At 42.6% G+C, this 72,089-nt stretch overlaps 3 protein-coding genes across 3 annotated transcripts; 2 read left to right on the forward strand and 1 right to left on the reverse strand.

Annotated features, from left to right (window-relative positions):
• Positions 1 to 21,741: 21,741 nt before the first annotated feature.
• Positions 21,742 to 23,130, reverse strand: LOC131448207 (gem-associated protein 8-like). Its single transcript, XM_058620455.1, has one exon. It carries the CDS (start codon positions 22,988 to 22,990, stop codon positions 22,403 to 22,405), a length of 588 nt encoding a protein of 195 aa, XP_058476438.1. The 5' UTR covers positions 22,991 to 23,130; the 3' UTR covers positions 21,742 to 22,402.
• Positions 23,131 to 23,148: 18 nt separating this feature from the next.
• Positions 23,149 to 48,370, forward strand: LOC131448204 (protoheme IX farnesyltransferase, mitochondrial). The gene is made up of 7 exons (XM_058620453.1): positions 23,149 to 23,311; positions 24,147 to 24,289; positions 24,479 to 24,860; positions 25,416 to 25,540; positions 42,550 to 42,620; positions 45,869 to 46,101; positions 47,399 to 48,370. Exons 1-7 carry the CDS (start codon positions 23,281 to 23,283, stop codon positions 47,812 to 47,814), a joined length of 1,401 nt encoding a protein of 466 aa, XP_058476436.1. The 5' UTR covers positions 23,149 to 23,280; the 3' UTR covers positions 47,815 to 48,370.
• A 3,250-nt stretch (positions 48,371 to 51,620) lies between these two features.
• Positions 51,621 to 69,463, forward strand: hs3st3b1b (heparan sulfate (glucosamine) 3-O-sulfotransferase 3B1b). Its single transcript, XM_058620454.1, has 2 exons — positions 51,621 to 52,502; positions 66,558 to 69,463. Exons 1-2 carry the CDS (start codon positions 51,904 to 51,906, stop codon positions 67,174 to 67,176), a joined length of 1,218 nt encoding a protein of 405 aa, XP_058476437.1. The 5' UTR covers positions 51,621 to 51,903; the 3' UTR covers positions 67,177 to 69,463.
• Positions 69,464 to 72,089: the final 2,626 nt, after the last annotated feature.

Raw genomic sequence — 72,089 nt, forward strand, 5'->3', positions numbered from 1 at the left:
CAAGGTCAGTTTTACATGGTCATTATGTCATGCTTCTCGGCTCACTACAGTGCCTTTACTATTCGCCCTGGCTGACAGTCCTTCTCAGGACACACTTTGGATAGTGGAGAAGAATGGAGTGGATAATAGAACTGGGGTCACAGGGCAAGAGGCGCCAAAGACTTTCACAATTACACAGGTATCTCAACAATGTGCCGCTTTGTCTCCGCGGTGAAGGAGGCCGATATGAGGGCGAAGTCAAAATAAGGTCACTTTCGCAGTGAATCAAATGACGAATGTCCATCAAAGGGGGCCGTTTCCAAAAACTGTCAGGGACTAGAATCTATTCTGCGCCGCTTTAATACTCGACGCGATCCCCGATTCAAAGGACGCTCTGTGTCCCTCGCAAATCCGGCGCTGTCAAACTCACACGAGACACCCAATTTGTCACGTGTTTGATATGTTTTTTCAGCTGCGGCCTGTCTGAATATTTCCACTAAGTAAACTTTAGGTAGGGAGGAATCCCACCTGTGCGAGCGAGGAGTGTTGCCATGGACAGAGAATAGTCGACTCCTACAACTCCGTCGCAGCTGTAGAGCAGCATCAATACTCCGGGAGTGTTTTATTTGAACAGGTTTCTGTCGATTGCGTCATTGTTGTGGACTGAGAAAGAAAGAAAGAAAAAAAAAAGGTTGCTCACGTTATTAATGTTGTTATTGAGCAGATTTGCGTCGACAGGTTTCCTGCCGCCTTTGACGAATATCTGAAACGGCGTACTTGTCAGACCACGTTTGAGCTCGACGCGTCGTAAATGGAGAGAATATGCGCAGTGGAATTACAGGAAACGCCTAGAAGAAAGAAAGAAGAAATAGTTTGTGAATTTGTTCACATGCACAAATAAAAGATGGATTCATACTTTTAAAGTGACGAGGAAACAGCAAGCAGCGTGAAAACAACTTTTAATTCAATCCAGAGCGCAATATACACGACCCCGAGGGGACATTTTTAATTTAATGACATTATTGTCAGCTTATGTGTTTAGTCATTTAGGAAATGTAAGCCCTCTTCTAAACTAAGACGTGACACATGACAAATGCTGCGCTCTAAACGTCAACATCTTTAATTTCCCTTTGTGTTGTTCCCAAACACGGCCTTACAGATGTCGAGCATGGCCGGCTATAAAGCCACAGATCAGTTTTACAAGGCATGATCTGTCTAAGACGGCAACGTGAGAAGCTGCATATAAACAAAATCAATGAGACGGGGGGAAAAAAGGAACGGGAAGAAGAAGAAGAAGAAGAAGAAGAGCAGAGACAAGACAGACAAATGGAACCCTACACTGCTATTTCTAATTATCTTTCGATGGGACAATCAGTCTGCTTAATTCCTTTTCTTTACGCATCGATCTCGTGGCAGTCAACTCCGGAATCCAAGGCACAATCATGAGCCAGTGGCTTGAATTTAGTATCAAACCTCACAACCTGTGACTCACATGTGAGAATGCAATAAAACAGCAATGTGTGAGACAAATCACAGCAGTGTTGGGGAAATAATAAAAACATATGGTGACTTGATGCCCTCTCCAGCTGGACCTGCAAAGTGCTGCCGGGATCTCCGTATGGAAGTGGCGACTTGTCAATGGGTGGCACTTCTCCTCGCTGCCATTATTATGTGGAGCAACTAAGTGGTTTAAGGCATCGGTTGGCACTTAAATGTACTTCTGTGTGAAATGAAATGGTTTAGTGACATGGAAGTGGGGCCACAGGGGCTGTAAAGAAGAAAAAAGAAAAAGGACCACAGTGGGACACGGGGGGGGGGGGGGGGGAGTCTGTGAGGGACGGAGATGGGGACGTAAAGGGACTTCCCTTAGCTCAACACACGCATACATTATGTCACGACACATACCAGACTGTATACTAAAACACTAAGTGCAGTGACGTCATGTTGGAAAAACAATAATTGTTGTGTTCGTCCAAATAAAACCAGACTTTTAGCCACTGAAATTGTACTAAATGGATCCACGAAGGTTGTGTGCCAAGAGGACAACAGGTAGAACAACATGGATAAATTCTGATTGGTGCATTTTTTGACTGATAAGAAGATTGGATTTATGTTGTCTTAAAGAATCAAATATTTCACATCAAGGTACCAACAAGCTGCCTGCTAAAGTTGTGTGTATTACAGTAGGTCAACTGGAAAACGAATGGGTCATGTCGTCATCAAGCATTGCAAAGGTCCAATAAAGAGATTCCCCTTTAATGCGTATTGGGACAATAACAGTAGTCCCATCAAACGAAGACTTCTAGCTACAACTTTGTCCACCACTCCCTTTACTGTATATGTGTGTGTAGAGCTGGGGAAATGAGAGCAGATATGGATTAAGAGATGAGCACTCTCCCCAAATAAATATGTTTTAGTAAAGTTTTTCACATACGTCCTTATCTGGCGAACCTAATCTCCTCAGAGTCCTGTGCTTCTGCTCGGTGATTCACTGGAAAAGGGAGTGTTATGTGTTTTGTCAGAGGAAATGAAACGGGCCCATGGGAGATGTTTTACTGAGAAAAAAAAGTGCAACTGGAACGACGCTGTTCGGGATGAAGGGCATTTTAGCTGCAGGGCTTCAATTAAGCTGATTCGAAGTCGACTGTGCCATTAGGTATTTACTGCATTTATCACTTAGCACCTAAATGGGGCGTTGGTGCTGAGTACACAACTTAGAATATTCCAAGCCCTGTATTAGCAGCGTTTAAATCCCTCTCTTTTTCGGCCCTAATCCTTACTTAGTTTGTGCCTGTGGAGGTTTAGAAGAACAAGATCTTTGTTGGTACAACATGGGATTAACGTGAGTGTGAAGCTACTAAACCCATGGGATTACAAAGTTTACTCATGCTTAAGTCATACAGCGATAAGCAACACCATTTCCTCTGCTTTTCCAACTCTTTCAACTGAGCCTAAGATCCAAAGATGGGTTTATTATATTATTATTATTGTTTTATGAAGAGAAAATGTTTTTTTTTCCTTTGTTGTACTTTTTTCTATTTTTATTCTCATATTTCTCACTGACATGGCCATGGTTAGTTTCAAGGAAGAATCTATTCTGGTCCTCTCAGAAGATGTATTTCCTTGTGATATCATTTTCAAACTGACATGGGAGATAACAAGACAGGGTTTTAATCAAATAAAATAAATAAAAATAACAGAAGAGGTTTTACATAGTGTGGGTGCCTGTAATTATTCTCCATGAGGACTTTTCTCAGTTTGATGTCTTACAGCACAGTCACTACAACAACACTGAAATGGAAAGAATGTGCAGTAATAAGAGAAAAAAAATAATAAAAATGTAGCTGCAAAACGCCAACTTGAATACTTCCTCCGATGGTGGAGCATGTGCAACCGCAGTCTAAATGTTATGCCAAGGCATCAGCGGGCAAAGCTGCATTGGCTGCATTGGATCAGAAATACCAGCCGAATTTGTGTTATCAAAACAGTGGTCCCGAGGGATTACGTCCCAGTCGTTAGTCATTCTACTCAAAGTAAGGGTAAAAGGGGGGGGGGGGAACAAGTGTTACTCACTGGCCAGGGTCTAGAATCCAAGACGTTTTCAGCCATGGTAGAACAGAACACATGACTCTCAAGGGTCCGCCACTTACATCCAGACTCCAGAAGATGGATTCCTATATAATGACGTGCTGACGTCCATACTCCTTAGAGACGCGTGTGTCTGTAACGTTTAAGTCGACTATCCTTCAGCGTGTCCATATATTTCCTGAAGTGTCTTATAATAGTCGTATGAGTTCAGTCATTTTGTAATTTTTACTTTGCGCTAACTTTGTAAATTTGTTTGTACAATATTTTACTTACTATGACCAAATGCCTCCTTAAATCCAGTTAGCATTAGCTGTAGCCTATTACACACGACGAAATCTCTGCATGCTAATTGTTGTTGTGAGCATGTTGCTAACTAGCATTTAGCTTAAAATGCCTCCACTTTCTCTCAGTCTTTAATTCTTTAGCACTAGAGTGTCTAGTTTGGTCAGTAGGGGGGACGGTCAAGTGAAAAAAATGACTAATACTAATAATATTTATGATGATATTTAACACAATTTCAAAATAAAAGTTGTTTATTTTGATATGGAATGATACATAGTTCACATTTAGGAATCTATTCATATAAAAACATAACAGAAATATGTCATTTTAACTTGATATTAAGTGGTGTTTTCCCATTTAAGGTTGAATATTCATCAAAGAATGACATCTTTTTTCAGTTGTTGTGTCTTTGTGGGACTGCTTCTCCTTAATTACCATGTGTACAGTGTCATGAGTGTAGATCAGCAGCTGTAGAAAGTGCCACAGGGAGCATCCGGATCTCCTTTATTGGATGCGTCACATTAAAGTGTACAAAACAAACGGAGAGGTACAATTGCATGCGCTCCCTCTGAAAACAAACACACACACACACACACACACACACACTGAGAAGAAACGGGCAGTATGCCAAGTCCCTCGGGTGCGATGCTCCTTGACCACAAAAAGCCACGCTTAACACTTCACCCCACTCAGCACACCCCGAACACATCCCTTACAAAGACAAAGAACAACTTATTTGCCCTTTTCCCTCATCGTTCTGCTTGTATCTGTCCATCACCCTGCTCTGCCACTCCCTTCCTCTCATGTCAGCTCTTCAAAAAGAACAAATGATGATTAATGCCTTTCCTCTAATTAATACACAGCTGTAGATTGGAAAGAACAGAGTTGTCCCTCTGAAGGGATTTGAAGGGTAGGTAGTCTGTGTGTGTGTGTGTGTACAAAAGGGGGATTTTTGGTGTTGCTGTGTGAGGCAGACAGGTGGTGCTGATGATTCTACGTGATTCACTTTGCTCTCTATTTGCATACATATGACAACCATCTGTGCTAATAGGCCTCTGTGATATCTCTATTAGGCCCAGTGCCTGAGGACTGCGGCGGCGTACCAACATTGTGTCCATGCCGGTCGACTTTATGCAGCTGATGTCATCTCATGAATGAACGGAGGCAGGGATGTGCTGATTTGGTGGGAAACGGAAAGAAGCGCATGAGGAAACCACATGGGCACAGAACTCCGAGAATTGCTTCCAAAACCAGATAAAACGTCTCTTCTAAACTATGAGCTGATACAGAATTCATAGACGTCCATGACACGGACAGTATAGATGTTGGTCATTTCAACCTATTAAAGTGATATAACCGGGGACTGAGAGATGCCACGAAGGTGAGGAAGTGAGTCATATTATTCACCTCTAAGTGAGCAGATAGACCTGCGGCAAAGTAGGCCTCATATCGTAAAACCTAATCTGGAAGACAGTGAACATATTGGGCACTGAACAAGATTGGTGGAGAAAGGAAAGCAGCAGTAGACAGAGAGGGAGAAAAAGAGACGGAGTACCCTGTGTGGGCAGACTGCCAACATCAGCACTCCACTTTACTGTAGAATACAGGCTATTTTTCTTAGATTTTCCTTCGGCTTGTGTAGCGGAAACAACTCTGAACTGTATATCTTGGAGATACATAAAAGTCGCCGAACTTGTTGAGTTGCTGTGGCGCCTGCAGAGTTCCAGGCGCTGCACTTTGAACAACTGCCCGTGTCTGTTCCATAAATTTACCAATAAGAGAAGATAAAATGGAGGGGATAATGAAATCATGCTTGTTTTCTGCTACAACCTCTCAATGTAACTTCAAAGACCAAAAAAAAGAAAGAAAAGAAGAAGGACGGATACCAGAAGATTCAAATGTGTCTGCACTTTCTTTCATACAGTCCACAAGAGGTGACTGAAGTTCATGGCGTCAGGTAGAAGGAGATTAGTTATGCAGCTCTTGTTTCATACACACGGAGTTCAAGATTCTGAGCGATTATGCAGACAGTTTTGGAGTTAATAACCTCTGTGGTATTTCTGTTTTGGATAATTGGAAATTGCAAGTCAGCGGTGTATGAGAAAACATCGACCTTCGAGCAGTCGTCCTCCACCTTGGTCTCGAGTTTTCAGCCAAGAAGACGCACGTGGACGTGGTGGAGGGTGTTACTTCTTGCCGGATGAAAAAGTGGGGGCCCCTGAATTTAAACATTGGCAGAGTGAGCCTGAAAGATGACCCACATCAGCACATAGAGGACCATGGATGAGATACAACTTCTTTAAAGTAAGCCTCCATATGAGGCCATGAACTTGTCAATCACCCTGTATTGTCAACTTAAAATGTGTGAAATGTGACACATTCAGGTTTTGTACCACAAATCCTAACAGTTTCATTTTGTTCCACAAGGTTGTGTTGAAGGTGATCATATCTTTCATGTTGTTATCAGGAAGCAAGGGTGTTTATACACTGCATTCAGACCTGGTCTTGCTTGATAGATGTAGAACTGTAAGGTCCGATCACCTAGACCACGTTCAGAAGTGAGCTGGGTCTCCATCCACGCCGTCCACGCTGACACTGTGCACCTGCCATCTACACATCCCCACTGTCGTCCTGAAGCTTCAAAAAACTGCTGGCTCAGTTTCCATTTGAAAAAGGCATTGGTTGCATTTTTAGTCCTTTGGAGACCTTTGAGGACAATAATGCAGTTTGACACATTTGCTTCCCGATTGGTTCACACCAACAAAAACCTCTAGAACTTTCACCCTGAAAAGTCACACAATGTACGTTTTGGGTACTGTATGTACTGTACTGTAATGGGTACAGATTGTTCCCGATACAGAGACGAAACATTTACCTGGACACGGATGGTTTTCACTCTGAAAAAGCCGTTTTCAAATGAAAACGTAGTAGCCTGGGTTACATATATAGAGTTCCATTTGGATTACAGGTGCACGGTGATACCGGATCTGAGCAAAACCACATTGATCAAGTGTCAAAGGCCGGTAACCCTGAGCTCAACTTTTAAAGACTGTATTCTCTTCCTAAAACTCCAGCTATTTAGCTCTTCCTCTTGTTGAATACTAAAAGCTTGCGTAGGTGTGATGGGTTCAGACACAATGGAGCCGCCGACTAATGTAATTTTCCTCCTCACAAGTCCTCCTCCTCCTCCTTTTCACCTCCCCTCCAACATTTCCCTGTGATGTTTTAACGGTGTAACTTTACCTTCCTCTTCCTCGTCCTCCTTCTGTCATTAGCGCTGAAAGCTTTTGTTGGTGTGATTGTTCAGAATCAAGAGTGTGCTGTGGATACAGCGCCCCCCTCTTCTTTTCCTCACATTCTTCTCCTCATTGGCTCTTCTTCCTTCTTCTCCTCCTCCTCCTCCTCCTCCTCCTCTCTTTCACCTCATGTTGATAAGTGACATCTTGCTGAGGTGGGATGAGCTCCATCTGCAGCTGCTCCGTTGGCGCCCTCCATCAGTGGTTTGGTCCAGACAGCAGACTCCCTAGGCGGTAATGACCACTGAACAGATGATGATAATAGCAGCCAGATGAAAGACGTAGCGTATCCTCTTCTCAATTTCACTTTCCTTCTCCCTTTCCACCTTTCATTGTCTCTCTTTCTCCTTGCATTTGTTACATCTGTGATGCTCATGGTGCTTCAAAGAGTACATTTGCCTGGTAGGTCATCCAGTTGCAAATAAGCAGCATGGTGTTTTAATAAGTTTTCGTTGGAGCTGAATCTTTGTACATTATGAAAAAAAATGAATAAAACAAACAGAACTGATGGGAGGACCCACCAACATTGAATTGGAGGTCTCCTCACTTGCAACCGCAAAGGCCCCCGAGCCTCTTGTTGGCCCCGAACTTGTTGCATAATGATTTCTTGATGTTGTTGCTGCCTGGATGAAAATCAATTAGCAGGCCATGCAGTCGCAGACTGCAGGGAGAATGGTCGATGTTGGCCAAGCCGTTTAATTTATTCCTGAAGGGGCAAGAATTACACTCTGCTTGCTGTCCTGTGTGTGGTCTTCGGCTAAAAGTTTTCCAATCAGTTTTTTCATCAATTTTTTACAAAAGAAAATAAAAATATGCCTCATACTCTTCTTTCTCTTCTCTCCAGCTGGCTCCTGATTTTCTTAGCTTGACTTTGGAGGTCTGATGCTGAATTGAGGGCCTAAAAGAGAAGGGCATTTGAGGGAAAGGGCAGCTTAAATATTACTCTTAGCACAATGTATCTTTTACTTTTACAAGGACAGACCGACGATAAATCCTATCACCCAGTGGATTAATATGGGTCTTCCTAGATGAGAGCGACTGACAAGGACATTTACATTAACCCAGCATGCCAGTTCTACTGGGAGAAGCTCACGCCTTCATATTTTAATAGAAATGACAAATGAGCTTGTGTTGTGTATGCAAATGAGGGGATTAAATAAGCTAAGCACGGCAGTGTGTGTGATGCTCGCCAATACCGAACATCATCGCACTTAATGGAACGGCGTCAAAAAATACAGCCACACACAGAGAGATTCGCACAGTACCGCTGATGAGTCCAACGACCTCGCAGCCACGGGGGATGCTTATCTTGGAAGTGCCACACTGACGAGTCGAGTGAGAGGATGCGGCCATTAATAAAGGCGAGTGCCAGTGTCTCATTAGACGGGGCCGTCCCTGTGCCAGCAGAGCAGAGTGAGGGCAGCCATGCACAGGGAACAGGGTCATCAAATTTCGGGAGGACTCAGCCGTGACATGCTGGACAAACGGTTGCAATAATGCCTGTGCTCGGGCGGAGGCCCAGCTGCTCAGCTTTCGCAGCTGCTCCCGCGACTCAATCTCCTGCAGACAGTTTGATTAAGCAAACATGTAGCGTCACGTGCGTCGTAAAAAAAAACAAGCTTCGTCTCCAAAATGTTTGTCTCCCCGAGGTCGGTTTACAACCAAAGAGATATGTTTTGCTTTAGTGAAAATGAAGATGGACACCATTATGTGTTGTTGTAGTCTATTTGTTATTGAGGAAAGGGCCAACATCTTATTATTGCTTGATAATAATCATAAAAGCCTTGTAGCCTGTCATTAGTTCAACTTAATACCTTGTTACAATAGCAATTATTATTCAGTGCCATTGTTTTTTGTCTGTTACTTTGAATTATTTGCACAAATAAAGAACCACAACTCCACTAAAATGACAGCTTTACTCAGTGTTTCCCATTTGATTCTTTGTCTCTTTTCACCGCCTTGAAGTCATCATACCTTTGGAAATGAAGTCCTCCTATTGTGCTGTAAGCGAGGGAGTCTAACGCATGTGGAAAGCCCCCGCTCGCCTAATGTTTGGATTAATTAGGGAATCTCATCCCCCGACGCCCTGCAGGAGGACACACTTTATCATTCCAGTCTGTGTCTGTTTACCAAAAGAGACTGAGCAATCCAAGCTGACAAAATGTCCTCTCCATCTCGCCTTTCTTAGCTTTTCACCAGAGTAATTGAGCAATTAATTGTGATTGATATATTGGGGAGAGCGAGAAGACGGAAATCTGCCCGGGGACATTGAAGGAATCCATACAGTAGCTTTAAATTAGTGAGAGATGTCAGGAGCAACTGAGGCAGCCAGAGAATCTGACTGCGGCATGGCTGGGGAGGTGCAGTGGCTTCAGTTCAGAAGACAGATAAGGAAAATATTTCTGTGTGTGTGTGTGTGTGTCAGGGAACTTGTGCATATAACCGCCTGCAGGAGAGGGGATGGATGGAAAAGAGAGAGCCCAAAGGAGGAGGGGCGGGAGACGGAATCAAAAGTGTAATTAGTCTCTGAGTGATAGCAAAGCGGGGTCCAGCAGCACACCATGTGTTCCGAGGGAATATTGCAAATGAGGTGTGCGTTACAGGGAGATAGGGCTGCTACATGCTGCTAAATTTACGTTATCAGATGAAAAGTCAGGAGGGAGGAGGCCGTTCCCTTCCCCGGGAGTCAACCTTACCCAAGCTTAGAGAGATTTGCACTTCGGTTTAGCATTTTTATTTCACTTTCTTTCCTTTTTTTTTCCCCTACTTGTAACTGACATCTATACATGTCAAATAACGTGGTGTTTTATCACTACAAACAGTAGTATCGATATACACTGTCTTCCTTTTAATATAAGTCTCATTGTTTTCAGTAGCTGTTTAGGTAAAGGGCCATACAATTATCGCTGGGGATCTGTCTGGGTCTTCCCAGCACAAACGACTCCTTCCTGTTCTTTTGCGGGCAATTATTAATATAAGGGGGCATTACATATGACACCTGTGTCACAGACAAATCCCCTGCACTGGGGTTCAACCATTGTTTAACATAGCGCCAGTTAATTTGCCAGTGGTGGCAGCTGCGTGACAGAGATTACCTCAAGGTTCTCAGCCCACCCAGGCAGAACAATATTTATACATTAGTCGTGTCACCACGGCTGCAGCTACACACACACACACACACAGTATATGCACACACATGAAGACAGAGGCGAACACCGTTTAGTGTTAAAATGCTTCCCTTTTAATGAATGATTTCACTCATGTGCACGTGCATGAATCCTTTTAATCGAAAACATCTTGGTTGGACATTATGATTATTATTAGCAGTAGTGCTCACACTTTTAAAACATGCACAACTTAAGTGGTGATAAAAGTGTAATAAATAAAAAAAAAACAATGGCTATAGCTGGTAAAAAAAAAAAAAAAAAGCATGTGTCAACAGCTTTTTCTGAAACTGAATTAAACATGAGAAAAGGGGCTGAGTTATTCATGAGCTGGACAGAGTAACCGAAAAAGCTGAGGCTCACCAGCACGAAGATGTGCTGAGTGTTAAACATGCGGTTGACGGCTCGGGGAGCATAACCGGTGTGTGACACTCAGCTTGAGCACAGATGCACAAGTTTTGTGAGGAATAGTCGTTGTTCTTTGTTACCGTGTAGGTAGGAAAAAGCAAGGTAATTGTTTTTTTTTTCATTTTACATGCTGGTCTGTGATGGTGACTGTTTTATATAAACGCTTATTTTATTTACAGAAAAAAGCTCTTGCATGCATGTTAAAAGTACGATTTGAGTCGGACCAAGACAATAATTAGTTTTTCTTAAATGTCATGTAAACACGTTAGTCCGACTAAAGTCGAGCTAGTTTTAGTCGGACTAACATACCTGGACTCATAGTCCGATTACTCTTGCATGTGCACACTGTATCACTCCTTTTATCACGATTAACGCGTGCAGCAGGTACGAAGCATGCAGAACCACAGCACAATCCGCCTCTTTGTTCACTGTTTCTGCAATACGCACAGTGCATAGCTCATAGAGGGATACAGCGCCACCTACGGAGGCAGAGTTAGACGTACACGGCCAATAATCGATTTTCTCCTCCACATGTATTCTCAGACTCGTCTTAGGTGGCCCGTCTTAGTCGGACTACGGCCCTGGCTCGATTAAACTGTGCATGTTAAACGTACTGAATGTTCCTTTAAAGTTTTGTAGAAAAGATGCACCACGGGACTAATTGGAACAACCTAAAAGAGGCTATTCTGTTTTGGTTAGTGCTATCAACAAAGCAGAATGACTCCCTAAAGCCAATAAAACGTTGTCAAAGCAAGGTATCAGTGTGGGGGGAAGGTTCTGACTTAGGCATAAAAAAAATCTTATCTTCAGTGCTTGAAATGACTGTGATCCAAACCACTGGCAGAGGCTCCTCCAACACCTAATGATGGGAGTGTGGCCAGAACTGCCTTGATTTCCTGTGGAATGAACTTCCCAATTAAAAAGACTAAGCTGTTCCAGGGACAACAGTTCTTGCCCTCAGTTGAACCTCATCTATCCATTTCCTGTACTGCTCGGCACGCTGGCAGCAGCGCGTTGAAATGGATATCATGTGATCATGGTGTCATTATGCGAGGCTGTTTTGTCTGGTTCTCTACATTTGATCTTCTCAATGGTGAGAGGCGTGACATCAAGACTTCTCTTTGATCCTTTTAAACTTGGAAACCGGCCTTATGGAAGAAATATATGGAAAGAAAACTCACGAAAGAATCAGGAAATGGGAAACACTTCATATTAGGACATGGTGGGGAAAAGGGAAGGTATCCCGTATCCCTGTATCTCGCCTTGAACAACAGATAGTGCAAGAAAGACGCAGCTGAAAGACAATGATGGGTATCAGCAGACTTCCCCATTCAGCAGCTGATCATGAAGTCCTGTTTTGAGAGGGTAGTGTGCAAAGATGTACATGAATGCTCAGCATATTAACAGGACAGTATCACATTGATGGGGGGGGAAAGAGGAAGGCAAAGGAAGAATCCCAGCTGTGCCGAGTGCGCAGAGGTGTTCTCGACCTTTGATGATCAGCAGGGAGAGAACAAAAAACATCTCAGAATATCAAACAGCGTAAAGGTATCCAGATGGAGATAATGTGCCACTGAGAAAACACACACACGCAAAAATGTGTGCGAGTGTGTTTTCCACAGATGTGCGAGCACTCTTTCATAATGACGCATTCCCTTACCCCTTATCTTAACCTTAGTTAAGTGTATCTAGTAATGTTATTTGCTGGTCCAGATGCAAATCATAGTCCACTCTTGCTTCACTGGTACACACTTTCATCACCCTCTTGTCTCATCAGCATGAGGCTCATTGTCCCAGGCTCCTCCCCCTTTTACAAACACCAGAGGTGCCCGCTTCTTGGCATTTTTCAAAATTAGGCATTGGGTGGAGTAAGCCTCAGACGAGGGGGTTTAGTTACCCTTTAACCATCACTACTAAATGTCTAAACCCAATCCTAACCCTAACCTCATCACACCAAAATAGTTTTGAACCACACAATATATGAAAGACACACACACAAGTGTCTCCATGACTTTAAAAGACAGTACATTGACTTACATTAACTTGAACCATAACTGCCGCTTTCCCAATACCCTCTCAATCTCTTTCACCTTAATAATTGAATGATTTACATGATGGGGTAACCCGTGCCCATGAGGAAAAACAAGTCCCTCACCATATAACAGTTTCAGGTCCCCACAACACCAGTAATACCTGGACCACACACACACAAATGGCTTCGCAACCTGGCTACCACATCTCGCATACAGCTGTTTTTCATTGTGGGTTCAAAAACTTGTTTTCCATTTTAGTTTAAATCAGATTAGTCTGACAGTACTTATATGCCTTTCACAGTGCATGCACACACACACATAAATCTGGACAACAGACTTTGTTCACTACAACACACACACACACACAGCTGCACGCACACACACACACACACACCTACACCTCCTGCATTTCACTGAAGGTGCACGATATCTTCTCTCTCCACCATCTGGACTTCCCTTTCTTTCGCTCCAGCCTGGAAACAGCATATATTCCTGAGTGTTGTGTTTTGCAACGGCGCTGATAGTTAAACTTATACTTACCGCACAAGGAAGTGTCACAGAAGCTCTCAAGTCCTATAAAGTATTCCAGTTTTCCCGAGTACGGTATGTCCATCAGTGTCTCCTGTGTCCCTTTCCCGCTCAAGTAAGTGTCCTGTAAAACTCCACATGATGACTATTCCACCTGGCTCAAGAGATACAAAACCAAGTTGGGGAAAAGATAAATCAGCGTGATTTGTGATGCAGAGGCCTACGTGGTGATGAACATATAGACTTATTAAGAAACTTTATGATTTCCTCTCTGACATCTCTAATCAGGGACAGGAACATTTGGACGGGAGGGAGCACAACAAGGTGACGGTGTGTGTATTTTCTGTCAAAAGCCGCCGGCGTGCGATTGTCACCGCAACACAACCGGGCGACACGTCGCCAAGCGTTGTTTGCGCCGTACACGCAGAAAGACCCGTTTGATATTCTTAAGTAGGCGAGTAAACATTTGGCATAAGGAAGCACTTGATTCGAGCAGCACGATTCAAGTCAGACACCGGATGGCAAGGGGACATGAAAGAGGCCCTTCATGAATCCAACTGGCCTCCGGCTAAAGTTTCAAACAACCACTCTTCACACGCACACACACACACACACATACATAGACAAGGACACACAGAGCTATTCTTCTTAGGACGCTGCTTTGACTTCTATTCATTTGGACAGCCTGAACAAAGCATTGTCCTTAACCGTAACCGTAACCAGTTAATATCTAACTCTAACTACAATCTAACCACAATTCAAATAAACTTAACCAGTTCCTCAGAATTGACTTTCTGCTTCAGGATCACTGGTCATGCCATAAAAAGGTCCCAAAGAGGTAAGACACACACACACACACACACACACACACGTCTCGTGAATGTGCAGGCATCCCACTTCAGGTGCATTAACCATTCTCACAAAACATGCCGCACTAAAAACCATGTGTGAAATGTCTTAAGTGTGGAGACATGCTCCTCATAACACTGGGCAATTGGTCGGTTATTGTAAAGACTCAGGAATTCGGGCCCTAATGAAAGCTTTAAGGCTCTGTAAATGAGGCGAGATGAACCCAGAGGTCTTTTGAAAGACAAAGACCTTCAGGGAGATGGACCGCTGGACAGCTTCTGTCAAACAATCTCACATGTTAGCAGACACATGTCGGTATAAAGTTGGATATATCATCAGTGCTTATAGACATAAAGCTGGTTGGTTTTGGCTATTCAGAACAGTTGAAGAGATATGACGTAATGCTGGTGAATGGAATGACTGATGCTCGTCATCATGCTGCACAGAGCTGCACACACAGACAACCACAGCGCTTTAATAAATTCAGTCCTGAGTAAGATGTGAAACGTGGCTGTGACTTAGCTGGTTTGTTTGATTGAGTGCAGCAACATCACTTTATGGAGAAGAATTACAACGGATTCCATAAATTCGCCACCATTGCTATTAGTTTTTTTTTTGGTTCACAAGTATGACATCAGCACGTAATTATGAAACGGGACGAGGTCTTTTTTTTTTATTGCCCACCCAGGGCTGTTATAAATGGTGTAAGATGTATGTACCACTGCAGGTCCCGACTGTGGTCGGCAGGCTCTGCCATTTATGAAAGCAGGGGAGTAAAATGAAAGAGGAGAGGAAGAGGGCAGAAAACAACGGCTGATTTTAACCACCTGCATACGGGTAAACACTGAAAGTTCTCCTTCAGCGATGTATTGTACAAACACAACATATAAATCGTTTGCTTTTGTCTGGAAAAATAAATAAATAAATTGATCACAGGTCAGAGAAATTGCACAGCGTGAGCGCTTCACGTTAAGCTTTACTGTTCGCAACTTCCACACTACTTGACAGCTTAACCATGAGTCTCAACCGAATGCGTTCTGTCTGTTGGTCGAATTTCTTACTACTGTTTTGCAAGTAGACTTTAATCCAATCACATGTACTGCCTCCTGTCTATGATGCATCCCTGTTTGGGCGGTGGCTGGGGGCTAGGAAACTGATGAGGAACCACCACGTAAGTGGAGACAGTCCACACAGTCACGGTAATGTGTGGAACAGATTTGTCCCCAAAGAAAAGAGCTGCATCCAGGAATGTTCCATATTATTCTGCCTTTATAAGATCCCACAGACCGTCAGTTATCAGGACTGCCACACGACCAGCCACGCACAATGACCCCGTAGTCATGGAACGTCCTCCTCTTGCCTCGAGGTGCGTAAAACTGGATTCCACTGGGAGTAGGGATTTTTCTCAGAGACTACAGAAAGGCTCATATAGAAAGTGTACAACACAGAGACATGAGAAGGTAACTGTACTGCAGGTTCTTTTTTTTCCATGAAATAAAACCACCAAGTCATATATAAAACTGTCTTAATCTGTTTTTTTGGGCCTTATTTTTGAGTTCAGTTGGAATCACAGTGACTGAGATAGGTCATCACAAATGATTTTCCCCCTGAACCAATAAACAGCCGACAGACAGGTGACAAATAGAACTTTATTGTTTTGTTTGTTTTTGTATCCATAGATAGATCCGCTGTCCAGAGGGTTTCATGTTTCGCGGCTATAAATAATTTGTTCCTTTGAAGGATTTCAGGTTTAAAGTGTCGGCTAATGTGCTGACCTAATGCGGTCCTTGTTTCCCCAGTTACTCACAGATTTCCAAATGCAGGGATGTGGCTGTAAAATCTGCATCTGATGGTAAGGAAAAATGCCTCTAGGAAACCCTACATTATTTCAGCAGGGAGGAAGAGACAGTCCATTCTGCAAATTGACTCCTTCAGGAGACTGCGGTCTCGCAATATCCTCGCCTCCCCTATGCAATCCTCTGTTGGGAGATAGACACAAGGCAGGAAACCAATCCTGCGAAGGCGGCCATGGATTTATGACATGGAGGCAAGTGCGACTGAACGAGGCCTATTCCCATCTGGGCTGGAAGCCGCTGCCATACTTTGAGATTTATGAAGAGGATGACACAGCCGATTACTCTCATTTACTGAAGAGAATTGGACATGGACTGGCTTCAGCTCTTTTGTGTTTGTGTTTTTGTGTCTGCGATAGTACCAATGGAACCACAGTATAACCCAGATTTGTTTGTGGTCTTCATCAGGCTTGATCCCCACCAAACCTCCGTGATGTAAATCACCGAAATCTCCCACGGACAAATGTGAGGCCACTTCTCTTGTTGCAGAAGGCGAACGAAAAGTATTTCAAGGAAAAGGGGAAATGAAGGAATAAATAAATAACACACCCAGACTAATGGAAAAAACACATTGAGTGCTATGCATGCTGTCTCTGGATGTGAAACAATGTGAAGACTGTGACCTCAGAAACCGCATGTGCTATGGACTTGACAAACTTGTGGGCTCTGCCGTTATTGCTGAGGCCAAATCCTGGACTTTTAGAGTTCAGCCAAACAAAATAATGGCTGAGGAGTTGTTATGACCCCTCTGACCCTGTCTGGAGCACGCTTCTGGATTATGGTCCTTGACACACTTGACCAACATAGTGTATCACCTCAGTTGATCCCGTACGAAGTGGCCAAGCAATGCCAACCAAACCAAGACGATAAAGTTGAATGAAAGAGATGGTCTTGTTCTCACTCGGTCTATAAATCACATCGAGGTCAAGCTCAAGTGAAAACAGCAAAAAAAGGAACAAAGTGAAGCCAGATGTTTGTCTATTTTCCTGCCGTCATGAGATTCAGTAAAGATGCCGAATTGGTGTTTAGTTATTGAATGTCAGTCTCAGGATTTACAATCTTTTAATCTAAAGTACTCCATGTTCCCCACTGTACCCTAAACTAAGGCGATACATTTATGTTTCTTGTGAGCTTAATGTTAGAGGAATGTAGTCTACATGTGTCCGGGAAAAAAACAAAGGAGAGACGCATGCATTACTTGACATAAACTTGGAAAAAGTGTGGTTTTCTCACAAACCACTCTCCCTCCCAAATCCTACTTTTAGGCCTTTGGGAGGCATAGAGTCCTTTCGCTATTTGGATGAGACTTTGGGTGAAAGAGGTTGCTCTGTGTGATTGATGAGCCATGGCCAATTAGAAGCTTAGCCTTGGAGGCCCACAAAGACACCCGTGATCTCAGACATAAACATTGGCGGCCATAGGGCCTGAGAATACCTGTTTTCTGTGGAGAGAGGGCAGGCCTCCGGCCAGCAGCTGAGGACCACAGCAGACCTTCTCTGGAGGTTTTGGATGCTTCATCAACTCAAAATACCTTTAAAAAGTACAAGAGTCTGTCCCACTGGGAAATGCCATCAGTGATGTCAGTGTTTCAGCATTAGGGGGTAGGGTGGTCATGAACCCTGCTTCATCCGACACCCTGTGTACCCTGTGGTTGACTTGTTAGTCACCCTATGACAACAAGATGTTGCCCTTGAAAATCAATTATAAACAGGAAAGCTTCCCTGCATCTGTTTCTGCTTGGAGTTATGCAGCACTGTCTGCCTCTTTTTGATTTTTTTAGACAGTCTGACTCCACTGCCACTCAGATGGTCATCCCTGTGGGATTAGTGATGGCACTAAAGCCTCTGGGACAGTGCTTGTAAATCAGAGCAGATGAACCGGGGCGATGACAGGCTGGGGAGGCCTCCGTTATTTCACGAGGCCATTTACTGGGGCTTCCTGGGAGGGGGTGTCTCATTATAGGCGCTTAGTGTGTTCCACAGTGTGAGACATGTAAAACTAGAATAAAAAATGATTTGGCCATTTTGTGAGGACCATATGTGGGCAGCCGGCTGTGTGCATGGAGTAACAAGACCTTTCTCATTACTGTCTATTAATGACCCTTCAGCACTTTGCTTACACAAGCTGGGGCCCGTGCTACCTTCAATTGATTCAACATGTCACCTTTTCACCACTAAGTGCCAGGGAGCTGTGTTTTAAATAGAAAACTGAGTAAATTCCAGGACCCTTAAAATTGCTAAAAGGACCTGTTTTCCTTGTGCCAAACCAACTCCGCAGTAAACCAGACAGCCCGAGATCCTAACACTGTTCTCATCCATCAATCATGCTGACATTGGCTCTCCACTTCAGAATTGATTTTCCTCCTTGAATATAAATGATGCCATTTTTGAAACAACTTGGCTTAAATAACAAGGGATCTTAAGAAATTGATATTTATTTTGTTGAATTAAAAAAGCAGTCGAATATCTGTCAATTCCCCTTTACTTCAAAGACATTTACTTGAGCTACTGCATTTACACCCTGAACATATTACAATTCCATTCCAAACCCAGTCTGCAACTATATCTACCACGACAGGTCTTTCCTTCCATGGCCGACATCATCCTCCTTTTGCGCTGATAAACAACAGACAATACAAGTCTTAAGTCCCTTTGTGACTGTGTTTCAGCCATTTCAGTTTCTCGAGATGCAGTGAAAGCAGCAAGAAAAAAGGCCCTCATACCGAGACCACCGTCAAAGGTCCAATAACTGTAAAGGTCTTTTTTGAAAGAGCCCTTTGGGCTGAACAGACCTCACAACCCCCTCATTTGTTACCAAGCCATTTTTCTCCACTTTACCCATCTGCTCCTAAGGTCCTGTCTTTTGGTCCACCTTATGGATAGAAGGCATTTAAGGCATGTCTGTCTTTGTCTTTACCCACCGGAGTGAATCGTGCAATTATCTAAACAAATGGAGCTTCCTGACTTAAGGAGAACAACTCACAGATTCCTTGATAAAGGGTGTTGGCATGTCTTGAGATAGTTAACCTAACAAACGAGATGTACTAATAATCTATACACAAATAAAACACCAAATTAGAAATCAGCCAATGATGCCAGACCAATGGATACAGATAGGAATTTAAGGAAAGTGGCTCATTGGAATTCATTACCCATAGCTAGTCCTAGTCACACTCACTGGCAGAGGATAAACTTTTCCTTGATGCAGTACATACATATTATTCCATTCCGCTCCTGAGGAACAGGGGCAAATGCACACTCATGAATGAGCATGTTTGTTAATGTGAGGCCCTGACGTTGTGTTAAGGATGTCAGTCATCAGCAGTGGTTGTCTGCAGATTGCTATACAAAAGATTATGGTTTGACACAGCGCCTCACACGGCCATAAACTTGGCAGATTTGATCCTACCCTCAGCAGCTGTATTCCCGCAGCCCTGCAGAAGGAAAAAAAGAGGCAAACGTGGAGCAGTGAAATTGCATTACACTACACCAGAAATAAATAACATGGTGTAAAAACACAGCAATAAACCTCCTTTTCCACACTCGCATCAAAACTAAACCTATTGAGGTTGACCGGGTCAGTGCAGAATGAAATCGTGCACAACAGCACATAACGGTTATCTACAGCAATAAAGGTGCTCTTGTGCTGGATCTGGGATGGCCTTGTGTGTATTGTTGGCATTCATCAGCTCCTGCATCTTGATGGTGCATGAAGATTACACCATGTAATCTTAGCAGGGAAGGAAGGAGGAGCTGGCAGTGGAGTAGAATGAATGAGATGAATCAGGGGAATTGGATGCTCAGCTTGGACTGAAGTGGGGCTTTAAATTCATTGACAACGACTGTTATAGTAAAGCATATTTGCATGATGCCCATTCATAAACACAAATGAGTCTGCAAAACCAAATAATGACCCACAACTGTGAAGTCTGTGATGGGTGCAAAATTAGATTTCCTTCAAAACAAATTAGCAGATAAACAACAAGGGATGTTTTTTTTCTTCATTATTGAATATGATCTCTCGAGTCAGATCACCATAATCATTGTCTCATTGGGTCAGTAAAATGTTATTGTTGAAGAGAATGAAACACTGCTCTGAAGCAGACAATCATACTGTTTTATTGTCTTTGTTTGAATAAACCCCCGGCTGCAAAGTGAAACCAGGGGCGGGGGTATTAATCAGAAGGTTTCCATCTTGTTGGCCGTGGCAGCCAGGGCCAACAAGATGATCATACACATAAATAACAGAGCGAACAGCAGGGCTAGTCAGAGGACACACAAGGGTGGCGGGCAAAAGGCCAGACATTGAATTAGACAACAATTTTGAATAAAATGAAACCCATCTTCAACCCAGATTTATTGGCCAATGATACACTGACTTCTCAAAGCATAAAACTCCAACTGGTACTTGTTACAAGTGAACACATTTTATTACACCCTTGTCATTCAGAACAGTCTGAACAGCTTCAAGTGCAAAAAAAAACTAAAAAAAAAAAAATAGTTCAGGAGAAGAATATGTTTCCGCTTTAATCTATAGCATCAAACCAGAACAAACACACTTTTGATGCGGTTGTAGAAGAAGTAGAAGAAGAATATTTTTTACAGTGTATGTTTTAAGTTTCCATAATAGATAAAAATATATATTATATTGATTTTATCATAAACAATGCCTCCATTGTATTCATATGTTCCATTAATTCACGAGGGCATGACAGTGACATGGCCAAAACCCATGCAGCAATAACCAAAATATTGTTGTTTAACACAACAAAAGCCTACAAAACTATTCAATTCAATTCAATTTTATTTGTATAGCGCTTAATCATAACATACATTATCTTAAGGCACTGTACATAGACAACATCATGGACAGTAGAGAAACCCCAGTAGAGACAGAAGAGACCAGTAGCAGATACTGTATACAATTGTTTCAAGTTATACGTTTATACAGTCAGTGATGACATGTTTATAGAACTACAGTGTCATTCATAGCAGCAGCAGAGATTGCTGATAAAAAAATTATACTGATATCAACTTTAATTATAACAATAATAATAATAATGGTGGCAATATTTATGATAATAATAATGGTAGCCTCAAAACTGGATCTGGATCCTGCAACCTTCAAGATGAGGCCACAGAGAAGAGAGAGAGAGAGAGAGAGAGAGAGAGAGAGAGAGAGAGAGAGCGAGAGGGGGAGAGAGAGAGAGAGAGAGAGAGAAGGAAATACACAAACTAGGGAGAGAGAGAACAAGGTTAATGGCATATAATAAAGTCATATTCATACCCATACACCACAGGAAATTCCCCCAGCAGTCTAGGTCTATAGCACCATCACTAAGAGATGGTCCAGGTTTCTCTGAGCCAACTCTAACTATCAGCTTTATCAAAAAGGAAGGTTTTAAGTCTAACTTTAAATACAGAGAGGGTCTGTCTCCCGAACTGTCATTGGGAGAGAGGAGCCTGGTAAGTGGAGGCTCTGCCTCCCATTCTACTCTTACAGACTCCGGGTACCACAAGTAAACCTGTATTTTGGGACTGAAGTGAACTACATATCGTATGATACAGTATAGTATATTCCATTTTCTAAATGTCATCTCATATTTACAGTCATTGGGTCCATATCAGACATGGTCAAGGTAACTGTAGATGTAATCCTAATATTAATCATCCCAGCAGTGAGGGATGAAGCATTACATTTTTAATATATATAAATTCCCAATGCAAAACTTTTATAATTAAAAGAAAAATTTCAGGCGAAGTGTCTCCAAATAATTTTATTACATGACTTTAAACTCATCACTTGTTGCCACAAGTACTTTGCTCAGATACAAATAAAATGTACTTGATTTGACAACAAAAGACAATTAGGTACAAAATAAAAAACAAAACAAAACTTGTATAAAAAGCAAAGGAGAACAAAAAAGACTTAACGTATTCAGGTTGTGAGGTTATTCTTCAGTAATGCATAAAGATAACATAATATCATTATCATTTATAGCAGTAACAACCCTGTATTTTGTATTTAATCATTCCATAAAGTGTTTACAGAACGATTGAGCAGGAGAGCATGAAACAATCAAATATCCCTATCCACCCAGTTCCTGTAAAAACCTCAGGTTTGTTGTTTCTGCTTTTTTTTTTCTTAAATCCAAACAAGTAACAATTTATTATGTAAAAAAACAAAAACAAAAAAACTGTTTAAAATAGAGAATATTCAAGATTTCTCCTTAAACACACAACAGGATTAGTTCTAACCACACATCACAGAGTGCGTTGAAACATGTGTGTATAAATACTTGTGTGGTTTAAGAGGCGAGCTACGAGGTAAATAACAACAACAGACTGGGACCTGTTCTTGTGTGTATGGGCCCTTGGTGCCTAAAAACAACTTTTTAAATAACTTTAACTTTTATTAATGGTTCACAGTTTCAGGGGGATAACGGGCCAGTACTTCGACTGCTTCCGATCACAGTTTCTGTCAAATGTGAGCTGCATTGCCGTCTCAATGGCCAAGATCTTGGCGGAGTCCTTGCCGTACAGCTTCTTCATCTCCGCCACGCGCCTCTCACCTGGTCGCTCGATGGGAGGAGCTCCGGTGCTTCGCTGGGAGCCGCCGCCGCGCAGGTCCTGGTCAGCCGGCACGTAGCAGTCATGCTGCTCGGCCTCCATCTGCTTCTTCAGCTCCTCTCTGTGTCTCTCCGTCTGGGCAAAATACAGTCGTAGCTCTTCGCTGATCTCCATGTTACTGACATCACACTCGATCTCGCTGTCAGAGCTGCTCTCCTCATCCCCTTCCTCGCACTTGTCACTCTTTGGCGCGTGCCAGTCTGCGTAGCGTTGCGGACTGCTGTGAAACTGCTTCTGGCGGTAGCCGGTGCCGGCCTCCAGGGCTTTCCGATAGGCACGTCTGTGTCTCTGGTGCCAAGACATGGTCTGGTAATAGTGCTGCCAGTAGCGGTTGTACACGGGGCTGGAAAACCAGGACATCACAGTGCTTGTGTCCTCCATGTTTGGAGGTCCCTCTTCCTCTGTGGTTTCTCAGCTAACTTTAAATAACGTTCAGCAAGCAGTCTCTGTCCAGTGTGTTATTGTGGACACTTCCGCAGCGGAAACTTCCCAGTGTCCTTCCTGCTGTTCCTGCTGCAGTCTATGGCTGCAGCGCTATCACATGGACGTGCTGTCGTCACAAACGATCCTCGTGTGAACCGGAAGTGAATGTCTTTGCCGAACGAGGTGAAAATGGCGGCTCACTGCATGTGAAGGGAACGAAACGGGAGCCGGCTTTATGATTGGAGATCATGTATAAAGCGCCATGTCGCAGGCTGTCAGGTAACGCCGGACGAACACGGGACTTGCAGTTTAACGTGCCATTGAATGTTGAAGCATTTTCAAAACAAGCTCCGCAGCGAAGGCGGAAGTTAGCTGACTAGCTTAGCATAAGCTAACCACCTTACTTGTTTGGAGTGTAGCAGTGACCTTATACGGAGGTCAGCTCTACCTGAAGCTAACGACATATTTCAATTAATGTCTTTCGTTATACATGTTCAGTCGTGTTACTATTCAAAGTAAGGGAAGTCAGCACAAATGTTTAATGACTTTGGTTACGTGACAGCTTGGCACGATAATAACAAGTGTGCTTTCGATAATACATTCGTGTAATATTTGTCTCACTGTATTAAACTGGGGTTTTAGAATATTCTCTGCAATCATTATTGTTGCACATGGTGGTTTTACAAAATTAGGAACATATTTGAAATCGTTATCAGCATTGTTCCAAAGCTGTATTGACTAATGATACCGAGAAGTATTAATTATTCATCAGCTGCAGCTGTACATTTGCTATTTTCATCCATTACCTTTCATATGTCACCTGTGCAGATTTTACAGCATGTAGGATTTGTGCAGCTTGGACCTGGATTTAGACGTTCCTAGTATTTTTGATTTCTTCAACTGCTGTAAACATATTTACAGCATTATGATTATTCATTGTATTTGTTTATTTTATATTAACTAGGACACAAACCTGCAGACTTTGTCTATTTTTGCTTTGGATTTCCATGCTTTTCATTTGAGTCAAGCAAGCATGTGTACATTGTTTTACGGACATAATCAAACTGACTTAACAATATTTATTGAGTTTGATAATTGAGTTTATGTGTTGCAGGTTTGGTTGGTTCAACTGTGAAACAGAAATTAGTTCACACTGTCCCCCGATGGAACCAGACAGCGCGCAGCCTTATTCAGCTGCACAGAAGAGATCCATTAAACTTGTCGACGTATCAGCATCTCTGCTTCCTTAAACGCCAGGTACCTTTTTAACTGTGCCCTGTGTCTTTCTTTTTTGTTATTGTTGTTGTTATTATTATTATTATTGTTCTTATTTCAGTTGCTTTATTAATGCATTTGTATATAGTATACTGTTTTTTTGTAGGACTTTTCTGCCCATGGTCTTATTGCACCCAACTTCATCTGTGAATAACCTTTTTTTCCTTACAGTATGTAGCAAAGAATAACAGTGAGCTTCATCAGCGTGCCATCCCGAAGCAGACCCCTATCCTCCCCATTGTGGACGAGAGAGACGATGGTGTGGAAAGGCAGGTGGACAGAATACCTACGATTGATGCTGTGGTCACAGGCCCCGTGCCACATGTGGAGGGTGTCACCACTGAGACGCAGCCTGAAATATACCCAACTGCAACAGATGTGTTGGCAGAAAAAGATTCTGTGTCCCATACAGTTTCAGATGAGGCTCCACACGTACACGTAGAGACGGATGAGGCAAGGGAAGCTCGTCAGGACAGACAGTGGAAACAGCTGAAGTTTGAAGGGGCCCTCTTACCGGATATCTATGCCAAACTGGCCAAAATCAAACTTACAGGTAGAGTAAAGACTACATCTCGTACATCGTATTATATTTACTTTTAAAAGATTCTTGATATTTGCAAATTCATTTCTGAAGAAAATGTGCACAATTGCATATATTTCTGAAACTATGGACAAGGAGCTAGTCAGATAAACCATGTGGGTGAAGCAAATAAAAATCTCACAAATAAATAAAAGATGTAGAAGCTGGAGAAAAAGGTCACGCTCTCATGCTTTGAGAATGAAAGGTGCAGCATAATTCCCATTTCCAATTGTAATTTGTTCCTTCATATCTTTGCAGCTATTGGGGATCTGCATTTTCTTTAGAATTTGTCATTAGAAACTCATACTGAGCACAGAATGCAATGATAGATTTCATACAGTCATTTATTCAGTTCCACATTCTTCACCACTGAGGAAAATTGATTGTTGACACTTGACAGCTGAACATACTGTTGCTTTTACAATAACAAGGAAAATAATTGCTTCATCTTTACCTGTTATATATGATAAGCATAAATATGAACACTTTCATGTTCCTTTTCTAATTATTCTTGCCTTGTTATTTCAGCATTGGTGGTTACAACGGCAGCAGCTGGCTATGCAATGGCTCCAGTGCCCTTTGATCCGTTCATCTTCTTTGTGTCCACTTTGGGAACAGGCCTTGCCTCTTGTTGTGCCAATTCCATCAACCAGGTCAGTCATCCTGAGGACAAGACGTCTATTTGCCTGTTTGAGCATGTTTATGTATTGTCTTTGGCTCAGTGCACACCACATGCCATATTGAGGAACATCTCTTATTAGAATATTTAATCTCACATTATTAGATCACATCTAATATCTTTAAGTTTAGGTTCCACAAAGATCAGAGTTCACTCCAATATTAAGGTGTAGTCAATCAATTTAACTTGGTAAAACAAAAATAACACATCGCTTGTGTAGTTGTTTTGCAGCTAAAAGGAAAGTAAAGGAATGAGGACTAGTCCGAGCTGGCAAGATGTCTTTTGGTCCTTTTAATGTGTTTTTTGTTTACTTGTTTTATTTTAGAAAATGTTGAAAAAGTCCGTACATGTGAATTTTTTTCCACCAATCTACATTCCTCTTTTGCCACACATCTCAGAAATGCACTGAGCTGTCTGTAACGCTGTTATTATTTCTCTGCTCAAAGTTTTTTAAGCTATAAACAAAGGGGAGCGAGTGTACCAACACACTTAAAAGAACAAGAAAGCCTCCCTCTGCTTTCTGGTGTTGACGTTGTAAATTGGAATTTACTCTGTGACTTAAGAATATTAGTGTAATGCTTGACCCTTCTGTCAGGCCTACATTGAACTCTGCTTAGTTGTGTCTGTGGTCTGTAATTTGGAAACGGCCATGATTACATGGCAGGTTCCTGCCCTTGGGGCATGCTCTCCATCTCCTGCCCAAGCCTACCCTCAACAGACTTGTTCCCCCCCTGCTGCTTGTATTGTTTTTAAACATACAATTCCCCACACAAACACACGTTGTGCTCCTATTGATCATGTTGGACCTGAGGTTCTGTCAAATACACCACAGGTGCAATCCAACCCCCACCTGTGCTTCACCTCAGAGGGCTTTGTCTATAGATATATGAATGTGCAAATGTTAACTCAATGTTGTTTTTTTTGCTGTCATGCCTGCCCTGAATAGTGTCAATCCGTCAATTGCTAAAGGTAAAATTGTATGGTCCCTTCAGTGGGCTTTAACAGAGCTGTGCACCTCTACCGCACACTGAGCAGGTGTGTAAATATTCTTCAGGTATTTGAAAAATGCCCCTTTTCCTCATGCTGAAGAGAGTAGCCCCGACTCGAGCTCCAAGACATTCAGAGCGCTGAGTGATGTAAGAGGCGGCAGCCACTGTTCATACCCTGGGTGTTCCATAATCTGTGGGCCCACCCTCACATCAGTCCCGTCACTCTTCATTTTCTCCACCAGCTCAGCCTGAGGTCAGGATACAGCATGGCGTCACATTTCATAGAAACATTGTTATTTGCCTTTCAGGGCTTCTCTCTTGTTTCCTCCGTCTGGGTCTAGTTTTCAAACCTACAGCAAAGGTAAAGGATGACCAGAATTCACAGTGGATGTAGTCTGAATTATTCTTATCAATGACACAAGTGGTGTAAAAACCAGAAGGAAATTTGCATAAATGTTTTGGAAAACTTGGTGTTTTTCAGGCTTGTTTGTAACATTTTAGCATTTCTTATGAAATAGAATTTTAGACTTTTACACCAGAGTACACGAGTATGAAGTAATTTAAACCCCCTAGAAAGTGTTGACTTGTGAATATGATTAATTAAGTTAAGCATTACATGTGTGCTCTATGGTAAGATTTGTGGTATTTCTGGGCTAGTTCACATGCTTAGAACTTGAATTAAATCATCAAACCAAACATTAACAAAGTCAGCTAGTGTATCTCTGGTATGTCTGGTATGAAAAGTATATGTCATACTACATTAGATGAAAGAGAGGTTGTTTGTGTTGCTTTGTTGGGTGAAGAATGCCATTTTCCTGGGTTGTAATTACACAAACACTGTAGCACAAAGGATGTCATGTGTGACACGTAATTGCCTGTTGCTTTGCTGCAATGAACCAACTCAGGATTGGCTCAGTTCTTTTGGTTGAAGACACGCCCTCACCTGTATTTTACTGATCTCCCTAGTAACACTTTGGCCATCCATTTGTTTTTCATAAGCTTGAAAAAGGAAAAAAAAAAAAAAGGAATGGTGAAGAAAAACACACTACCTTCAGATCATCTGCCAGAGATTTATTTTTCCCTCTTCTCTCTTTCATCTTAAAGAACTGGTGCATTAGTGTGGTTAGCTGTGATCAAAGCTAGATGTCTTTTTATATGAAAAATCAAACACAATCGTGACAACCATATCAAAGTAGAGGAAGGCCCTAGTTAAGATCACTTCCTATAGAATCCACTGTTCCACCCTAATCCCTTAATTCTCACCATCTAAAGAGGAGTGTGCAAGTATGTGACCACACAACTGTCAAATTACCTTGAGGAAAGGAGGAAAATGTCTTGAGGGAGAGAAAAATGCTTTGGCTCTTGAGAGTGGCAGCCAGACATTCAGTAGTGCTGTCAAAAGCCAAGGCTGCTCTTTGTCCCATGTGGGACATGCCCGTAGGGCCAACAGAAATGTTGTGGTTTCTTTTCAAAATGTTACGCTACTTAGGAAACGGATGGAAAGTTGTAAGCACTTGCAGTCACGTAACAATGGCGAGTTAACTAGAGTTTCCCAACACAGCACAAAACGCTAATGCTGTCATATATGTCCTATAGGCAGAAAGAAAAATTGGCTCCAATAGCAAATGAATGTAATTATATCAGTTTCCAGTTAAAAAAGCGCTCGTGGATTGGCAATTAGAAACATTTGAACATGTTTTTGGTTGCATCTCAGTCTTGCTACTCAGACTGGCATTAAATCCTTTGGGGAGGTGCTCAAGTAAAGAAAGGGGTAACACTTGTAAAGAGCTCAGCCTGCTCAAAGACATACCAAAGCTTTCACTATAGAGTCCCCTCTGTTCCCATAGGGTAGAAATAAATAGCTAACATTAGCTGAAAAGGTGCTGGTCTTTAGGTCCCCTGGGCCCCACACCAAGCACAGCCTCCGCAGGTGTTCCAGCCATCATCACCTTCCATTTTGGCCACTACTTCAGCTAATTGGATAATTTGGTCAGATGGGTTTCTGGCAAGAGTTGCACCCCTAGGTAATCTGTGCCCCCCAGCAGTGTAAACACCCTGTATTGCGTTTATTGTCGAATACACTGTGCTTCACTATTTTGACAGCGTCTCGAGTGTCAGCCGCACCATGTCTGCTCGTGTGTTTGTTTTGATGAGGGTTGAAGCTGGTTTGCTTTGTGGCTGCCTAGTGTCATTCCTGTTTTCGTGATGATGACCGTGACTTTTCTTTTGTGTCTCTGTCTCTCCTGTGGTGAGCTGTCTTGAGGCTGGCACGCATAAGCGAGCCCCCACAAGCCCCCAGCACATCCACTCCAAACACTCGCAGGTACACCCTGCTCTCTTGTCGTGTGCAGGCATGCATTATTTATCCTCCTGCATGTTTCCTTCTTAGAGCATCTTGGTCCTTACCCTCAAGTGTATGGTCACACACTGAACACAGGTTATACAGACAATCGTGTTCTCAAAACAGTATGATAATGTTAGATTTTTTTTACAACCTTTAGAAAAATGCCATAATTGAATATACATATTAAAAAGCTAATTGGACTTGGATTTTTTTAATCCAATCAATGGCTTTTTAAAATCATCGTCACCTCGACTGACACTGTTTTCAAGCACATGGTAACACAGTGCAGGCTTGTTCTAGCAGTTGGTGTCTTAATCTCTGGTCTTTATCGCAATATTGTTTGCAGTGGCAGTCATCTTGTTGTTAATCATATTTACCCAAGTATTTGGAGGTCAGATTGGTGTGCTGCCATGTGAATTTGATCCCAATCAAGTCTGGAAATTCCCTTGGTATTAAACAAATTAAATACTCCCTTGAGGCATAGCTAGTGAAATGCATAAATCTACTGAGTCTGTTGAACTGTAAATATGTATGCTTGGCTTGATTAAGAAGCCTTAAATCATAACAGCAATGTATTGTGTTACTGCAATCAGAATGTATCAGGGTTTTAGTTTTTGACTGTAGCATTTTGACTGAGCTTTAGCTATCTCCGTGTCAGATACGTTTAGTAGCAATCCCTTTCTATAAACAACTTCAATTATAGGGGACAGCATAAACAGATACTTTTTATTTTAAGAGTTCTTAATGTTTTTCGCGTTCTTTAGCTCCCAATCATGAGACTGTCAATAACAGGACAGCATGCTTTTCCTTTTTTTTTTTTTTTAAAGATGTCATTTACATGGAGTGGTGTCATCATCACAACCAGCGTGCCAAACCATGAAGTGAGCATGTTTGTAAGAATGTCTAGGTGTTGGTGCTTTAAGATGCTGTTTTTGCTGTGGTTGTTTGTTTTAGTGATGTCTTGTTCTGTTTGTTATTTTTGGGCGATTAAGTATACTTTTGTCTGGGATGGCTGGCTATTGTTATCTTTGCTTGCTACATATACATTTTTTATTGCTGCTGCTGTTGATGGACGTAAAGTGTAGATAGTGGCCCATCAGTAGCACATTAAGTGGTAGATGTCTGCCTCTGTCTGGGTTAGAGGCAGAGTTGCTGGGCCTCCACAGTCAAGGCTGTCACTGCAATTTTCAAGGGTAGATCTCCTCTTGTTGTAGTTTGGGGTACCTCACAGGGCATGGTACCTCTCGAGAGTATCATTATTTGAAACAAGACCTCATGACCACTGAAGAACCACAAACCATTGCGCTCCTTAAAGAAAGTGAAACCTTTCCACTGGATTTGTGTCTGTTCCCTGCTGAGAAGTAGTGACAGAGGATATGGCTTCAACAGAATACCTTTAGCATGATGACATCATTGTGCGGTTTGTTTTTCCTGAGATATCTTTTGGCAGATGAGTTGTGCTCATCATATCAGTTACATTCTATAATCACCAGTTAAAAATATTTGTTAAGTTTTGATGTAGTTGGTATTTTTCCAGGTTTTTTTTTATGTTAAATGTCACACATCAGAAAGGTGTACCAATGGATACATTTACACAAATATGATCCCATTCTTAGTTCAGATTACACTCATTTTATCAGGAGCTTAGTGAAAACATAATGGCAAGTTGATATTTGACATTGATAGTTTTGTTCTGATGTGCTGCCAACTTGTTATTTAGGCATGGAGGAACTAATGGAAATTTCTCCCTAATTGCCAATTGAGATGGCACGAAACGGATTTGATAGGTATCATTGTTTAGGTACTGGATTGAAATTAATATTTAACTCGACAGCCTTGTTTAATAGTTAATTTCTTTCTTTAAAGCCTTTTGTTTTTGTCAACTGGGTTTCTTGCAGCCTCAAATGGGAGACAGATGCTGTCCTCTGATAGCCATTAAGATTAAATCAGACTATTCAATAGCCTCAAGATAATGCCCCAGAGGAAGCAAGAGAATATACAGTTGCCAGGCACGCTTAAATATGGTTATGTTAATAATGGTAATTCATTTTGTGTGTGTGTGTTCGTTCCAGGAATTACTCATGCTGTGGGGACCTAGATCTGTTTACACTGACACATTATGGGTACCTGTCTTCCTTATGGGGACAAAAAAAGCAACTCCCCATAATGTAATTATTACATTTGAAGATGAAGACATGTTGTATGGTTAGGTTAAGTTTAGGCCAGTGGTAGTTATGTTTAAGGTAAGAATAAGTCTCCAGGAAATGAATGTAAGGCAATGTAATGTAACCAGACACTGTGTGTGTTCATTCATTAATCGTCTACCGCTTTATCCTCCATATGAGGGTCACAGAGCTGCTGGTGCCAATCCCAGTTGATAGAGGGCAAAAGGCGAGGTACAACCTGGACAGGTCACCAGTCCATCGCAAGACTAACATGTAGAAATGAACAATGAATTACTCCCACACCATCTTAATTCAGTTTCCTTCTAGAAGACTCACATCAGTGTTGCAGTTGATTTGTCTGAGTGTGAAAATCAGTGTCTAAGCATGCTAATAAAATTCTGGGGCTAATTTAGTCCCAAACCAACTGTCTATAATGCAGCCATTTACACAGTCAGTTATTATTTTGCACAGTTCAATCATAGTACCGAACATTTAAAGGTAAAGAACACGCTTAATAAAGTAGGGGGACATGGAATCAGGCAATTCATTTGTAAGAGTGTTGGCAGGCAACAACAGCAGGCTAATGAAATACTTGTAGTTCATTTTATGCAGCGCAGCTTTACTGCTGATCTTTACAATACCAGCTCACCTCACACACTCTGTAAAACCTGCCTTTTAAAGAGTACAGTACAGGGAATTTAGAGAAATGCTTGTAAAAAGAAAGGCACGCTTTTCCTCCGATTTTATTTTCATTATGTTGTGCCTTTTGATAAAATAATTGCATTAAAATAAAAAATATATATATTACCACAATTCAAAGCTCAGCATTTAGATGCAGTTATAATATTTGAATAAGGTCCAATGATTAAGATGGTATTTCAGCATGTTCCACATTGGCCATTGTGAGATTAAGCATTGGTTGTCATCCTCTCCACTACACATGCTTTTTACATGTTTAATATTTTCTTAACATTTTATAGAAAGTCCCCAACAATTATACTCCCGTTGCCACATGAGGTAACTTGCTAGCATTCTGATAAATATAAAAGGCAATTTATATGTACATAATATATTTTTTTCTATTTGTTTGGATCCTATACTGCACATACCTACAGAATACCTTCAAAAGAAGAGGAAACCAGTAGTTTCTCACTGTGGTGGGCATACTCTTTTGTGAAGATCACACTCAAAAGATGCACTTCTACACATCTATGCAAAGTGTCTCTCTGAGTTTTTAACATCACAACTTGTATGGGCAAACCCACCTCACCACAATGGAGTTGCCTTCACCCGGGTGTATGAACATATCTGACTGATGGGCAGGTGGAGCCCCTCTTTAACACTTCCCTGATTAGCCTTTAGCTTTTGACAAAACACTGTGATTATGGGCTTCACTGGCATAACAAAGTGATGCAGGCACCATTGAGACTTGAAGGGGGAAACCACCCACCTTAGCACTGTCTGGCACCAACAACATTTCCACACCTCACATTGCATGAGTGACCTCACGATAAGCTGTTTATGTTTCACCGGACAGGACACACCTGATTCGTGTGATTTCTGTTTTACTGCTTGTGGCAGTGTTTTCAGTAAATGAAAAAAGGTCTGAATGGCCAATAGGTTGGCACTGTACAGTGTGGCGATGTTAAACTCAGTTTGAGGTTAACCTACCTGTACTAAAAGCAACCCTAAGAACTCCTTTAAGCTATGTTGGTGTTTCTGGACCTTCTTTCCCACCGAAACACAGTTAGTTGCACCTACAGGACGCTTGGTGAAAGTGTCAGTGAATAGAGACACTGAAAGGCTCCTGTATGTCTAAAGGACAAACCGTCCCTCTTGCACTTGTGTCACACTGAAGCTGATTATAGCTGGTGATTAAAAGGGTTGCTGGCGATGCCCTCCTTTTAGAAGTGGCCCTTTCCTCTTTTCATCGTCCCCTTGCCCTGCTGAAAATTAGCAGGCCAAAAAGCTTGCATACTTATTGAGCGAATGTAATATCACTTTTCTACCTTTCCTCTTCTTCCTATTGCCAAGCCTCAGCCCGATTAGGATTTTATGACAATTTTTTACATTGATTTTTATCTACTGTTTTTTTGTGGACTATTTTGCAAGTTACTGAACAGTGCCACTCAAACTAAAGAAAAAGAATATGTTAAAGCATTAAGACCAAATCACCCCAAACTTGGCATTGACTCAGAACGTCTTTTCTTATACCAATGTCAGTCAGATGAATATGTATTGTTTTGATGTGTGCCTCTGAACTACAATGAAATCAACGACGGGCAAATAACACATTTCATAAAAGGTCCTGTTTTCTGTTGAGCTGAAACGTAATGGTTATTTAGACTTCTATTTTTTTGGCCTGTCTTCTTCTGTTCAGTTGCTCGAGGGTAATTGTACATGTAGATACAAAGACAGCTCCCAGGCTCCCTGATATCTGTGCTCTTCATTATAACACCAACTACAAGCTCTTGTTCTGATTTTATTGGTGATAAACAATGTAGTAGAGAATGGTGTGTTTTTGGGGTGGCTTAGTTAGATTTCTGGAAAGGACATCTATTTAAACCATCACATTTTTTTGAAACCTCACATTTATGTATTTATGTACATTTTTTTTTTTTCCATGAAACTTGAGCAAGTTTACCCTTTTTATCTGAAGGTAACTTGGCCTAAGGCAAGTAGGGAACACTCTTTGTAATACTGAGATCCGTGGATAATTAACAAAAGCAGCCCTGTTTATAACGTGCCCGTGAGCCAACACTGCATGCTAATTTGATTCAAACATAGAAGCTTCAGGGGCAAGGGCATCATGGCTGGAAAACAAAATGGTTACCCAGACCAAAGCTTTCCCGAAAAACAAACAAAATAACTGTTCTTGTCTCTTGTTTTTAGCAGAAGAAGAGTTTCAGCATTATGCATAGCTCATTTTCTTTTTTTATTCACTCTTTTAATTTGTTTTATGTTTTTTTTTTGTTGCTTTTGTTGGCAAATGTCCCTGTTTGTGTGTGTGGACTCCTCCTTCAAAGCTTTTCGGTGTCATTCAACCTAATGCTGTTTATATTGCTGCCTGTATCAAGTCCCATCTTCGTGCTGAACCGGGTGTGGACCTTGTCTGTCTCCTTTTTCACTGGAGAAACTGCAGATGGTTAAAAGGATCAGACAGTCTCTCATGTAGTAACTGTTGATTACCAGTCACAAAGTTTTAACTGCACCTATCCTTTTCAGCACTTGACATGAGGCAATGCTAACCCCACCAGGGGATCACAAAGAGATCATAAAGCCACACTTTGCTTTCTCTCTTCATTTATGCTGATATCTTAATCACTGTTTTCACTTCTAACCAAGCCTCTTTTAAGCCAAGAGCTTGCAAAAAAGAGCATTTCATTGTCAGCCCATAAACAAAAATGACGTATCCCCCTTAAGTGTTGCTCTGTAACTGTACTTTGAAGTGGCTTTTGTCATTAAGGCCCGTGTTGTCTTATGCATTCCCTAGATTAGTGGGTAAAGCTAAACTGCATTTAGTTTTTCCATCTCATGGACACTTTTGGCCATGTGATAAAAGAGATCTTGGATGATCATTGAAACCCAGTTCAAAAAATCCATTGTACTCATCCGCTGTGGTGTTGTCTGCTTCCCCACGTACGTTCAACACAACAGCCATTAATGCACAAAAAGACCATAAAACCACACATACGTGCTTTAGTCTGAAAACTATTAATATACTGAGTCATTCAAGTAGTCGGAAGTAACCACTGCTGTGTACCCATTCATTTTACACCCACACACCTTCAATCAATAGGAAAACGATAAACAGCTGGCCGTGTGTCCATTAAGTGATTATAGCCATATGTCTGTATCTTTTATCTAACTTAAAGAGATTCTAGGGATTCCACATATCTGTTGTCTGAGCTGTGCTTATGAAACTTAAATTACACCTCTCTGTGCTTCTGTTGTAACGACTGGTTTGTAGAAGCAGCCCCAGTTTCTACAGCCCACAATTTAAATGGCCCTTTACTTTGAAATTGCCTTTGTTGTTGAAGACGTGGGTCCTTTTATACTTTGCTCTGTAAAACAAAGAAATATAAATTTCAACTGAAAGCATCGTCTTCAAAAATTAATATTTCTGAAGGAAATTTTGATATGGCCGAGTGAGTTCACTTTAAAATGTGATCCCATAGTCTTCTACATTCTTTGTATTTAGACTTACTTGACAAATTACATGATATTTTAGATATTTAGTGTACAACTTGGATATTGTGATCCACTTTTCTGTGAATTATCTCAGATAAATTAGCGCCATTTTTTGTTTCTGCGACCACATGTAAAAGTTCTCTCAGCCTTAGCTTACTTTCCCAATTCACACTCTCTGGAAGGGAAGCTGTGTCATACCACATCCTGCCAGGAACAATTTATGTTACAGTCTGAGGACATTTGGTTGACAACAGCTCACTCCAACAGCACTCCCTCCTACAACAATTCGACTAGCTAACTAGTAAACCTTTGAGTGAGAAAGTGGGAAAAAACGTGTAATGGGTCTAGGTGGGCAAAGCTCTAGCAGTGGAGAAGGAAAGACTCTGACAGGAATTGTGCGAGCCTGTTCAATCTCCTCCAATTTACTGTAGTGAAAACGAATGAAACTTTTCGAGCACTTATTTACTATTATTACTTATTTGCTTTTTTTGCCACTGTTTACCACCGTCTTCTTCCTTGTGTTGGGTTTATTAGCAATTATTCTGCCTCCATGTAAACATAGTTCAGTTTTCCTTATTGCATTTCCTGTCACTCAAAAGTGTGAAGCTAAAAATAAAGAGGGTTAGCACACTAGGAGATGTCTTGAACAGTGTTCTTACTTTAAACTGCAGTTCTCCCTAGTTATATAAGGAGGAAAGCTGGCAATGGCACATATTTCCTTATTAAAAAACCCAATTTTGTGGGAGAATGAAGATGCTTCATGATGATTCTTCAGGCAATTTCAAAGCAAACCCTTGACATTAACCCTGTACTTTATTTGTATTTTCCTATTTGGGTCAAGAAGTAGGTTGTACTTTGTCCCAGCAGCAGCCTGAGATGCATGTGTGTTAACAGAAGTCTAGTTTTCAGAACACGTTAACAAGCAGAAAATTGAAGGAGGTTTTTTCAGAGGCAAACTTACCTTGGAGGCCAGGCTATATGTAGGTAGTTTTGAACCTGTGACCTATATTTGTTCTTTGCAGTACATTTAATGTCATGGCAGTTCTGGTTTTAGTTTAAAGATTATTTTTTTCTCTAATAACTTGTGTCATTAGTATGTAGTTGGCCTTAAGAAGATGTTTAATATCTTTATAAGGTAATGTTGTGAGCTAAACCCAGATGTAGACCTTACTGTGTTGTCTTCTTTGAAAGGCGCTCATTTTGATTTGAATGGTTTGTTGAATGAGCCTGCCTAGATCAAGGGGCTAGATTTTGCCATGGGTCATTGCTGCAAATACAAATATTCCAGAGGTGCTGATGGCTGCTGTCATGTCGAGAGAACAGTGAGGGCCTTCATAAGCGCCTGCTCCTTATCACCACTAACTTCCAAGGGGTACATTTCTTCTAAAATATTCAGGGCCAGTCATATCATTGCAGGCTTCTTGTGGTTGGACACAGCTGTGGACAAAAAAAAAATCTAAACACTCACATTCTCTCAAGCATACACACCGACATGCACATGCTTCTTTTCCAACTGCACCTAAACTGTTGAGAGGCTTTCAAAGTACTTGTCATGTCAGTCGCGCCCTCACAGTTACTCACAAATGCCCACTGATGGAGGAAAGGACTGTTTATTTCTCTTTAAACAAGTGACCACACACAGGCCCGTTCTATGTATTCAGCTTTTCACTGATATGTTTTCCCACAGTTTTTGAAGCTTAATAGGAAGCACTTAACCAGTGGACATTTAATGGCAACCGGAGTGAAATTCCCTCATTAATAAGAGGGTTAACTTATCAGACAGAGACTGGAGATATGGTTGGCTAGCTCACCAACAAAATAATTTGTCTTGTTTGCACAGTTGATATGTTTACAGTGGAATGAAAATAGGGTAAATTATACTAAGCCGTTTGCAAAATTGAGATTAATATTCAGAACTCGTGCATTTCTCCCATTTATTTAGCTCTAACCCATAATCCAAAGGTTCTGCATTGTGACATTAAATAAACATCTTGGAACTGAGTCCTCCCTCTCACTAGGAGGCACTGTGGCATGGTCTTGATGCAGGATAAATGATGACATCAGTGATGTGATATGACAGGAGGTATGCGTGATGAACTATGGCACATCACATTTAAACAAAAAGCACATTTCCTCTGAGGCTCTCTGCATTAGTGATTTAAGATGTCTGTGCAGGACAGAAATAGACTTTGATCAGGCGAGCAGGGGGAAAAGCATGCAAAGTGAAATGTAAGAATAATACTCAACATTTAGTCTGTTCTGTTTTACTCCATTTCAATCTTCATCCTTGTTTTGCTTTACCTCACTATCCCTCTCTTTGTGGCCTACGTGGTGACAGCATAGCATGTTTCGGCCTTGCAGTGAGCTTTCCCAGATTCTTCCAATATCTTCATGGGCAAACAGGACTGATTATTGGTAGGGCAGAGGTAATGTGGCTCTGCACGGCATGAATTGGCTGATTAACATGAAGACAGTTTAGCGCTTCACTGTCTCACTCTTGGGCTATTAATCAAGAGAGAAGCGGTGCCAGCTGAACCGCTGCCAACGGCTGTACACAGACCACTGTAAAGAAAGGGGGACATGATCCACTCCTTGGTCAGATGGAGAACTGCAGTCTCTACCCTGTTGCCTAGAAGGAACAAAATAAGATGTTTATTTACCGTATAGTTACAGGATAGTGTGGCTCTGGTATTTAGAAGACAAATAAGTATCGCTAGTTTCAACTTGGCTTGTTACATTCTTTTGAAGGTTGATATAAAAAGTAATGATTTACATACACATGTGCGTGTCACTGTGCAGACATGGAAATTGGGTCACAAATGGATGTCTGGATCATAGCTTATGTCACTTGAGTTTGCCCTGTAAACTCAATTTCATTGTTCATGAATTAAACGGTGCAAACTATCTTAGCTTTTTCATGTTTAATCACACCAGCTGAGCCATTACCCTATCATTTCATCAAGTCAAAGGTTCGGCAGATGACAAGAATTGGCAACATTTGCTAGCTGTCCATTTTACCTCTCATCTCCACTGCAGATGCTATGGAATATATTTCTATTTTCTCACTGACATAAAAGAAGTGATTGTTTTCTTACTGTACCAATACCAAATTGTTGTTTTTTCCATAGAGAGATTTTGTTTTTACGGTCCAAAAATCCATTTTGTACTGAATCCATATCATGGCAGACATTGCAGCTGTTTAAACCGTTTCTGCACTTTATCTTGTGTTTCCTCTTTTCAATTTACCTACTTCCTTGTTTCGCCCCCTTTATCCTTTTGCCAAATGGTTTCTGACTATTTCTTAACACCTCTACTATCCACACAGACGTGCTAATAGGTTAATGAATGCGTTAGAAGTGTTCAACAGGTTCTTCACTGCAAGATCACATCATTGCTCACATACTTTCAAGACTATTCATGTGACATCAACAGCATGTTGGAGATGGAACAGCAGCCCTCCCTTTACTACATCTTGAAAAAACATAGTTCTGCCCTACCAGTGTGTTTTGTGTGTTGTGATGTGTCGTGTTGTGTGTCTTGTTTAGTGCAATCTTTTTTCTTTCATTTGACTTCAATACTAATGAATGCCTGCCAGAACAAACAACTTGACTTCTGAGAACAGCTTAATCTATGTAAATCTTTGGCTGCTCATTTGTCAAGTGGTTGATCAGAGAATGTGAGGGGCTTTGAGAGCTCTCAAGCATCCGAATTGGCTCGCGCCCAACTTTGTGGAGGTTTGGGTCTGCCATTTTATTCCTGCGTGCAAACAGTTGACATTCCAACAAGTGACGACTTTGTCTCGTTGTTGGGTTTAGCCAATGCACCTGGGTTTCTTTCGAAGTGCGAAGTGAGAGTGCGAAGTGAGAGAGATGTGCTGTTTAGGCCAGCTGATGTTTCTATGAACCAAAGCCATACAGCTGCTCAGCTGCATGTATTCCTGTGCCTGTATTTAGGTACACTCCAGCCGTTCCAGTTGACACAGTAAATGCATGGCGTGTAGTTACTGAGTCACTACTCTATGCCAATCGTTTCCCTTTTTTTCAACTTTTTGCAGCTCTTCAAATCTGAACTACCTGATTTTTTTTTTGTTAATGTTGTTGTTTCTTTTTTTTTACAGATACAATTTATGGTTTGACATCACAATAAATCATACTAAGAAACAAAGCCAAGTTATCTTGTTCTACTTTCAGAATAGGAAATGTCTCTCTGCAGCCTGTTATCGATTGAGTCATGGTGGTAGGCAGTGGATCACGTTCTCTCTTTAATAGCGTTGGAGATCTGGCAGCTTAAAGCTCCCCTCCTCCTTGCTTCACACTTTGGTCTTGCCTGTTTCCACCCCTCATCATCTGGCAGATAATTGCCCCTGCAGTTATATGTTTGTGTGTGTGTGCTTTTCTGTCCATAATTGAGAGCAGCAGCCATAACTTCCGGTTCATTCTCGCCAGCCACTTTGCTCTGTAAGGTTTATCCTGAGCTTGATTCATAGGTTTGGTATTGATCCAGACTTTTTTTTTGTTGTTGTAACTAAATGTCACCTGAAGCTTGATCCATTTTCAAATTTTAGTTTTGTATGCCACCTATTTAAAAAGTACCATATTTAACACATTAACATTGACAAACAAAGAAAGGCTGTGTTGTCATAGACATGGTGCACATTCACCACAGTGAAAACTGAACTTGAACTTTATTGTATTGTTCATTCTGAAGATGGACAGGCTTTTGAAATCCTCTGCTTTTGGGGATACTTTTTAAGTTTCTTACGCAACATTAAGTTGAGTTGTAGTGAGAGCTATACTAATTGTTCTGCTCTTTATTTTGAACATTTTTTTTTATTTAATTTATTCATTTTGTTCAGTTGTTGGAAATGGGCTCATAAATGGCAATAGAGATGCTTATTAACAATATCATCTTTGTCAATATTTGTGATAATGTAGGCTGAGTGCTTGATTAAATCACAATTTGATAAACATACTGTTGAATATTGTGGCGCTCAGCTCGAGACTGCTAAACCACTAAATACTGTCTGTAAATTACAGTCAAGTAACCTCAGTTCACTGCGGTTGAAGACCTTCGAAAATTAATTAAGTTTAAACTGATGTTCTCTGAAGCATTGAGACCTCCAGACCTACCTGTAGCAGCACATAAACACCAATGGTCCAATTAATTTAATGCCATCATTGTAACATATGGCAGTATTGGGTGGAAATAATGACAAGGGCTGAGAGGGGGACTGATGTCAACCAGATGACATATTCTACAGTATCTTAAAAAGCAGAGAAGGATGAACAAAAGCAGAATGGCGCAAACTGAAATGACAAAACAACGCACAGTTAGGCGGACTGAGTGACTTAGACATCAAAATCGTCACTTTGCAGACTCGCACACATGTTCAATGGCAACACTGCAAATCCCAACTTGTGAAATTCTTTTCTCCCTCTGCAAACTTCTTCTTTGGTCTTATTTGTGGTGCAGGTGCCTCCATACGCCTGTGGAGCAAAGTGCACAGGTCTGTCTGTTTTTTCATGTGGAATGATGTTATTGGAAACTAAGTGGAGGTTTTATGTGAGCAGTGTTGCAGCGAGCTTGGCCCTGGGCCTGCCTCAACCCTGGTTCAGCACAGCTCTGCTCTGTCCTGGCCACAAAGTGCATTTCTCTCTCATGCGGCCCCTGACCTCCTGACGCATTTCCTGACCCAGGAAATAGAATTAACACCTCAGTCTTGGCCTTAGGGTCCCACAGTCACACACACAGCTGTGCCTTACCCTGGCCGACTCCAGTCAGACCCAACTAGTTTGTAGTCAATGACAACCAAAGCTAAGATGGAAATGGAAGCATATTTTCTTTGGAGCATAAAAAAAGAGCTTATTCCACCGCTATTTTTATTATTTTTGGTTGGTTGAGGAGTTTTAGTGCTACTGCAACTTTCACAGGAGCTGGAGCCAATTGTGATATATTTACCTACTTTATTATGTGTGGTAGGCAGCACCTTCAAAGGCAATGTTTCTTTCATTACTTTTGCTAATTTTACCTTCAATATAATTCGAAGGAGTAGCTCAATTGCACTCGAACTTGAAATCCAGAGATGACTCATGTAAACCACGTATGTTGAAATATGACATATGGTCTTGGCAGTAATTTCACAGTATTGTTGACTATGCATTGGGCGGTTGCTGCCTCATCCGATTAGGACACTTTATTTTACTTTGAATTTTGATCTGGAGTCCAAGTGACATTCAAAATTGTGAGATGTCACATGCACCAGATCTTATTGGTGCAGCCCACTCTAATGCTCTTCAAAATCAAAAAAGAAAATCTGTACATCAGAAAGGCACTGCCTTCCACCAAAGGGTTCTTAATAATATGGTGGCTTTTAGGTGTCATGAGTGCAGTAAATCTGGGAAGTAGGGTTGAAGGAGAGAAAAGTGGATTATCTGTTTAGTAGACCTTTTATGTGAATGATATACAAGGAGATATGGAGCTTGAGCATTAAGTGCTTTATCTGTTTTCTTCATTAGTTAAAGGCTCTTGCAGGCAGGCAAAAACGCACATCTATGTGAGTTTACGCTCACACATGCACACAGGGAGAGATTATCCAGTTCCTGCGTATAAGCACCCCATGTGTTTGCATTTAAGTCACACATTTCCAATCTCATGGGAGCACTTTGAAGCATACTCATCCAGAGCAGATCATAAAACAGGAGTATAAGTAGTTTTTTTTTTTTTTTTTTCACATACTTGTGTCCCCGAACACCCCACCACCATCACCGCCTCCCACCCTACAGCTCGCTGCCTCCACCTTCCACCTCCAGTTCATTTACTCCTCAAGTGCAGGGTGAGCATTAAGCAAGCAGCTCTTCCCACTTTGTTTCTCTCCAGATGTGGCGTAGAATGACTTGCAGAGGAAGCTGTGGTGGAAGTCTCTTTACTCCACCCATACACTACCGCTCTTGCTGTTCTGAATTTATGAATCTTACAGACACTTGTGCGGAAGTTAACAAGGGTGACATCAGAGAGCATGCCGGCAGTGAATTAGATGGATTTTATTATTTACATGTGCTGCATAAACATCTGTTTGTCAGTGTCACTGTATCTCAGCCTGACCTGTGCAACTCGTTGAATTGTAGAGACACAGCTATTGAGCTGCAGTGTCGGAGTCTCGCAAGAACCACAACTAGTGTGGGGACTTTTCATTGCTGTCTGCAGTATTTGGAGATATTACATGCATGAAAATGACTGCACGTTTCCCCTCATGAGTGTGTTTTTTCATTAACATCTTGCTCCTCTGTCTCCACAGTACTTTGAGGTGCCTTTTGACTCCAATATGAACCGTACGAAGAACCGTCCACTTGTTCGAGGACAGATCAGGTACTATTTTCTTCTTATGGTGCTTCACAGCCTTTTCTCATGGTCTTCCATAGGAGCTACAGTATTTGGCACAAAATAAACCCCCATCTGTACTTTTTATTACCATAAAAAGACTGACAAAGAACCGAAGAGTATGCCGCGGAAGCGAGAGATGCAACAGCACAGCAGGAGTTCAAGTTCAGTTCAGTGCAAAGTCTCCTGGACAACAATACGAGACGGCTAGCTCGGCCGTCCAAGCTGCCTTGTGCACAAATCATACAGGAAGATGCTTTGATCAACAGTACCATCTACAGCTCATCTAATAATGTTTCCGCTTTAGTAATTGAGTTATTATGTCACCATAATAGAGGTTTCCTTACAAGGGTCATAGCTGTGATCCCCCTCTGCTTTACACCTGTAACGTGTAATGTGAGCTTGTTACGAGGTTTGGATGAGGTTGAGGTTAAGGTGTCGTTTACCTGGCCATCCCTACTTTGCTACCTCCACTGTTTAGATGACAGATAACCTCTGTATGGGTGCTCAGTGAACTGCACGCATCGACACGCTCCTACAACTCCTTGGAAGACCGCCACCCTTCAGAAGCAGGCAGAAACACAAATATTCCCTGATACACGAACCACCTGCCCTCTTCACCCATTGTCGGCAGCGTTTCACTCTTACAGCAAAAGCTCCCCCCGCTCGCCCTTTCATTTTATTCAAGTGAAACAAAAGCAAGTATCTTGTTGACATAAGAGGATGGGATGCCTGTCACTGGTGGTCCAATTTACATGTAGCCGGCTAAAGGAAGTTAAATACCTCTGTTGCCTGCTATTATATACCAGCAGCAACATAGTCACTTCAAGACTGAGTAGAAGTATCACGACAGGAGCTTAACACGCGGGTATTCTGCTCTGCAATTCTGCACTGGCAAACCATTTAGAAGTGGATTCTCCTGCTGTTTAGCTTTTACTGAAGATTTTCCCTCAATGTCTAAACACAGCCTCTTGTCTGGCTTTTAGTGTCTCCCAAAAAGAGGTGTTTTCTGTGAGACGCATAGAAATGCTGTCTCTCTCACTCCATCCCTCTCTCTATCTCTCCCCCGTCTGCTGACAGCAAACAGATGGAAGGCTTGGCCCTCCTGTCAAACAATGCATGAGAAGGACACATTTTACACATTGTCCATGTTGTTTTCAGAGCGAGGCTCTTTTATGAGCCGAATGATGTTCCCCCCGCTACATCTGCCTTACTGCACAAAGTCTGTCTGCCCCGTATGATGTCAGCTTCCAAAATAGTTTGCCCTTTTAGTCTGGGTTACAAAAGTGTTTCCCAACCTTTTTATTGTTCTTCAGTAAAATAATGTGGACCATAATTCCACATTCTTTGTTGTGGTTTGAGGCTTCCACATGTGGAGATGATGCTGGGTTGCTTTCAAGCCAGTGAGAGACGAACACAGAAGGTCCGTTTCCAGTCTCTCAGGTTAAAGACAGACATGATTTGTGTGTCCTGGCTGTTGACCGAGTTGGAACAGATCAGTCATGGTCTGGCTCAGTTAGTTTTAATAGTAATCCAATTGTGCTTGTAGTGTACATGTATATTTACTAGTTTTGTTTGGCTCTTTCAACCATATCACATGATTTTTTTTAGTTGTTTGCTCTATTGGTAAAATATACTAGTTTCCATGGGCAGAAATTAGCCTTAATGCTCAATGATGGTGATTGAAATGGCTGAATCATGGTGGTCTAAACCAGGCAGAGTGCTTTGAAGGAGAATTGTTTCATTTTCCTGTTTATCTATCAGTGCAGATACAATAACTCATCTGCATTTACCATTTCCATTTTCTACCTCTTCATCCTCCACATGAAAGGCAGGGTGCACCCCTGGATAGGTTGCCAGTCCATGGCTGGGGACCAACATACAAAGAGGAACAAACATTCACTCTCACACTGACAACTACAGTCAATTTTGAGCGTCCAGTTAATCTAATCCCCAATCTGTATGTTTATGGACAAACACGGGGAGAACATGCAAATTAAATTTACCCGTTAATTAAAATTCAGCATTTCATCCTCAGTGATTGCATGATTCCAAACAAACTGCCACATAAATGATTGCCCTGTGTAAGTAATTACTTGTTTCTGTTGTAGATTATTCACTAGAAGGTTTCTATAATCTGTAGTCTATAAAGAATAATCTGGTCCCAATATAGTCCTTACTGGCCAGGATTACACATTTGCAAAGTTTGGAATTGCTTCTTGTCACCTCGTCATCTTTTTTTTTTTACTACTGGACAATTTAACAGGTAACAAAGTTTTAAGTGGAATCACCCGGTTTCTGTAAATCAACGCGTAAATCTGTCAAGTTTTACATGTTGATCTATGGCCTTGGTTGTTTCTCACCAGCTGCCCGCACTGTTGGTTTTCTATGTTGACTTTACCCACCTGACGTTATGGCTGGGACTGTGTCAGACTGTAAGCAGAGGACGGTGAACCCACCTCGGGCCATATGACACGCTCGCCCCCCCCCCCATCCCCCCCACCGAGCCAGCCCACAGCCAGACTGTCAACAGCCCATAGCCAGCCTGCACGGCCCCACCTCAGCCCACATAAAACAGACATAACACCACTAATCACATTAATGTACCAATCCCCCCTGCTCAGCCACACCACCAAAATAAAAGCCCTGTTTGCTTTTTTGAAGAAAAGGCCTGCATTTGGTCAAGATTTTAATCTGCCCTCTCTTTAATTTATGGAGCATTTACTGGTGAATTTGAACCAGACCTCGCCATTGCTGCTTTCAATAAAAAGATGAGGGGAGGGAGGAGGAGGAGGAGGAGGAGGAGAAAATCTTCATCCGGGTAAAAGCCTGAGCGGCAGCGGTTTTCCTCTGCTCGTTTTGATCTCCGCTGTGTGCACATGCTATTCATCTCGCAGCACTCTTATCAGATGAGCTTCCTCTAAGCCTCCTGAGATCAAGCCATGCATGGCCACTGACTGTCAGTGTGTGGCATCTCTGTGCGTGTGTGTGTGTGTGTTTATGAGAGAACATGTTTGACTATCACTGAACCATCTTGTCCCTGCACAAGCCCACAAAAGTTTACTATCACACAGTCGCAACGAAAGTCACGCACCTTTGTCTGTGCCTGAACCCGTGTACTGGTCCGTAATTTCCTATTTATACGTAAAAACAACACCAGAAATTCTTGTAAACTTTCCTTTTGTGTACGTTTTTATATATCTGATGCTCATATCCTTTCTTTTGGTTCCCGTCAGCCCCCTCCATGCAGTCTCTTTTGCCCTGGCGTGTGGAGTACCTGGGATCGCTCTGCTCACGCTGGCTGTTAACCCGTTAACTGGCTTCCTCGGGGCCCTCAACATCTTTCTCTACACATGTTGCTACACACCACTCAAGAGGCTCAGTATCACCAACACCTGGGTGGGGGCGCTGGTCGGTGCCATACCTCCCATCATGGGCTGGACAGCTGCCACCGGGTGTCTGGAGCCAGGTACAACTCACCAGTTGACATATGTGTCGTTAATGGCCTCACGTGTTTAACTAGTGCTGACATGTTTGGTTATTGGAAGAAAATTACATTTTAATTTAATTTTGGGGGCAATTTTAACAGAGTTTTTTTTTTTTTTTTATCACTTTTCAAATGGAGCTACTGAGTTGAGATACAGTCTGTTGACACAAATTAATAACACAACAAGATCTACACCTTTTCAGCAACAGTTAATCTAGAGCCAAAGGAAGTAATCAATTAATGAATAAGTCAATTACAGAAAAATGACTCCGCAACATTACTGGTAATTAACTCGTTTAATTATTATTATTCAAATCAATAAACTTGACTTGGTTCCAAGTTTTCAAAGGTCAGCACTGCATTTGCTTGTGTTTGTAATTTGAATGTGTTTAAACTGGCTTGGTTATGGACTATAAAACTAATCAAGAAATAAACGTTGCAGCACAAGTTAAACGAAGCCACATTGTTGTTTCCACGCTCCGACGCCACTGTCGTGCTTCACCGGGTTTATCGGGACCTTCCTAACCTGCCCTTACATCACACTACATAAAGCTTTATTTACATACTCTATAGCCCAGAATCCCTGTAGTGTTGTTAGTTGTCCTTCCTCGGTGTTCCTGCAGAGTTTGAATACACTCTCTGTGAGTGGATTTGGACAAAAGCATCTGCCAAATGAATGCAAATGAATGGAGTAAAGTTAGTGAAGAGGAGTGTTTTGTTAAGGCAACTGTTTTTTTCAGTGACGTTATTTCTTTAAATCATGGCGACTCATCCTCTTCAGTAAAGCTTTAAACATAATTTAATCTGTACTGTTTAATAACTTCCTGTTTTTCTGCTTTCACTCATTATTAATAATGACTGTAATTATAATGAAAGACCATGTTTCTATCAGCCTTCCACAGACGAAACGTGTTCTTTCAAGATGTAACCTAAGTAAAATACAGTGGGTTTGAATATGACATCATGAATGCTTCTGCTTCTTGAAGTATTTTGAAGTTTATGTTTTACAGCGGGCCAAAAGGTTTATGTATCACTGGACAAAATTGACTTTGGAAACTAGCTGTTGGAACGGTTAAAGCAAGTTTCTTTTGTAGACTAAAATAACCATTGAAAGATTGATAATAGTCCTTTTCCACCCAAAGATTACTATTTATGTCAGCACTTGGTGTACTATTAGTATGCTTAGTATGAGTTAAAGAAGCAGCATGTGGGTTTGTCTCCCTCAGACTCTGCAGTGGGTGTCATTAATCGTCTCTCCCTCCTCTCCCTCCCCCCTCAGGTGCTTTGTTGTTGGGTGGTTTACTCTACAGCTGGCAGTTCCCCCACTTCAACGCCCTCAGCTGGAACTTGCGGGAGGACTACTCCCGCGGCGGCTACCGAATGATGTCCGTCACCCACCCGGGCATGTGCAAGCGGGTGGCCCTGCGCCACAGCCTGGGCCTCATCGGCCTGTCGACGCTGGCGCCCGCGCTGGACGTCACCATCTGGACCTTCCCGCTCATCTCCCTGCCCATCAACGTGTACATCAGCTACCTGGCGTTCCGCTTCTACCACAAGGGCGACCGCAGCAGCGCCCGCAAGTTGTTCTTCTGCAGCCTGTGGCACCTGCCCATGCTGCTGCTGCTGGCGCTCACCTGCAAGAAGCCTCGCAGGGACCAGGAGGACGCAGCGTCATCGCTCGCGCTGCAGAGCTAACCGCTCCTCGAGAGATTTCGACACCCTCTGCGAGTTCTGAGGAGCTCTATTAAGACTGAGACACCTCCAGGTGATGGACACAATATTTTGCCTGTGTTAAATTTAAACCCCTTCGTCACTCACTGCACACCAGGAAGTGATGATTGTGCTCAGAGCAGCTGATTTACAGAGAACACGCTGAATCATTTTACTGTGTGTGGAACTGTATATATTCTGTATTTATTTGTACAGGGGCCCCTCTTGTGTGTTGTACATGACTGATATTTTAAATGATGCTTTCTTTGGATCCATGCTGCGGCACTGAATATGTGAAATAAATGAGAGATAGAAGATTTATGAAATTATGAAATTATTCAGAAGTAGCTGCTGCGCTGCATTTATTTGTTGTTTGACTTTCACTTGATCCCTTCTGCCTGACCCATATATTCAGCAAACACTGATTTGCTTCACGGTTGCATTTCTTCCTGACTCACTTGCACAAACGGAATAGTTTAAAAGTCCTGTATCAAACACAAGGGTAAATGTCCTCTGACAATAAATGCGTCATGAATCGTAACTGGCTTTTGTGTCGCTGTTTACGCGTGTTGTGCTGTTATCAAACTCACACACACACACATCGCTACCACACTTTAAGTGTTGGTGCTGATGCCGAATGTACATAATATATGGATTTAAGTTTCAATTATAGCCTTTAGTGGATGTGTTGGCTTCAAAATGTAAGTCTCCGTCCCTGCAATAAGCTCTGTTTAATAGGCCACCTCCACACCTGTCGGGACAACATGTGCTCCCCCTTCCGCCCCTTTTTACCCCTCGTTTTGGTATTTGGTTACATTTGCATCGCAGCACTCGGGAGAAACAAGCTGCCCCTTCCCCTTCACTGCCATCGTCCCTCTGTTTAAAAAAGAAAAAAAAAAAAAAATAGGATGTGGGATTTAGCCAAGGCCGGGAGAACTGAAACGACCCGACATCCTCGTAAAGTGTCTAAACCGGATACGGAGTTTCATATCAGAGGGTGTGTGGGGGGGGGGGGGGGGGGGGAGTGATAGAGCCAGCTGTTAGGAGTTGGGATAAAAGAAGAGGGGGAGAAAACACACACGCCAACTCAAGAGATGTTGTGTTGGAGATCTGAGTGTGATGGTTTACACCACGGTCAGTGTGGTTTTTTTTTTTGCAGGGTGATTTTGATGCGTCTCTGATGCTGATGGTTGAGATAGAGCTTTGAACTAGACCTACAATGACTGTTGCTCCACTGTTGATTAATCTGTGGGTTATTTTCTTGATTTAATTGATCATTTATTTGACCTATGACATCATATTTTTCCCAAACCTCAAAATTAACATCTTCGAATTTCACATAGTTTTCACATAGATGAGACAAAAAAGGGGCCGATGATGACATATAACGATGAGTGAGAGTGCCACATATGACCCTGGCACTTCACTTGTAAAATATGCACTCAAAAAAAGCTTAAACCAAAGACTCGAACCAGTTGCTTAATTATAAGAATGGGGGTCATGAGATGTGTGATTTAAAGCAACAAGTGTGGGATTCTCAAATCACCTCCTCCACTCAGATGTGTTTTACTTTTTATAACTTTGCATAGATGTTAGAGCGTCTCTCTCTGTGGGAATGATATACGTCCACTCGCTGCAGTTTCAGGTGCTCGTCTTACACATGTGGTGCTCGCTTTAAATTGTTCTCCACATTTGGTTTAGAAGCCACATGTGTGCAGCCCGGATAAGGAGACATGTTTCATTCAAGGAAATCAAGTTTTGAAATATTTGCTATGAGTTATTACTCAAGACACCCGACGGAAAGTGGCAGTTGACCTTAAGATTGATCGTGTAGGGTGAGGAAAAACTTGAGAAAGTCGACACTACTTCATGAGCACTCTTCCCCCTTCTCTCACATGGAGGTTTCTCGCTTTCCCACTGCTGATATCGGCCATTAAATCATTTATGTTATTTGCCCGTCCAGTGCGAGTCTGAGCTCTGACTCCAGAGTCAACAAAAGTGAAGAGCGAAATATGCATCTGTAAACAGGAGAGAGGTCCCCGAGCGGCAATGTGCAGCCAGGCCCACTGCTTTCATATCCACACTGACTCGCACATCACAAGGACGGGGGGAAAAACGCTGTGGAACAGATCAGATTCCAGGACTCTTCGAAAAGAAAAACCCCAGCTATGAAATCTCAGGATGACGGATGACCTCTGGCCTCTTCCTCGAAGATTGCCTGTTGCAAAACAAGAGCGGCAGTAATCCTGAAGCAATATTTAACTGGGATTATACGACCAGCCGGCTCAGTAAAACTACTCCTTCCTGCAGGTTCCTGTGTAAGAAACAGGACTTTGATGAGACATTAAAAAAAAAGAAAAAAAGAACTCCCTTTATTACCATTAACTCAATGTGGAGCTCCATGAACACAGGTGATGATGGGATTTTTTTTCTTCATAGGTTACACAGAGAAAATAATATATATGTATATATATATATATATATATATATATATATACATATATATGCATTTAAAATTTTTAAATGAGAATTTAAAATCAGACTGTCTGACTGACCTGCTGGTGTTTTTATTTACAACATTTAAAACTACTAAACCTAAATAATTTTTATTTTTTTTTTGCAGATATATCTTCACTCAACAAAACAAAGAAATTCGCCCCTTTTCTCTGTATTGAACATTAAAATGAGCAGATTAATATTCGTACGTTTCGTACGCGGTTGTTGCTTTTTTTACGTATATGTGGAAAAAAAGTGTATTCCAGATTAATGTACAAAACAATTATCGTATCGTGGTGCATATTCAAACTGGAGCCATTTTATTAATTAGTTAATTTATTATTAATTAACTAAGACAATCAGCGGGCATGACTTGTGGGGGTTATTTACCACATTACCCGCTGAGTTTAAAAACTTTTATTTTAGTTGTAGTTATTAATTATAATTATAATTATAATTATAATTATAATAATATAGCAAGATAGCCATGAGAGTATTAAACCTTTTCTTTTTATTCGGCTCATATCAAATATTACATTTTCCGTCAGTGGGCGAAATAGAAGGGACCTGTTGAAAAGTGAATGGATTTATATTAAAAATGACAATGGAAAGAGGAAAAACCACCCCCTAATAATCAGAAATAAACTAAAAAGATAGACTCTAAGTAATCGTGGACCTTTAAGTCCAGTTAATGGTGTGTATTTATAGTTATAATTCAGAGAAAAGGGTCTTTTTAGAATTACTTTTTGAATTATTACAACTGTGAAAGCAGTGACCTTCAATTCAGCGTCAGTCATAAAATCAAATCTGTCCAAAAATCCGATCACTAATGATGGTATTTATTTAATTTTTTTTTATCTTGACGTCTTTATGTTGCTTTGATTTAAAGTGTTTGGAATTTCACTTTCTTTGATTTTATCTATCAATAATTGGTGCGCAGAAGTGTGTGCAAACCGCGTGGGAATCACCTGGCAGGATAATCTGAAAGTAATCCCACCAAGTCCGGACATGATTTCAACTTCACTCAATTGAACTCAATTTTTTTTTGTTATGCCCAATAAGAAAGTTTTCCAAACTTGCAGCGCGCACGCTTCTTCTTCTTCTTCTTCTTCTTGTGTGGATCCCACGGCTGAGCTCTCCCCGCCTACCTCTCCCTGTGATTGGTGCGCTCTCGTGGACCCGGGGCTGCATATTCATGTCCCTCGCAGTTTGATTGGCTGCTGCCGCTGTCGCTCCAAACTCTGCTTCTCTATAAGGTGCAGCAGCAGCAGCAGCAGCTTTTAACGAACCTGAGTTGATCCCACAGCAGCAGCAGCAGCAGCAACCGTTTTCCATATTCGTCAACTATGCGTAATAATTCCTCCACGCGCGTTCATTCCTGGATGTATCATTTACTACGGTTATATTTACATTAGTGTGTTTTTTTTATTTTGAATTATTATTATTTTATTTCTTAGTTGTACGTATTTGGAGTTTTAGGAGAGCATGATGCGCGTACTTTTGCGAGGATTGTGCCACCGGGAGTGAATTGGGCAAATATGCGCCGCTGCAGGGAAATGATTTTGACCCGAGAGGCTTATGGAATATAGCAGCCCGGTGTGTCACAGCCCGCACGCCCTCTGCTCCAGCCCCGTGAAGAAGAAACTACTCCTGCTCAGCATCATGTTTTTAGTCTGGGTTTACATGCTCTACTCCTGCGTGGGCTACTGCTCCACTATGCCAAGTTTGGTGGTGGACGGTTACCGGGGCAGGGAGACTGGCGCGGCGGTGGCCAAGAGGACAGAGAGCGGCGGCACGGACCTGGTGTCCCGGCTGATGGCCAAACCGCAGCCGTGGGAGGATATAGAGAGCGACTACGAGGAGCCGTCCATCCGCACCGCTGCGTCCAGGGATCTGCTTGACGACGAGCTGGACGCGGACAGAGGCGACGAGACGTGGGACGAGGTGCGCGGCGCAGAGCAGCAGCAGCAGCAGAGAGCGCCGGAGCCCAGCGCCATGTCCAGCTTCTCCAACGGCTCCGGGAGCAAGAAGATGCCGCAGGCGATCATCATCGGCGTGAAGAAAGGAGGCACCCGGGCTCTGCTGGAGTTTCTCCGGGTTCATCCAGACATCAGAGCCGTGGGAGCCGAGCCGCACTTCTTCGACCGCAACTATGACAACGGGCTGGAGTGGTACAGGTACAGTCCGATTATTTTACCCCTGTGCGTCTGGATGATGTCTGAATGTATCCATAAATAATACGAAATAATAATAATAATAATACAAAAGTCTGTGACTAGAGACTTTTTGGATAATTCTATTTCAGCACTTCATAGATTGAATTGCTTTTACGCACAGATGACCAGTGCCAAAAGCGTTGGTCAGATATTTTCTATTTATTTTGCATCATTGTCCAATTTTTCACTGGTGTCCTAATTCATCCACTCACTCACTCAACTTTAGACTCACTATTTCATTCATGTAGCCTCGTTTAAGTAGGCCACATTTAAATGATTATTACATTTGTTTATGATATTCATTCAGCAGTACAGTTGGAATTGATTCCGAACGGATTTAAACACGTGCGTCCTCACAAGTCTGCTGGCTCATACACAATATTCCTGTGTAATCAAATGTGTCATTGGCTTCATGTTTATTTTTATTTTATTGCATTTTAATTGAGGGGAAAAGTCCTCTGAAGCTGCTGCAGGTCTCTCTTTTTTGCACTGGCCTGTTTGTGCGACGTGCAGTGATCTCTGTTGGGCGCAGAGCAACACTGCACCTTCGCGGTGATGCGTCCTCGGGCTTTTGGATCAATCTGTTTTTAATACATTTTTTTTTTCTCTCTCTCTTCTCTTTTTTTTCAAAATTACATTTACTTTATCAGCATCATCTGCTGTGCTGCTGCATTTTATTTCATCGCGTTTGTGATTGATGGCAATTTGCCCAAGTCTTCGTGATCCCAGTGTGATAACACCCAAAATACAAGAACGCCAAACATTTGAGGGTTCAAAACACGCAGGAAGGGAGACTGTAATTGTGATTTCTACTTCTTCTACTACTTCTTGTTCTCTTTGTAGAATTATATTGAAGTGAACAGTGTTGACAGACGGAGCTGAAAGTGTGTGTGTGTGTGTGTGTGTGAGTGTGCTCTGGCCATTCTTATGTCAATGGATCTGCGGGCCCTAAATAGCTCCAGACGCTGCGCGAGAACAGGGATCTGCAAAACAAAAGTGAGGAACAAAACCCGTTTAAACGTCGCCTCAGTTTTACAAACTAACATTATCCCGCGCGTTTACATCACAACGCGCTCATTTAACGAAATGAGGGTCAGAACTTTAATGGGTTTTAAAATAAAAAAATAAATAAAAAAAAACCTCAACAAAGCAATAGTACTTTTCAAATTTCCCTCCTGCTTTTTTGGTTTGCTTTTATTGATAATTTAGGCCAATATTAGAATATATTATTGATTTCCACAAATAGATTACAGTTAATAAACCTCCTGCATTCATTTATGGACTGGCTGTTTGCACTTCTCTCAAAATAAACCACTTTCTTTCAGCCATTTTCTTCAAAAAAAAGAGCCAGGTTTTGTGTCTCAAAGTTGTATGTGAAGTTAAAAAAGAGAAGAAGAAAAAAATAGTGAACCTTAACCAACACATTCAATTAAAATGTGTATGGAATTAACGGATTTGACCCAGTGCTCTTGTTGTCCATGTTAAATATGCAAGACCTTGAAGAGGGCCCCAACAATGTTGGACATCATGAAAAAAAGGGAGCCCAGTGTTGGCAGCATTCAAAATAAAGAGTGCTCTGATAGAAGCAGAGATTTACTGCAGGGCCTTTAGGTTTCACTCTGTTATTTAACTCAACTTCCACTTAAACTATTTCCAACTTTCTTTCTTTTTTTTTTCTTTGGACCCAACAGGGAGTTGTGTAAAAGTGCTGTCCACGCCGTGAAATTTAGTATGTTTTCAACCTTGTAAAGGAGCCATGACTCAAGGTTTTTCGGTTGAAATAAAAATTCAAGCATATATATACAGACTGAAACTAGAATCCACTTTAGTCTTTTTCTGGCCCGGTCGGTGCCAAAAACGGGGCCCGGGGCCGCCTCACAACTCGCACACACACAGAAAGACATGGCAGTTTTATATCTTACACTACACTGACATAGAAAAATCAGAATATTGTATATCGTGAAATGAGGCAACAAGATATGTGCCCTAAAAAAATGAATAAAAAAATCAATGAACGTGTTGAAAAACAGATTTTCAAACCTCTCATTGGAACAGTTGGTGTAAGGTGTCGCTGTGGTGGAAATGAAATAATTCTTTCTTTATTTTGATCCATGATGATGATGGACAGAGAAAATCACACGTCACTCATCACTAACTGTGCTGTGGGACCAGATAGTGGGATATAACTCTAACCCTGGAATGTACTAAAATGGGCAAAATTGCAGGACATTGAAATTTATTCCATGGGAATGAGATCGCACCACGTTTATAGAGGCGGTTATATGTGTGTGTGTGTGTGTGTGTGTGTGTTGAGCAACTCACCTCTCTGTTTGTCCATTTGCACAATCTCATGCTTGCACCATCTTTGCCTTTCCCAGTGGACACACACGTTGGAACCTTACCACTGAGTGAGGGAGAGGAGGTCCTATTATATGAATGGAGGTGGTGATAACAAGTGTTATAATGAATTTCTGATGTAGTTTGACAGTTTTTATTTGTGCCAAAGACAAACGCACGATTCATGCTTTTGACCGAGGGGTCCGTCCACTGCATCAGGATGGTACACATTTTCCCTGTGAGGTCATGCATGAACTGGCCCCACACACACACACACACACACACACTAAGGCACAACGGGTCAGTGTGACTGAATATGAGCGGGGGACAGAACATTGGTTCATTATTTCTCATTATTTTGTATTTGCATCTGTGTTATCTGTCTGTGCTGAAGTGAAAACTCGACTTCCTGACTTATCTTTAGCGACATACATAAATGGCACAGAGCGGGCCGGTTAATTCCTGAAAAGATAAACACACCCATGTGTGAGGCAACAGCCCAAGTCCTGTTGTAATTCCTCTTCAAAGGTTTTGGCTACTGTGTAGCTAAACTTGAAACTTGTTATGTAACAAGTAAAAAAAATGATTTAACAGACATACAAAGTGTTTTTTTTTTTTATACTAATGTGACCACTTAAAAAAACACCTATATCATCTATAAGGAAGATTTTTTTTAAATAATTCACTTGGAGCAAGCGGCAGAAAAGTGAACAGTGTGCTCCAGATTCCGTTTAATGAGGTATTTTATTTACTCCTAACTGTTGCTGACTGCAGCCCTCGTCTCGTCCTGTCAGTCTGTGGTGCACGTCGCTCTCTTCATATTCCATTTAGCCCTATTGCCTACGAAGGGGCTTTGATATATAATTACTGTGCTGTGGTTTTGCTGTCGTGTCGCGGGCTCTGGTCTCAGCTCGCTGTCAGGGCCCGGGCAGTGTTGACGCTGTTGCTCCTCCCTTGGAGCAGCTTTTGGAATTAAACAAGAGGCTTAGGAACACGTCGGAGAGGGCATAATGGAGTGCATGTGGCCGTATGGTGGTGTGATGGTGACGGATAGTTTGTAAGTTTAATGGGAAAAACAAAAAAATGACTACTACTGTTGTTGAAGCAAGACTTTGCTGCTGTTTTAAAGCCACTATCTGAAGGCGAGTCCACCCCCCCCCCCACTGGTAGCTGGAGTCAGACTGCAGCTCCTGCCTGTGTCAGGGACAGTTCTGGATGGGTGCACGGCCTTTTATCTGCTCACCGCAGGACGCTCTTATTTCCACGTAGGTGACCCGTGCACTCTCTGTTGCCGCTGACCTCGCCCTCCTTCCTGCCTCTCAATGGCAAAAGAGGCCACCTGCTTCTATAGGGCGCCAGTGAAAGGCATCAGACCAACAACACACATCCAGCGCTGGTGTTTGCACACATATGTTGAAGGTCAGCAGGTATAGAAAAGAGGGAGACACGTGCGTGTGGTGCTGTGGCCGCGGCAGCTGTGAGGTCAAATCATTTTCGGGTTTTTTTGAAACACGTAGACAATCTTACGCCACTGGCTCCTCTGGGATCCCCCAGTATTGATTGGTCAGGCCTGATTGGAGGTAATGTGAAGAGATGGGTTATAAGGGCCTTTGGCTGGGGTCAGCCTCGCGTCTGCTCGCTGACAGGTTCTGCGTGTCGACCATCTGCAGAGCTACAGAAAGCGTCTGGAAGCTACAAGCCCCACTGGGAGATTTTAAAGCTGTCCCTCACTGTTAACATGAGCATGACATGACAGTTTTAGGGTGAGTAGACGGGGATCATGTCTTTGTTTTGTCGTTAAAAGGAGCAGTTAAGATTTTTAAGTGGCTCTAATGCATGTTAAAGTTGGGGAGGAGGAGAAAGTTGAATTCAGATGGTGAGGTGCATTTGCGCTCCGATTGTTTCTTAATTCCTGGAACTCCACGGCTCCTCAGGGACTGAGCGCCCAGGCCAACCGATCACACAGCTGACAGCAGGTTCACATCCTCCGCCTTCATAAAAACAAGCACTGTGCTCCTGTGTTGGCTAAAACTTCCTCTCGCCACAGTTCCTCCTCATCCTCAAATCCCTCCCTTATGAAGGGCTTGTCTCATTTCTCCAGCTGTGCACTGTGCACTACAGTGTCACATGTCATGCTCGGATCGTCCAACGCTGGGTTGGGCTCGTTGCAGGCCTCGCTGACCACGAGTGGCCTTCTCCCAGAGAAGCCTTTGGTCAAAGCACGGGGGACGGAAGCCATTGCTCCCTGCTGCCTAAGCTGGCATGGCCCATCTGAGAATAGAGAATAACCAGGGGGTGGAAAAACAGTGAAAGGGCGGCTTTCATCCCCAAATTACGACCGGTTAATTGTGAAAGGGGAGACCCGTGAATAGGGGAGTGGCTGTGCCGCACTGTGGCGGCCTGCCTCCCCCAAAACCCCCCACCCCCCTTTGACTCCTCCTGATGGTGTCCAGTGAACACCAACCCACACCAGGGAAGACAATATGGCTGCCACAGACAGGAGACAGGAAGGAAACTTGCTGTCAAAGATTCACACACACACACACAATTCATGCAAATGTAAAACACACACACAGGCATTCATTTTGGAAAGTGTAGACTATTGTTTGTGCTCCTTCACTCCGGCAGGAGACTCACGTGTCAGCTGCAACAGTTCCCAGTTTTTTTCCCCTCCCCTCGGACCAAGATGGCAACAAAAGAATTTGAGACGAAAGGAAGCACAGGATGAAGAATAATTTGTAGTTTTATTTGACGGAAACAAATTTCAGAATGAATGGTCATTCATTCCTGCTAAATAAACATATCAAAGGTATCATTTTGACATTTGCCCATGTTAAAGTTCCACTGCGGAACCTCTATCACCCCCTGTGGACCTCTGAGTAATTACCTGGAATTGTGATTGTGATTAAAAAAAAACAAAAAACTCCATGTCCATGTTTATGTCCCAATTTTCATGGAACCAAAAAAACAAAAGGTGTGAATGCAACAGACGTTCATTTAAGTCTATAACCAGCACATCGCTTTCCCAAAGAGGGGGAGAAGGTGCAAGAAGAGGAGAAAGTGATGACACTGAAACTGTCCCAGGTATTAAGTCCCAGAGGTAGCCATTAGGGTGCCGGAGAGTGTGGCTGCCTCTGGGAGAGAGGAGGAGGAGGAGGAGAACACACACACACACACACATGCTGAATAGAGGCAGAGAGAGTGACTGAGGTCTCCTGAGGTTTACATTAGCCCGGCGGTAAAAGAGCAGAGCTCATTAAAAGACCTGAGTTGTCTTCCCTGCACCATGGCTGCCCGACACCAGTCACTCTCTCCAGATGAACTCCCAGAGCTGCTGTGCTCTCGCTCTCTCTCTCTCTCTCTCTCTACCTCTCTCTCTCTCGCTCTCATAAGAGATGCAGTGACACTTCAATTCAACACAAACTGGCCAAACTCAGTTCAATTCCACTTATATTTATATAAGTGTATATATATATACCATGTTTAGTTTTTCTCTCCTTGATTTAAAGTCTCAGAAACAACACTCTGGGTCATTCGTCCAGTGTGACGTTTAGTCTTTAGTATTTTGAATCAAATAGTGTTTTTTTTATTTATGGTGCATATCTGACTCTTTTGTTGTTGTTGTTTGGAGATTGCTCTGATCTCCGTGTCTAGCTGTTGAAAAGATTTGTTAAAAACAAGAGTGGACATGTAGCACGCTCGAGCATAGCTTTTCTTATACACTCTTCTTTGTGCCTTTATTCTGCTCTGTGTGTGTGTGTGTGTGTGTGTTATTTCACAAAATAGCCTGTTGTCCTGGCGCAGAATTAAAAGAGATCCAGTTTCACTTTTGACCAAGAGGTTTACTGATGCAGATATAGCAAAAAACCTATTTTTTACACCTCTTTGCACCTGAAATGTTACAAAAGAGAGCCATTTTGTCTATTTGGTGCTCGGAGATATTGCAGCAGATGACGTCTCGTCTCAAATCCGGATAAAAACTCTTGCGATCGCTCCTGCCGCCGCTTTCTCCAGCTCAGACTGGAGTAGGTTAATTGCCGCGACCGGTGTTATCATTACTCATGTGGGCTAATTGCACGTTAGCTCGGGAGGCAGGAGGTCCTCAGGAATTTGTAAAACATTACCCTGCAGCAACAGTCTGCAGTCTGAGTGATGGAACCCAAACACACAGGAAGATGGTTTCTCTCTGAGGGAGGAGGAAATCCCCTCTTTGTCTCCCCCACACTTTGTAGTTCACCTGCCTTCAGAAAGGTGTGCAGGCAGTTACGGATGACAGCCCCATTCAAACCCGATGCAAAGCAGCTCGCTTGCTCCCTCTCTCTCCCTCTCTTGTTTGTGTCAGTGTGTGTGTGTGTGTGTGTGTGTGTGAGCATTGTTGTGTTGGTGTGCAGGCACAATCAGCCATTCTGACTGATTTCCTGACACTTGACATGCTCCAGGAGGCACATGACTCCTTGATCTATCTACAGCAAAAGATGAATAAAAGATGAAACAGACTGGAGAAGAACATACATGACACCCCCCCCACCCCACCCAACACACACACACACACACACACACACACACACACACACATTTATACACCAACTTGCTCACGTACACAAGCCCGAGTCCTCACCTGTGACACCTACATTTTTTTTGCTCGGCCTCTTATTATTCATTTATTTCATCCTTTCACTGTTCATCAGTACCCCCCCTCCCCCCTCCCCCCCTCAGGTCTGAGCTGTCAGCCTCTCACACCCTGATAGACTGCTGATGGAGCGCTGGAATGTGTGGCTAGCTCTGGGCTAACACCTTCCGCAAACACCCAGGGCAAACACACTGATTAGTGAGGATTACCAGCGTTAAACAGATTGTGAGCCACATTATCAAGTGTGAGTGTGACTCTGTGTGTGTGTCTGTGTGTGTTTGTGTTTGCTGCAGCGGCCTCATTTGTCTCATCGAGTGTTGCGCGTCAAACAAAGGAGAGCGAGATGTCGTGCTCGGTGTGACCTAAGCGACGGGATCTTTCAGCCTCCTCTGAGCCTGAAAAATGAAGATTTTTTTTTGGGGTGAGCCAGGAGAAGGGGAAAAAAAGAGGAAGAAAAACTCTCGGCATGCTGTTGCACATTCATGAGAGGAAGGGAGGAGGTATTTCTGCCCTCTACCCTCCACCATCCCTTTCACCAGCTCCTCTGTTTTATTTATACCACATGGTGGGCTCCCTCGCTTCGCTGCAGGGTTATTAACACTCAGGCAGTCGCCTATGGCCACAGGCCGATGTGGTTCCAGGCCTGAAACCCTGAACCCCCCCCCCCCTTTTGGCTCCACACATTCCTGTTTTGTTTTCAAAAGGTGCCAAGTAACAACAAATACATGTAGAAACTGGGGGAAAATGATAGGTGGCGATCAAATTGAATAATTTGTGCTGGTCACGCCTTTGCGATGATGCCCGTACCGCAGTGATAGAAGAGCGGCCTCACTTACATATTTTTTCACAGCGTAACGGGGCGGGGGAGGTGGGGGGCGGGGGGGGGGGGGGCGTCTGACATGTCTTCCATGACATTATATGTGGCGGTTAGTTTTCTATTTATTTATTCAACTTTACTCGTGTCTGATGTTGCTTCCAAAACCAGTTTGGGTACGAGCCCGAAACCAATCTGAATGGCCTGCGACCGCAAAACGGCCCGGCTCCCCCTCTCTTCCCCTCTCTCTCTCTCTCCATCTACTCCTCCCTCTTTGACTCACATTCTCTCCGTCATTCACTCTCCCTTCTCCCCTACGAGCTCTCTTAGACACACGCAGACTGTGAGAGACGCTATACATGGCGATGCATGACTCCCTGATTCCAGTGAAGAAATGATAAATGGGCGCGCTGGCGTTGTCCGGGTTAACTGTGTTGTTTACATGGAGGGTCAGCGGATTCCCAGGCTGCTTTGACACCGAGCAGCTTCTCGATGGAGTTAAAGGTCTGGGAGCTGCATTTGTCAAACCGGACGAGGACTCCGGTGCAGAGTTGTCGGGTGTCAAAGTGTCACTGAAGGAGCAAGACTAATGCTCTGACCGGCTTGACCATTCGAGGGCTCAAAATAGTGTTTCATTATTCCGTGTTACTCCCTTCCTTCCCGTTTGATAAAGACGTCGTTAGTTAAAATGAAGTGCCGCGGACTCAAAGGCCGTGTTTTATATTTTTATCGGTTGTATTTCTCCCGTCGGGAAACTGCGAGCCAGTGCCAATTCATGAGGTCCATGAGCTTTTGAGCACTTGAAGCACAGATTATTATCAAAAAAAGTAGGGAAACGGTGGCTAAAGGCCGCCTTATGCAACTTTTCCATGCAAATATCTGCGAAACACAAAAAGATTAAGACGTTTATATTTGGAAATGTATCATCTCTTTTAAGAAGGATTATTTATAGCAATTGGGTACTTATTCACCCCCCCAACTGTATGCAGAGTGAGTAGATAAATAAATAAGTAGCTTATCTGATACTGTATGTATCTGGAATCTGATACAAGTGTCAAAAGATACGGCTCCACTGAATTCTTCTTATCCTTTCCTGCTTTATAAAATATAATACATTTAGTTGACTGACGCTGACCTAGAAACTGTAATAAATGGTACCCAGACTGCAGCCTTTCAGCTAAAAAAAACTTCATCCTTAAAAGGTTATCTGCATGTCACTGCCCATATGACAAAAAAAATAAATAACTGACTGACCGGCCCTTAAACTACAGAATTTCCAGTATAATCTAGTCATGATACACGCCATCCCATGCAGGGCTCCAGCTCCCCATCCAGGTCTGAGTGTCTGATACTGGGCCCAGCCTGCATTATTAATCTTTTCAGCAGACGGATGATTCAGAGGGGCTCCCACTCAGCCACCTTCCTCCCGTTTCCAGTGACACATTATTCAGTGAGGACTGTTAACTTGAAACCTCAGTTTCTGGAGGGAGGTGCGCTGACGGCATCTTCTCGTTCACTTTGAATGGAGCAGCAGCAGCAGCAGCAGCATCAAGCCCAACTGCACACAGAGACCCCCTCCAGCATGCGCCTTTTTGCAAAATCTCACATTTAAGCAGGGGTCTCTGGTTCTTCTCAGCCAGGAAATGAAATGTCAAAAAGCTCTAAGTGGCCACATACTAACACCTGGACTCGGCTCTAAGTACTTGAAAGGGAGACCAGATGAAGCTTCCTTAGCTGCAGCCCGAGCTCCGCTCCCACTCCGCATCAGCGCGGTCCGGCCTACTGCGCCATAAACCATCGCCTTTATTCTTTTAATTTACAGCCAAAGCCACACTCTGTGGTTCCATGTAATGTCAGACTTCAGGCACACTGGAGTATATTTCTAAATGGACTGGCTTCTGTGTATGCTCAAATGCTTCTTTGAAAGTATTCAGCCAGTGTGTGCGTACGTCTGCCTCAGTAGCAGTCGGGAGTGTGTCTGCACATACATGCGTTCATAACACGTAACCCCTACTTTGAAAATGTGGAAAAATGTTGATTCGCGTTTCCCCAAAACCTCAAAACGATGATGTTCTCAAACGTCGTGTTTCGTCCACAAAACCGAGACGATTCAGTTTGAAACTTGTTTTTATTTATAATAAAACCGCTGGATCGTCCTTGAAATGGATGTTTTCGTTTGAGTTAGCACGTTGCGCTCAAATGCTCGTTTTGCTCGAGATCAAACGCGAAACATGTTCCACTGTGAGGGCAACAAGTGGAGCTCAAGATGCTTATCATCCTATACGGAATAAAGATGTTTCTTTGTGTTTCCTGCTTCTACATGCACCACGCCGGTTCATGTGAAGGGCTCTGTTAAGAGGCCCTTGGAAAAGAAAGGGAGCCTTTCAGTACTTCCTCCCCTCCTCTGCTGCCTCTCCTTATTTCCACTTGTGAAGTGTCACTTTGCTCGGGCCTGATTGCCAGGGTTCAGAGGGACTTGAGGGATCAATGGGAAAGAGAGCGGGGTAGAAGGGACAGGGAGCGGAGACATTGAGATATGGAGATATTGAATTGTGGGTTGTGGGACTCCGCCCACCCTCTCCCCCCCCCCCCCCCCCCAGAAGAGCTTATTTGTTTGATTTCCTCCACTTGGTTTACTCAGACAGGTTATTTCCTCCTCCGTAAGTGCTGTTAAGTATACGCTGTTGCCTCAGGTGGTGTCACCTCGCAACGGTCTTCAGACGATAAAAATTAGACATCTTTACAGCTTAAACGCCCCATAAGGGCAAAGCCACACCCTTTCCCGGTGGACACAAAGCGATTTGTCTGTATTCAAATAAACAAACCCTAATTTGACATTCAAATGCTTTCAACCCCTAAGACATGTGAGACAATTGAAAAGCTTTTGTATCAAACAGAAAAATCGACAGACACGCGCCAAATAGCCTTTTTTTCTTTCTTCTTCTCTCGTCTCTCTTTTGTCTATGAGCAGAGCAGTGATTTTGTCAGGGATGCGATGGCACAGACAGCTCCGTGGCAGCCCGTTATCATCAAATCAAACGTGACAGGAGGGAGGCAAGAGGCATCAGACAGAAATAACCCTTTTCCTGCCTGCCATTTATCTCCAGCAGGATGAGGGCTCTTTAAAAACGCAGGCCAAAGGGCCACACCGCCGGCCCCTGTTTGATGCTGTCATGTGACGGCGGGCGCGGGGGGGGGGCTTCTGCTTTGTGTCTTATCACTGTTTTTTGGCATGTCTTTCAACTGGCAAATATTCTCAGTGGACAAAGGTGCAGAGAGAGGCATGGAGTGAGTGTGTGTGTGTGTGTGTGTGTGTGTGTGTGTGTGTGTGTGGGGGGGGGAGCCAGTTTCAAATCATGAAAGAAAGAGCAAGTAGTATTTGTGTCATTATATTGGAGGTCAAGTTAGTTATTTACCGATTTTACTGTTGCTGCTTCCCACAGATGTTTCTCTGTGGAGTCGCTTGTATCCAGGGGGGACAGGGTGAATGTTTACCAGGCAATCTTGGCACATGTCCGACATCTGAGCGCCCTCCAAAAAGGCTTTTCTCACTTGAGTTGGAGAGGGACGGAGAAGTGCTCCACTCAGCCCTCGATAAGCACCCGCCCCTCCACCCTCCACCCTCCACTCTCCTCCTCTGCTCTCTTTTTGCCCCCCCCCTCATTCCGCCCCGCTGCCCTGACCACTGCCCTGCTCACCCCTGCGCTCGGGGACAAAGGCTCACTTTCAAAGAAAAGCAGGAAAAAAGAGGAGCCCGGTGTCACAGAATTGCCTGTTTGCTGACGGAATCTTTAACAGCAGCACCTCATAAATCAAAAGGGAGCATAATAGGCATTGTTTCTCCGAGGGCCACTTGTCCCACTGAAATGTCCCTCCTCTCTCTTTGCTGTCTTCCCTCACTTTTCTGTCTTCCTGCCTCTTTGGGAGAAAGACCGGGCAGAGACAGAGGTGGGGATTTTTTTTATTAGGGGGGGCCTCTTCTTGCAGATTTTGTGCTTTATTTTTTTTTTAAGAGGCTTCCCCACAACTTTCTTTCTCCCTATCCCTCCAACCATCCCCTTGTTTCATGCCCCTGCAAACCCCAACATCTTTTTTTTTTGGAAGAAAAAAAAAAATAGGATTCCATGAGCTGGGATCAGCATAATCTATCACTATGCACATTGTAACTCGGGCCTCCTCCCTGTCTCCATGCTCCATTGTCATGTTGAAATCGGATTAGATTGGAAGCCATTTGCCTCTTCTGTGTTGGCAGTGCACTCTTTGTGCATGTTCGCACAAAGAATAACAAGAAACCTTGGAGGCAGTATCGCCATTGTGCGTCAACGTAATGAAGAGTAGCGTGCAGTTTAAATCGAGAACGTTTTTTATTTTTGCTCCTCGAAGACGTTCAAGAGTTGCTGTGTAAACAGTTTGGCACTGCAGCCGAAAGAATTTTGAACATGCGTGCGTTTGTAATGTGCTTTTAGAATTTACATCTCCAGAAATGGTTTTGCTGGCAGCGAGATCTGTCATGCGCTCGCACAGAACCGCACGCTGTATCTGTTTTGATTTCAATAGGCGATTAATGAGGTTTTGGAAACGGCCCCCTTTTTCCCTTCTGTCTACTCCATTCAGCCCACTGATGTGTACGCAATCAAGAAGATTTTATCATAATTAGATCACTGGCAGAGCATTAAGATTACACAAATCTGCCAACACCATTTCCATAAGGCATTTTATTGGTTACCTCAGCGTTGGGCATTTTCCTTTCTTTTCCCCCCCCTTCACTGTTCCCTCTCGTTTGCACACAAAAATGTGCATTGATGGGAAGATGGTGTTACATGAATTAGCCATGAGCTAGATGGACATGAACTAGATTCCAGCTTTTAGAGAGTGCGTTTCTGAAGAACAGCCAGAGCTCAGGGGAAATATCGAGCAGGGCTTCCAGAATGTGTCCGACTCAGTGTCTTTTACCTCGATCGCTGTGTAAAATCCACTGTGTGGGATTAAACAGTGTTTGAATGGGATCCACTACAAAAGGACTGTCCACACAATGGTGTATCAGTGCTCGGCCCTTAATGACAAAGATGAGGTTTAGGGTATGACAGGCCAACAAGAGTCTTATCTGTGACAGTGGGATCAGTGCCCTTTCTTATCTCTCCCATCCTTTGTTTTTTCCCTTGTTGGGTGCTTTAAATTGTGTATTTGCTGTTTTCAATTTTTTTTTTATTACCAGAAAAGAGAATGAACATTTCCACATCTCCATAATCCAAACCATTCCCATGCACCCAGAAAACACATTTGATCCCACACACATCACACAGGCTTGTTTTATTAACGAAAGGGAAAGGTGATCCACATCTCAGTGTCCGTGAAACCCCTCTTATCGCCTCCACGGTAATCTGGACTCCGCGGTCGGCCACCAACTCTGAAACCAAACGCCGGGAGAGCGCGAGCGCGTTCACTCTCCCTTCAAAACCATTTGTCCTCAAGCATTTCTTGATTATATGTCTGCGTGTAACATATCTGTGTGAGGACCATGGTCCAACCCTCACCCAAAACCAAACCAAACCCAGTCCTGTCAAAAAAACAAGATTCCCGTTTTGATTCAAGCATACCAGCCTCATCATCTTTCAATGTGGTGGCATTTTTTTTCTGCCCCACCCCCGAGCACCAGGGCTCAGCTATGCTTGACTCAGCAAAGCAGACGTTTGTTGTTGGACTTCTTTTATTCTTCTTAGCTCCAATCGTATAAAGAGGCAGGTGGATTTGGGATATTTTGGAACATTACATCCAGCAGTGAGATGCGAGGAAAGATGAGGATTCACACATTCTAAACTAGGATTTTTAAAATGATTCAAAATCTTAATGGGCAACAGAGAGGGGGATCTGAAAATGGGAGCTGAGGTGGGGGAAAATCCTAATTCCTAATATGGTTAAATCCAAGGTTGGTCATCCAAGGTTTGGAAATTCCTATTAATGAGTCCATGTGTTTGATTATGCTGTAAATACGGGTTTTTCTGTTTTCTGTCACAAGTGAGATATCGTATGAGTGAGTGAGCCTGTTGTTGTTGGAGAGCTGCCACCACTAATAGGTTTCCAATCCCTATAATAAGTTTAAACACAGGCAATGAGTCAATGGTTGCACAACACACACACACACACACACACACACACACACACACACACACTCTATCAACTCTATTATATTATGCAAGACCTTACCTTTTTTTGTTCTCATTCATTTTCTTCTCAGAGAGCTGATGCCCAAGACCCTGGAGGGCCAGATCACCATGGAGAAAACGCCCAGTTACTTTGTGACCAGAGAGGCTCCAGCCAGGATCTCCGCCATGTCTCGGGACACCAAGCTGATCGTGGTCGTGAGGGACCCGGTCACCAGAGCTATCTCAGACTACACACAGACACTGTCTAAGAAGCCTGACATTCCCTCTTTCGAGAGCCTCACCTTCAAAAACAGGACTACGGGGCTCATCGACACCTCGTGGAGCGCCATCCAGATTGGCATCTACGCCAAGCACCTGGACAACTGGCTGCAGTATTTCCCCATGGAGCAGATCCTGTTTGTGAGCGGCGAGCGTCTCATCAGCGACCCAGCGGGGGAGCTGGGCCGCGTGCAGGACTTCCTGGGCCTCAAGAGGATCATCACTGACAAACACTTTTATTTTAACCAGACCAAGGGTTTCCCGTGCCTCAAGAAGGCCGAGGGCAGCAGCAAGCCTCACTGCCTAGGAAAAACCAAAGGGAGGACCCATCCCAACATTGACCCAGAGGTGGTGCAGAGGCTGCGGGACTTCTACAGGCCATTTAACATGAAGTTCTACCAGATGACGGGACATAACTTTGGTTGGGATTGATGTGAAGGTCATGAGAGTCATTGTTAAATTGTTGAGAAGTTTTTTTTGTTTTTTTTTCCTCTGTAATTCAATGGCAAGATGTGGAGATATTGCTATAAATATATATATGTAAAATGTACAGAAATCTATTTTATAATAATTTATTTTTATTTCTAAGCAATTAATTCACTAAGCTGCCTAACCATATCTGTACATAACACCTGACCCACATCTGTCTGACTCTTTTTTTTTTGTAACATTCCTCATTTTAATTCTGATTTCTCTCGCTCCTGCCCCCGCGGTCCTGTAAACTCAGTGGATGTAACGGTGCTTTGTGAATGCAGACTATCAGCGATAACGGGAGAAGATACTGGGGTGGAACATGCAGAGGCACCGTAATACGGGTACAGAGTGCTCACAAAGTGGTGGAGAACACAAATCCATGTGCGCCCTCATTCATATATGCATTGCAGCTTCACTTTAATCTTCCTTTTAAACCCCTGTCCTTGCGAGTGTAATTCTTCTATGACGGCGTTTCACTGAAATACAAACCTCTGCAGATCTCCTGCCCCCTTCCACTCAGCCACATGTAGATCAATAGGTCTAATTGATCCTCATTGTGTCGCTCATACTTAAAGTATACAGCTGCCCTTTCATTCTCAGTGCTCCTGCTGTCTGATTTAATGAATGGCCCATCCATCAAATGTTAAATCTGATCTCACATCCATATCCGGGCCCATGTCAACGTAATGCTAATTGGGTAAAGGTAACTGGAAGATCAATCGAGGCTTTTCTAACTCCCCATTAGGAGCCGTGTTGGCTGTGAGGCCAGAACTCATGCCCAATCCATTCAGTTCAAAGGTCACACCAAGTCCCAGGTCAAATGTTGTCATGCGGCGTTTGATTTTTGTGTGCGCGTGGATCTGCAGAGGCGGAGCACAGCGGGACGGGAGGTGGCGCTTTAAGGCGGGCGGTCTTTGCGTGAGCTCGAGCGTGAAGATAGAAACAAAGATGACAGACAAACAACAACTCGGCTTCACCTCACTGAAAAAAAAAAAAAAAACAGCGCTCGCTCATACAAGCTCCATCTCAGATCCCACACTTTTAAAGAGATCAAAGGGAGAGGGAGGGTTTTTTTTTTTGGTGAAGCACTCTCAGCACAGCAAGAATTGCCTCAGGCGGGGTATTCATTGTCTAACCTCTCTGATGTCATCAGAGATCCTCGCGTGCCAACGTCCCATGGTCAATGTACTTGTATGCCTTATTCACCGCCCGCCATCCTCACATGTTGCATCTCTCCACCACGGATCTCAACTCTCAAGTTGTTGCCAAAAAAAAAAAAAAACCCTCTGAGTTGATATCGCGTTTCACTACCCCTGCCACCCCCACTGTTTCTGCTTTGTTTTTGTCTTTCTGCTTGAATTCTTGATATGCAAGAGGGAGAAAATACGTTGATATGGCTCTTTGAAGGTCTGCTCCATCTTGCTGCACACTATATCGCGCTATGCATGCTCAGTGGTGTGGCTGCGGTGACAATGCAGGGATAAATATGGAAGTGTCCAAAGCATGTGCTTCATTTGCCCACGCAGGGGCCCAGAGTGAATGTACACAACATGTCCTCTCACATTTAAGTCCCTCAAATCACTTTTAAAGGTCAGATTGTCACTCAGCTTTAGTTCAATTTGATTGTCCCTTTTTTTTTTTTTTCCTTTTGAAGCTAAGGAAAACACTGTGCCTCTGTAACTACCCCGTACAACACAGTTGGCCTGCTTGTGTCATTCAAACAGATTGTGACCTCCAACCTTCCACATGAAAGCAGCTTCCTGGTTTAACCTCAAACCAATGGCAGCAGGGGAGATGGAGGCTCTTAACACTGTACTTTTTTCGTAGTGCTTTCTTCCCTTCACTCTACCTGAGCAACGATTCTCCCAGCGAGAATTTGGAGCCTTCGTCTTCCCTCCTCTCATTAGTGCAATGTTTGATGACAAAAAAGAAAAGAAGCATTTATGGTGACCTGTTGCTACATTTGTTATGGTTGAGTTTTATTCAACCTCTCTTGAGCTCTAAAAAATGTTAGAAATATTCGTCTTACCCACATATAATATGTATTTAGACTAGCAGATCTGTATGTACAGAAATGAGAACAACATGTAAATCAAGTATTTTGTGGTATGTACATCAAAGGAATTAATTTTACACAATGCAAACGCAGAATGGAACAGATGTTTCTAGATGATTAAATACTGAACATTCATAATATTTCTTTGTATGAAGAAATAAATAAAAAATAAGTATATATTTTACCAAAGACCTTTGTGCCTGACTTTTATTTTCTCAACCCTCTTGTGGAGTTCCTTTACTTAGAGCTGTGTCGTTGTCTTCATGTCTCTGTAACATCATTTGTATCTGAAAACAGACAATCAGTCCAAAAACGCACCTGACTGAGGAGCATTTGTGTGTATACAGAGGCAGCGCAAGGACAAGAAGCATTAATATATTAATGCTTCTTAATGCTGATATTCGATAATACATTTTGAGGCTAATATTTATAGATACCGACCGAATATATATAAATATATATATATATATATGAAAACTATGGCTACCTTCACCTTCTGTTGGTCAGAACACCGTCATGAAAGAAGTTTACATGTCGTTTTACATAACCCCTTTGAGGGTTTCTGATTAAGGATCTCGTTGGTGTGGCCTTTATACTTCTGCACTATTATATCTCTCCTTTTACTCTCTTTTAATAACCTCCTTTTAAGTTTTATATTACTGAGTACTGAGTTTATATTTGAGTTGCATATCTGAACCATTTCTGTTACTATTTGTGCTATCTATGCTGCTATCTTGACCAGGACTCCCTGGAATAAGAGATCTTATATCTCAATGGGACCTTCCTGGCTAAATAAATAAATAAATAAATAAATAAAGAATAAATAAAAGGTGACTCAGACATCATTAGTGCTGTGTGGTGTAGAAAACAAAACAAAGTAGTAAGAGATTGAATCTCCTTTACTATATTTGCTGGAGAAAGAAATCACAGATGCATGTCGAGATTTTTGTTGTGATTTAGGTGAAATGACCCTTTAACTGCTCAGGCGCTCAACCAACTGCGGCAGTCGTTAAGGACGTGGCTCGTTAAGTGTCTCACGGCTGCTGCTGCTGCTGCTGATAATGATGATAATGCAGACTTCGATGAGGAAACCGTGATTAGAAGCCTTCAGGAGGAGGAGAAGGACAAGTGTCTCCGTGGAGGACATGTCGCTGCCGCGCGTCTTCTCTGAGGCTCCTCACACCTGCCGGTGATATTAGCCGCCTGTTACCTGGAGCTCTACCCCCGGGGAGCCATGGAGGGACTTCAGGGTCAGGTAGGTGTTAATAACATGTATGTTTACATTTGCATTGCGGGGTTTTGTTAATGTTTGCTCCTGTGCAGCTTATATTTGCATGGGTTTGTTGTTGTTGTTGCAGCGTTTTGTTTTGTTTTGGCAAATGCATTATGGTTCTTTCATGCTGTTCATGGAAATAATGTTGAAACATTCAGTTAAGTGTCTAAATTGTTTTAGGTTTCCCTGTCCTACTAAGTTAGGAAACTTCATTTTACTTCATCACATGGACAATAATGACATGCAGGTTTCCCCCACACAAATATTTAAGCTCAAATGTTGTGTGATTCTCAGGTGGGGTTCACTGATAGACCTAAATCTGATCTATTAATGTGCATTTGTTGTTTTGAAAGAGAGATTGTGATCTCAAGTGACTTCCTGGATAAGTAAAGGTGAAATTACTGAGGTTATGTGACTTTAATGGGCATAAAAAACGACTGTGTTGTTTAGCATCATCTGTTACTGTTGCTCCGTATACAATCGCAGTTTAGAATATCAAAATCTGAGCTAATATATTTGGTGGAGGGTCATTATATTGCCCTAGAAAGAACCCATTAAACTTCAGAATGGATAACATACTAGATTATTTAGAGATTGAGTGTCTTTTTGTGTTGTGGTGGAGGTCTGTTAAGTCCATCTGTGCCGTATTGGAAGATCAGCTCCGCTGTGTTAATGTGATGATAATTCCATAACACAATTTGGCAAATTAATTTTATTTATCATTTAGGAAACGTTAAGTCAAAGCTTGTGATTTTGATTGTTCTGTGTTCTAACGTTGGTTCCCAGTCCTGCTGCAACACACCTGATTCAAATGTCAGCTCGTTATCGAGCTCTGCAGAAGCCTGATAACGAGCCATTCATTTGAATCAGGTGTGTTGTAGTGGGGCAGCATTTAAAATATGCAGGGCAGTGAGTCCCTGAGGAACATAATTGGGAAACCCTCGGTACGTAAGGAGATTTGAATCTGTTGTGCTTTAACTACTCCTACTGTTTTTAGTTTTTTTCACTCTACAAAGCACTAATGGAGTCCTGATCACCTTAACCGCCTCAGGTTTCAGGGTGCATGCTGGTTCACTGACACACTCGGCGTGTTTACATGCACACTTTAATTGAGCTTAGCCGTAGTCCGACAAAGACATGCAAGTCTGAGTATACATGTGGAGGAGATAATGGATTTATTGTCGGTGTACTGCGTCGCTCTATAAGCTAGTGTATATTGAATCAGTTTCCTGTTGACCTTTACGTCACAGACAAACAAACTGTGAACGGTGAGATGGATCATACTGTGGTTCTGTACGTTTCAGTCTGACTCCAGTCCGACTAAGCGTATTCATGCAGGAGTAATCGGACTATGAGTCGCTTTATCCAGGTATGTTAGTCCGACAAAGACTAGCTCGATTTTATTTGGACTAACCTGTTTACATGACTTTAAGAAAACCAAATTATTGTCTTCGTCCGACTAAAATTGGACTTTTAACATACACGTAAACGCACTGACTCTTCGACACAATTGAAAAATGTAGTTCATACAACATGAAGTCA

Source organism: Solea solea, chromosome 21, assembly GCF_958295425.1.
Source record: "Solea solea chromosome 21, fSolSol10.1, whole genome shotgun sequence".
NCBI lineage: Eukaryota > Metazoa > Chordata > Actinopteri > Pleuronectiformes > Soleidae > Solea > Solea solea.

Coding starts and splice junctions, on each gene's coding strand:
- LOC131448207 (XM_058620455.1), bottom strand. CDS start 22,990: ATGGAGGACACAAGCACTGTGATGTCCTGGTTTTCCAGCCCCGTGTAC.
- hs3st3b1b (XM_058620454.1), top strand. CDS start 51,904: ATGGAATATAGCAGCCCGGTGTGTCACAGCCCGCACGCCCTCTGCTCC. Junction 52,503..66,557: donor AACGGGCTGGAGTGGTACAG/GTACAGTCCGAT, acceptor TTTTCTTCTCAG/AGAGCTGATGCCCAAGACCC.
- LOC131448204 (XM_058620453.1), top strand. CDS start 23,281: ATGTATAAAGCGCCATGTCGCAGGCTGTCAG. Junction 24,861..25,415: donor GGCCAAAATCAAACTTACAG/GTAGAGTAAAGA, acceptor TTGTTATTTCAG/CATTGGTGGTTACAACGGCA. Junction 46,102..47,398: donor CACCGGGTGTCTGGAGCCAG/GTACAACTCACC, acceptor CTCCCCCCTCAG/GTGCTTTGTTGTTGGGTGGT.